Source organism: Chionomys nivalis, chromosome 8 (assembly GCF_950005125.1).
Source record: "Chionomys nivalis chromosome 8, mChiNiv1.1, whole genome shotgun sequence".
Classification (NCBI taxonomy): domain Eukaryota; kingdom Metazoa; phylum Chordata; class Mammalia; order Rodentia; family Cricetidae; genus Chionomys; species Chionomys nivalis.
Window position 1 is genome coordinate 861,502 of NC_080093.1, and position 72,089 is coordinate 933,590.

Below are 72,089 nucleotides of genomic sequence, written 5' to 3' on the forward strand. Positions count from 1 at the left end.
CACTACTTGTCCCATTAGCTCTAGCTTCTAATTGGCTAACTCTTACATCTTAATTTAACCCATCTCCATTAATCTGTGCATCACCATGAGGTTGTGGCCTACCAGCAAAGTTTCAGCACATCTGTCTCCGGTGGCTCCTTGGCTTCTCCCTGACTCCTTACTGTAATAGAATGGCTTCTTTTATGTTTGACTACCTGGAATGTTGAGGTCTGTTGTATGATGCTTTATTCTTTCAGCTTTTTGAGGGGTGCACTACCCAGCTCCCAAATAAACCACACATGGAGGCTTATTCTTAGTTATGAATGTCTGGCCTTAGCTTGGATTGTTTCTTGCCAACTTTTCTTAGCTAACTAACCCATCTACATTTTGCCTCTGGACTTTTGCCTTTCTCTTATGTTTGTATATCTTACTTTCATGCTTAGTCCGTGGCTGTCTAGGTGGCTGGCCCCTGATGTCGTCTTCTCCTTGTTCTCTTTCGCTCCTCTTCTCTGAGTCTCTTTCTATTTATCCTCTCTGCCTGATAGCTCTGCCTGTCCTTGCTCCTGCCTCGCTATTGGCCCTTCATCTCTTTATTAGGACCATCAGGTGTTTTAGACAGGCAAGGAATCACAGCTTCACAGTTAATCAAATGCAGCATAAACAAAAGTAACACACCTGAAAATGATATTCCCCAACAGGGTCTCCTCAGGATATCACTTGTTACTGATTCTCCAGCTCCTAGAACAACAGCATCCTTGTAACAATAAGAAATTGATGCAGAGCTGAGATTCTGAATTACGTTTAGAAATTACAGAGAAATGCACTTAGCTTATGGAGATATGTTCTAAGTCGTTGAAACATAGGATCCATTTGAGGTCACCCTGACCGGTGTTCCCTCTCAACAGCCTTTCCTCTGCAAATCTTATTCTCTCAGCTTTAGAGACTTGAAGGGATGTTTTATGAAAAGCTAGTATTTCTATGGCTATCATGTTTCTGAGTCTTCAGGAAGGTTCCCTGGATATGCAGGGAATTCCAATAGAAAAATGATAGTCTTCATAGGCTTCCAGGATCTTCTGTTATTCTATTTACGAACAGTAATGATTATTATGATCTACCCCTTTGTATAGACATTTTAAAGACTGGTTAAGCAACTGAGAATTAATTTATTGGTAATGAGCATTTTCAACTTCATTAGATGCTCAGAAGCCTTCTCCATTATCATTATCTGGATGCTAAATTTTAATTGCATGCAGCCCGGTCCCTCAATAATTAACACATTGTATATCCCACCTAATTCACAAACTAATTGTCATTTCTTAGATCTTAATATTACTTGCTAATTTTGCCTAGGATAAAAAAAAATCTGATTGTCAAAACTCCAGAGTAAATGACATTATCCAGGCACAATGGTGACAAAACAAGTTAATTTATTGCAAAGTCACTAGGAGAAGGAGTTTTTAATTGCATATTTGTTACCTTCATAAAAGACATAAACGGCTTTTTAGTTACATATTTGCTTATTTTTTACATATTAAAAAAGTGTTAACAAGCCTGATTAAAATTAATTGCAAAGGTCCAAGATGTGAGCAGAGATTCCAGCATTAGTAAACTTCTAATTGAAGCTGAAAGAGAAAGAACAAGAAGAGATGTTAGGTGGAAATGGACTCAGAACAGATGTTCGTGGAGATGGGAAATAATTAAATGACCCACCAAGAGAAAGAGACCTTAAGGAGGAACAAACTTGATAATAAATAAGAAAATGTTATCCTAGCAATACTAACGTTGGGGAAAGTGATTTGTTCCTAAAGGCTTTGATGGAATAATAGGCAGTATTATTGCACAACTTCAGATGAAGCAGAGTTCATTATTATCATATGAAAAATTATCATCATGAAACTGTCTCTCTTGGTAACTTCCCAAATCCCTTCCATACATACCTTACATATGTGCATCCGTACATGTCTCTATGTCAACTTCACGTGAGCTGCTATTGGCAACCCCTAGCATGTTTAGTAAGTCATGTCACTTAGTAGGGCTGACAGGTGGGAAAGTCTCTCTTAATTTCATGATTGGTTGGTTGTAGCACCACCCTTCCGTGCTGTACATTTTCTTGTCTTGCTCATTTGAAATGACTTTCAGCCCAGCCTTTATCTGCACAAAAGAATGGTATCTGGGAGGATCAAGATGTTAGATATGTCTCCCCAAATGCAAAATGTCTTTACTGATCCAGGTGAAGGCCTGTGCATTCTCAGACAGGGAGTCTGCAGGGGTATGACATTAGGCCGGAGGAAAGTGGAAGTCTATGCTACTCACAGAAGGTAAATGGGAAGTCATGTTGGTGCCATGGACCATATAAACCCTCCACATTTATGTTCTTGGGTCATTTTGTGTGATGTATATTTCATTGTTTCAGAAATACACAAATTCCATCATGTATTCTCTTCACAGAGAGTTTTACCCACCCCAACATTGTCTATTCAGTGAGAATTCTTTTACCCATTGTAATTAAGAATAGTTATTAATCAGTTAATTGTTTAAGGCAGGGAATTTCAAAGCAGGACATACTTAAATATTTTATTTTTATTTAAAACATAAATGTGCTAAATTCACCAACATTTTGATTTAAGGCCAAGGCCTTTCTTGTGTGTGTGTGTGTGTGTGTGTGCTTGTGCAAATATGTGTGACATACCTGTGTGTGATTAAATGATTAAATGTCATACTGTTTTTCTTGCACTTAACAAACCCATAAGAAAGTGCCTATCTTGTCCAGAGTCAATTTCTTCAAGCTGGAGCAAGAATGTAAAAGCATTAGCAAACTAATTTAAGTGCAGAATTATTTTAGATGAACTTTTGTCATTTTTCAGAATGTTTTCTTTTTTGATTATCATTCTTAGGAGCGCCTCATTCTTACCCAGTCTTTGTTTATTAGTTTTTCTACATGCCTGGGTATTTGCTCTGCATAAGTATTTGTGTATGTATGTATGTATGAGTGTATATGTGTACAGGTGTACATATATGTGGATGTCCAGGGACAACGTCTGATGTCATTCCTGAGGTGTCATCACATTGGTTGATGAGACAGGACCTTTTATTGGCCTGGAGCTTATCCAGTGAGCTAGGCTAGCTGGCCAGCGAGCCTCAGGGATCTGTCTGCGGCTACCTCCTCAGGGCTGTGATTATAAGCATGCACCACCATGCCTAAGGGACCTGGAAATCAAACCTACCAACCTCTATGCTTGCAAGAAAAGCATTTTACTTACTGAGCTATCTCCTAAACCTGGAAATACCTATTTTAATATGCAGGTTTACAAATGGATACTGAGGTTATTCTTTCTAAGGTATATCTATGAAAAATGCTATGAAGATGCTTTTTGGTCATATAATATCCTAGAAAGCTCTTTGTGATACAGTAAGTAAAATATTACTTTGTAATTCAGAAAGTATAACATTTTTATAAGAATAAGAATATACACATGCCTGGAAGATTATATATTGGTGACTCAAATATACTTAAATAATGATATTAATGATGCCAGTTTCTCTGGATGATGGAGTGAAATACTACATTCATTTTCTCTGTGTTCTTTTAAGATTCAAGGAATTGTCTGTGTGGAATACATCTTGCGTCTGTGACATCTGAAGGCATGGGTTTCAGTTCTAAGCTAAAGAGTCTCATGAGACATTGTTACAAAGTGTCCAAAGGGCCCTGCACCCAAGGAGCTTCGAAGTTCTGTTATACTTTCTACAGATAAGGCACCAGGATGACAAATCCACCAAGGGACACAGGGCCTCCTGGCAAACAGGGTAGCCTTTTGGAAGCTGAGGCCATAGAAGATTTTTTTTTTTCAGTTAGAAATCATGACTCAGTGTCAATAACAGATGACCTGGGGGTGGATTCACATGGCTTTGGAATGTTCTTAGGTGCATACGAACTACTTTGGAATGTTCTTAGGTCCACGAGACACTTTAGGCACTCAGAGAAGAGAGCTATTATGCTTAGTGTTTGAAAAGTCCTGGTTTGAGAGGGATGTTTAGAATACATTCCATCTTGTTCAAGACCCAGAAAAGAGAAATGTATTTTAACATGAACTATATCTAGAACACTCAAGTTTTGGGGAAAGCGTGTCTTTGTAAATCTTCGTGTATATCCAAAGCTTTCAGTAGACCACATCTTCCTGTGACCAGTCCCCTTGTGCAGGGAGACTCCAAAGAAGGCACCAGAGACCCCGCTTTCACTACTGTGTGCTCACCCCTTGCTGTAAGATGGGAAATTTTGGCAATCCATATTAAAAACTTGGCAAATAAACTCCTATAAAAGTTACAATAGTAATCAGGAGGAGAGTTGGGGTGATGGCTCAGCAATCAAAATGCTTGCTGTGCAAGCACTGACCTGACTTCAATCCCTAGCATTCAAAATTAAAAACAGCACAGCGAGGCATGCCTGTCCTGGGGGACTCTGAGACAGGCTGACCCTCGAGGCTTAACAGCCAGCCCCTTTAGCTGAATCAACAAGTTCCAGGTTCAGTAAGAGACCCTGCTTCAAAACAATGAAGGTGGAGGACATAGGGGGAGCCACTTGGTGCTGGCCTGTGGCCTCCACACTCAGATACACATACATGCATGTACACACACTTGTATTTGTTTGTTATTTTCATAGACGGTCTGCCCAGCAGGGCCCTGGAATCTGACTGTCTCCGGGTCTCCCTAGCGTGGGGGCTACTAGTGTACATGGTCTTGCCCAATTTTTTACATAGGTGATGAGGATCCTAACTTAGATTCTTGCACTTGTGAGCAAGAACTTTACTCACCGAGCTATTGCCCTAGCTTCTTATTTTAAAACATGACATTCTAGCTTAATAAAAGACATTTATCAAAAGCTAACATTTCCCCTCATTGCAACTCCTTGCACAAGAGCTCCCTCCCCGATTCTACTGCTGCAAGTTTCTTGTATCTCCTAGACTCCTTTGGGTACACAGGGGTGGACTCTGTCTTCGACGGGTTGCTCTGTATTTCCCGAATTAAAAAATGAAACAAGTATTTTAAGAATATGCTCACCTTATTTGTCCTAACTCTCCATAGGTAATTTCCAGTAGATTTTGAGTCACCATTAGATCACATAAATGAAACACTGGAAAAGAAATCATTCAACCTCTCATTTAGTTTCCATTTCTGCTTCAAAATGAAATCCAGCTTCTTGCAATTTTACTTAAATAACCAATTTTGATACTGTTCCATTAGCCTTCTAATAGCATGAAGGCCCACAAATTAAATCGTTCCACTTCCTTATCCATAATTATGTACAATTAAAATGGCTGCAGACCCTAAAGTTTTTTTCTAAGCCCCAGACCCTTCAATTGCCATTCTTTATTATCTTGAAGCCCAACACTTTTAAGTAATACACTGTAATACAGTGGGTTAAATGAAAGAGGAAGTATTATATTTAACTGATGTGGGTGTTCTTTAATTAATCCGAATTAGCTTTTTTGATATGGGTACTAATTGTTTTCTTTGAAAAAAATGACCGTAGACGTGTGATTTTTCCATGCCTGTTGCTTTTCAAGAATGCAGTTAATTGCAAAAAACAGGAACACTACCTTTTTCAAATGAGTAATCAACTTTCCATTTGAAGCAGCCACCTTGGATCCAACTTTCTGATTTGTGTGAACAAGAAGTCTGTCATATTTGTGAGCACTAGTGCCTGTAGAGACTTTTGATGTCCTTTTTACTTGTGTTCACAAGTCAGGAGGCATAATTACAATACGAAGTTGAAATAATAGGTTGTCAACTGTTTGTCTTCATGACACCTCAAAACACCTCAAACTTTTATGAGAGAACAAGGAAAGGGTAGCGTCTGTCTAGCATTGCAGAGACAGTGCGGCAACATTGCTATCATTTCTGTGAGATCACTCAGTTCGTTTATTTCCACAAGGTAAACAGCTAATATTAAAGAGATGAGCTGGGCTATAATTACCACACTCCACCCTCATTAAGACACCCTGTCCAAGATCTAAGTGTTCTGAGCCCTTACAAAGGAATCTCACAGGAGTGATAATGAGTGAAGTGGACTGAGGGGTCAAGGTACAGCCAAGTAACCAGACTTTAAAGAGATCATTAGACCAGTTGTCTCCCTTTTTAATTTGTTCACGGTATTTTTCAGATCACTTTTTAATGAATATAAAATTGGATGAAGTGTTCTGGAAAAAAAAAAAGAAAGGAGAGAAAAAGAAAAAAAACTTTGAAAAGCAGTGATTAAAACTTATCACTCTATTTCATGCTTTCTGTTTGCTTGATGGACTCCCCCATTCAGGAACAGGACAGCATCTTTGAATGCAGTAGTTGTGTCTTACATGAGTGCATTATCTGTATTTTTTTTTTTGAAAAAATACATCTTCATTTTAATTGCCATTTTTAAAAGTATCTCCTTATAGCTTTTCCCTCTTTGCTATGTGTCTTGGCTTGAGTTAAGACTTCTGCAGTGATTTTGTCTGGTTTCAGTCAAATGTTTCTAAGAAGCATGGAAAGTTACAGGGAGTAATATAGCAAATACCTACATTCTTGCCTTTCAAATTTTTTTTTCCTTGCTGATTTTTTTTATTAATTAATTAATTTAATTATTAAAGATTTCTGCCTCTTCCCCGCCACCACCTCCCATTCCCTCCCCATCCCCCAATCAAGTCTTCCTTCCTCCTCAGCCCAAAGAGTAAGCAGGTTTCTCTGCCCTGTGGGAGGTCCAAGGACCACCCACCTCCATCCAGGTCTATTAAGGTGAGCATCCAAACTACCTGGGCTCCCACAAAGCCATTACATGCAATAGGATCAAGAACCCATTGCCATTGTTCTTCAGTTCTCAGTAGTCCTCATTGTCCATTATGTTCAGCGAGACCGGTTTTGTCCCATGCTTTTTCAGTCCCCGGCCAGCTGGCCTTGGTGAGTTCCCGATAGATCATCCCCATTGCCTCAGTGTGTGGGTGCACCCCTCGCCGTCCTGAGTTCCTTGCTCGTGCTCACTCTCCTTCTGCTCCTCCAAGGAAATGGACTCCTTGTAGAATAAGTCGCTGTGTCTACTGCACGCATCAGGATGCTTGCAGCTCCCTGTAACTCCAGCTCCAGGGATATGTGAAGACTCCAACCTTCCGATGTACCACACACACACACACTAAGAAAAAAAATTGTACCTTGGCTCTGTGCTGGTCTCTTGCCCCTCTGGTCACTGTCCAGAAATTATTATGGAAAATACATATGTATGAACACATTTAATAGCCACCACTGCTTCTATTTTATAAGTGTTGCGAATGGCTGGGTAGTGGTGGCGCACACTTTTAGTCCCAGCACTTGGGAGGCAGAAGCAGGCAGATCTCTATGAGTTTGAGGCCAGCCTGGTCTACAAAGTGAGGTCCAGGACAGGCTCCATAGCTACAGAGAAACCCCATATAGAAAAACCAAAAAAGAAGAAAAAGAAATAAAGAAAACGAGGCTTCACAGGGTGAACACCCTGCTCAAGGAAGTGGAACTGGCATAAAGCACAGAGCCAGGTCTGTACCTGGTGGTTTCCCTGCATCCTTGTGCTTGACTGCCATGCTGTTTGACCTTGATGAGACCCTGTTATGCACCGGCTCATTGTGTTAGTCATTTAGGGGCTGTGTGACCACTGGAGTGTAACATCCAGGGGAAAAGCAAGGCAGGGTAGAGGTGACTGGAACTTTGGTATAAACTAGAAGCTGGTATCCCAAACAAGGGTAGATGACAGAGGGAATGTGGGGTGGGAGGGAGGTCAGGGAAAACTTCCATGTAGACAAACCATAAGAGTTGGCTGAACTTGAGAGATGGTATGATGGTTATTATTCATGGATCACTTGATTTGGCTTAGAATTATGGAGGAGATTGAGGTACATATCTAGGTATGTCTTCAGTGATGTATCAGACACCATTAACTGCAGAGGAAGACCTATCCTGCATGAAGATGGGACCATCCCATAGGCTGTGAGACTGGGTGAAATAAAAGAGAAAGGAGGAAGAAGTGAGCCGAGCACTGGCATTGATCTCCTCTGCTCCCTGATCTTCCCAGACAAGCAAGCAGCCTCACACTCCTGTTGCCATGCAGCTGCCTGCATGCACACTTTCCTCACGACAATGGACCATATCCCCTCAAACCATGAGCCAGGAAAAAACAATAACAACAACAACAACAAAACCCACTTCTCTCCTACCTTTCTTCGGTCAGGCATTTGGTCACAGCAAAACATAATACAGCTAAGAAAGACATGAATACATGAGAGCTATTTCAGATCTCAGAATCTGTCTTTCCACTTCTTAAAATAGAAGGGACAGTTTCAGTGGTAGCCTGAGCAGTGACACAATGTATGTCAGTTGTCTGGAGTAATGTCTGGCACCCAGCAGGTCCTTGACAATGGAAGCCCTAATTACCAGGAGAGAGAGAATTAAACAAATGGTCATGAAGCCCATTTGGTGCTCTGGAAAAACAGTTGAAAATGGGGAATGGGGTAGCATTGGACTGGCACCAGAGAGGCCAGCCATAAGACGCCGGGTAAAAGTTCAGTGGGAGCTATGTGGACTTTGAAGACCTCACTGACATGACTTGACTGGTCTCATGGAAGCGAAAAGCAGGAGATGGGGAGAGAGGTGAGCTGATGAGCTTAGGAAAAGGAGTTGATCAACAAACCCAATTGTCCTGATCAAACTTTAAGTCCCCTGGTGATTCTATTATTGTACACATCTGTACACACATGCACACCTGTACACATACACACACCTGTATACATAACTCTTATATACACACACATACCTGTACACACACACACCTGTACATATACTCTTGTATACACACACACCTGTATACATAACTCTTGTATGCACACACATACCTGTACATACACACACCTGTACATATACTCTTGTATACACACACCTGTATACATAACTCTTGTATACATACACCAGTATACACACACACGTGTGTGTGTATATATATATGTATATGTATATATATATTTGTACATACACAAGCACAAAATAAAAATAAAAGTAGACAAATAAAATATAAAAAATGTAATGAATAAATTATATTTTCCCATAGGTCCTTTTAATTTTTCAGTAAGTGTCCACTTGATGTTAGCTCTCAATCAGCTGCTCTGTATTGCTATACACGACATTTCATGAGTGTCCTGTTGGGGCTGGCTCACAGATTTCCTGCAACTTCAGGAATTAATGACATGGAGGATCAGAGAAGTAGAGTAACTTGGCCAAGGTCTAGCACTCAGGCCTTTGGTGTTCCTAATTCATCAGCTTTATCAGGCCAGGATTGCAGACTAGGGTGTGACTCAATACAAAAGCAAGGAGTTCTAACAGGGGCCTTAAACAATCTTCATTATTCAATTCTAACTCAAAGTGGCAAGAATATAGTCCATACCCTAACAGATATGTGCAGAGTATCAGTAAAAATGTGTTCATTTGTCATTTGTAGATTGTTTTATTTTTAGATTAATGAAGATCCAAATTAAACCATCAGAGCGCAATCATCCTGATAGTCCTTAACACATTTTGCTCATTATCACTTCATTTATATTTATGATGAACAGATGGTCCCAGTGTCATATTTCAATGTGTATCATATCCAGCTAAGAAGAAGTATCTCATATTAGCTGCACTTATCAAAATATTTGTACTTAACAACAACAGAAATCTGAGCTTATGTACTATCTTGTCACCATGTCATAGCTACCATTTAGAGACGACCATTTAAATTAGATATGTTGAGAAAGAATTCATGGCTCCTCATTACTGAACGAATGCACTGAACTCTGAACAGTAATTATGGAGTCGTCGTAAGGAGAAGATCATCAAGCTTGAATGAAGAGGAAAAAAATCAAAACAGCAATTAGTCTGTTGTTTTGTTGCAGGCTCAGAGAATGCTGCCACAGGAAGAGAAGGGGACAGTTGCTGATGACGGGCGATGAGGATCTCATGACAGACAATGGGTATGCTCACCAAACCTAAACCCGTCAGCCTACCTCTCTTTCTAAATTGCAGCTGCCAAGAGAAGGGGGGCCAGAGAGGCCTGATTGCCGAAGTAAATGATGAGATCTTGAAGATTGCTTCTGGAATGTTCTATAGCATGCCTCACTATGCAGAGAGAGCCAAAGGGGGGGGGGGGACAGAGAGAGAGAGAGAGCCCCTTCGCTCCCAATAACAGCACAATGTTAATTTGTGATTTCATTCTCCAAGTAAGCGGTGGATCCATATGCCCATCTGTCATGTGCCAGACTTCCAAGGGACACAGAAGTACAAGATGAGCTCCTTGTCTCAGAGGAATTCATAGTCTGGTATAAAGGGCAGCTATGATAACAAAAGGCCCCAGTGGCAAACAGAAGAAAGCAATGTGTTCATGGTGCCAAAAATTCTCAGAGGGGGCCAGGAAGGGCTTGTAAAGTAAGTGATCCTAGCTGGCTGTGATGGTGCCTGTTTGCAGTCCCAGTACCTGAGAGACCGAGGCAGGAAATCTTGAGTTCCAGGCTAACTTGGGCTACAGAACACCATCTCGCTGCATTCCCCAAGTCCCCACCAAAGGAGGTGATTATGGACCAGGCTTTTAAAGGCTGTGGGGATGGGCTTCAAGAGCATTCTGCCTGGATGTTGTAGTGAAAACGGGCTGCTTCCCGCCACCTGGCTCCCACATGGCTAGCTTTACACCCAAAATAACAACATGGAAACTGTATTCTTTTAAACATTGCTTGGCCCATTAGTTCTAGGCTCTTATTGGCTAATTCTCACATCTTGATTAACCCATTTCTAATAATCTGTGTAGCACCACGAGGTGGTGGCTTACCGGGAAAGATTCTAGCCTACATCCGTCTCAGGTCAAAGAATCATGGCATCTGCCTCATTGCCTTCTTCCCAGCATTCTGTTTTGTCTACTCGGCCAACCTAATTTTCTGCCCTATTAAAAGGCCAAGGCAGTCTCTTTATTAACCAATGAAAGTAACACATAGACAGATGACCCTCCTACATCAGGATGTAGTTTGTTGAAGAGTCAGGAGGTCATTTTTAGTATCAGGTAGACAGACTTTGAGTTTAAGTTCTGTTGGCTAGATGTCTGAGATTGGGGAAGTTATCCTGTGTCTCGGTTTCCCTAACCTATAAAATCACACCCAGAGTGGTATGCATTTTCTAAGAGTGTTGACTTAGTTGACACAGTTCCTGGTACACAGTACATGCTTGGCTAAGGTCAACTCTTAAAAAATTCCAGGTTGAGGGGAAAATATACATGAAAGGGAATTTTATATATTTCAGGGCATAAAATAATAGCGATTGCTTACAACTATCTAATCAGAAAAGACAAAAGACTCAATTAAATTACAGAACTGTTGAAATGATAATGAAGCCAATCCAAGCTTTTAACCACCGGCAATTTATACAGAAAACCAAATGAGTCAGAATTGGATTTCATCTGAGGAAGGAGGTTCCTGGGGCCTGACTTCAGGCAGAGGGGCTTCTTGGGAATGAGCAACTGGTACAGTCACCAGAGCAAGGGTTTTGGTATCAAACTCCAATGAATGTAGCCCCTATGCCTTCCCTGGGTCCCTTACTGAGTGATGAGTGCTATCACATTGGGTTGAGCCATCCTCCAGAAGGAACTGATGGTGGTGGGCAAATTTCTCATGCAGAAATCAGTAAAAATTCTGTAAAAGAAGAAGGAGGATGAGGGAGGGGGGAAGGAAGGCCAGTTTGAGAAAATTATCACACATTGCTAAAAAAAAAAAGAACAAAATTGACACCAAGATGCATATGAAAGGGTGGTGGTAGAAATTTGCTTTTCTTTCTGGACTCCTTTATAGACACAGGCGTATTTTGCCTATGAATAGGTCAGTGAGTCAGGGTTCTCTACTTGCCAAGTTGGTCATCACGTTCTGTTACAGTGAAGTGGTGACTCACTGGGCTGGAGGGGAGCATCTTGAGCCCTCACTCGCTCATGGTGTTTCAGAGAAGAGCTAAGCAGGGCATACATTGCTGTACCAAGACTCGCTTTCCCTTCCAACCTAAGACCATGTACCCAGATTCTTTCCCTTGCGATGAATCCCTTCCTACCAGGTTCCTGGTCCCTCATATGTTGAGACTCATGGAAAGCCAGCCTTACATTCTTGCTAAGACCTGTCTGGATTCTACAGTGATATGGTGAGCAGGGACTCTGCAGAGTATCCTGATGAGAAAGCCTCAGTGGTTTGTGTTCTCTGCTCACCCTGAAGCACCCCAGCCAGTAACTCCTTTATGAGGGCTTTGTGCTCATATCCAGTTCTTTCTTCTTAAATGTTCTGACTCCCTGGCATCCTTAGAGGGCTTTGATGCAAAGCAAGTGCTCTGTGAAATTACATAGGCACCTCATATCTCAAATTCAGGTGGGCAAGATTGTGAAAGGAAAGAATTCTAAGATGTCCCTCTAGGCAAAGCTGATGAGAGGGGGGAGGAGAGAGAAGGGAAGGAAGAGAAGGAGGGAGAGAGATTTCCAGGAATGAACAGATGAAGACTCACTGATACTTCTTAGGTACTTACTCCTTGGTCACCGTGGACTGCTCCTTGGGCTAAGCTCTGCCTCCATTCTTTCATCTTTAAAATGAACATCGAGATATGCATATGTGGGAATTTATGTAATTGATTAGAAGAGATCAAATATGAAAGACGTATCACTGTAGAGCTGGAATGCTGACAGATGGGGACAGGAGCACTGTGTCCTGGAATATAGATATGAGGAGATGGGGCAGGGAAAACTGGAGAGGGCGTGGGAAGAAGGAGAGACCTGATGGAATGTGCTTAAGGCCTTGGTTCCCAGCTTGCCTATTGGGAGGTAGGGGCCTCATGGAAATGAGGTCTTAGGAAGGAATTAGGCCATTAGAGTTGTGATTTCCAAGAGAACCACGACCCAAGTCCTGTCCTTCCTCTCTGTCCCCTCATGGCCATGCAGTAAGTGGCTTCTGTGTTTGTCACTGTGATGTGCTGCCCTTGACCATAGGTCCCAAAGCAACCCCCACAACTACAAGCCTTTTGCTTTCTAAATTGGCTATTTTCCAGGTTTTGTTATAGTATTAGAAAGCTGACTAGGAGACAGGGGACCTCCCAATAAAGATTCCTTGCAAAGAATTTTCTAGATCTCAGAGAAGTATTGAGACTCCATTATTTTTTCCAGTCCTTATCTTGATTTTTGCTTGGATGGAATATTTAGGTAGAGACTGGATGGGCACTCACAAGCGGCTGCCATACATTAGTTCCCGTGACCAAGATGTCAGAACCTGCTTCTTCTTTATTTGCAAATCACCAATTATGCAAAATAATAACAGACTAAAATTGAACTCAGTTTAATTCAGCAAAGATTTGTTAAGTATCTACTATGTGCCCTTGAATTTGATGGGGATATTTAATTACCTGTGCCTCAGTTTATCTACTTAGTAAAACAAGCAGGGGGTAAATGACTTTAAAATATCCCAGTGTTTTTTTCTTTTCTAGTTCTAAACAAAGATGAAATTCCCAAGAAGAGAGTGAATTTACTTAGGAAAAGAATTATCTAAAAATAAAATATAATTAGCTTACTTCTGATTTCAAAATCATAACCGTTCATAGAGGTTGGTAGGTGTGGTCACAGCATACATCTGGGTAGCTGGTGTGGAAGGTGCTTCAGATATGGCTGTCAGAGTGCAGCCTCCAGCCAAACCTCAGATCATATACATCTTTCAGTTGCTAGAGGAAGCTACAGGCAGAGAGTGTTAGATGCCACTTTTCCGCTGGGAGCTCGTGACCCAGGCTCTGTTCCATACGAAGTTATTAAAGGTGAGGTTTTTCTATTTTGGTCTGATGGGGATGTTTCTATGTTTGGTGACTGTAATCACAGATGGGTTGTGACGATCCATTCCCATTCAGCTGCTTATGAACAAGCACAATTAGAAGCTGACAGTGAGGATGTTTCTCAAGAATTATCACATTTAGTGTGATTCCCTTAGCAAAAGCAGAGGTGAGCTCAGGAGGATTTTCAATTTACACAAAGAGCCCTGGGGTCTCATCACAGTCACTGCCCAGCCAATATTTCTGAGTAAACTTCAATAGGAAAAACAGATTGAAAACTCCTGAGGGATAGTTAAATCTTACTTACACACACACACACACACACACACACACACACACACACACACACTATGAACTCACAGCTCATTCTTTATCTAAAGCATTTGTGTAAGTACTACACAGTTATTAAATGAATAAGAAAATGGCTGTGTTCTATTGCCACCACAGTGTCTGCATTGGCCCAAGCATAGAAGTTTATATGCTATAGGGGAAGGAATGATGTCAAACTCATTGCTACCAGCAATACCCAATAGTGTACTATGCTAACTTAAGAGTTCATATATGTGTATATGTGTATATATACACACATTTTATATGTGTGTTTTTGCATTTATAATGTGTACATGTATATATGAATTATGGGTCTGGTCTTATTTCTTGTGCATTAATGAATCCCAGTGCCAGGATGCTATGTGTCCATAAATTCTGTGCACCATCAGATACATCCCCATATTAATATATAAACACCCACCCATACATATATGTGTCTAACAGTCTCTGATTTAATACAACAATCCCAAGAACTGTTGCTAGAGAAATTGCTTCTTAGTTTGGTTTAGGGGGAAAGGCAGATGTTCAGAAGAGAGAAAGTACTGATCCAAAGTGCCCTGCTCAAACATTGGATGAAGCTATGACAGTGTCTTGACTCAGTTCTCACACCCTTGTGTCTTTATTCAGACATGGAAGAGATGATTAATGAGCACAGAACATATCCATTCTACGAATGCGTGATGAGCCATTTGCAGTTTTCATCCCTCTTAGCACTGTGTACACAATGGAGTGACATTATTATTGTTGTTTTTGTCTGTTCAGTATTCTTAGGGAGAATTCCTTTGCAGGAAATTCCATAATATTCCTGTTGCTCTGCTTGATTTAGTCAAGACTGACTCTTCCTGCTACTTGTGGGTGGAATCTGTCCCTGATCACCCAGTGAGGATGAACGGTGTATCGGGAGCCACTTGTGATTGGTTCAGATATGAGCATGTTACTTCAAATGGACGAATCAAAATCTGCCCTAGGATGTTTTCCCCAGAACCTGCTGGAGAAACAGTGAACGTTTTTCTCTGGAACTTCCGTGGACCGCGTTATCTCCACAGGGAGAAACAGTATCTGATGATGGAGAACGGAAGAAGGAGACAACAATGAGAGACAGAAGAGCGTGAGCAAGAGGCTTTGTGGCTGCATCGGCATCTGCATCTGGATCTGGATCCGGAGCACCTCTCTGGATGCACAAGTCCTCTGAGACAGTAAAGGCCCTATTGAAATCTTTAACGCAGTTTAGGCTGAGGTGGGTGTAGTTGGTAAAGTGCTTGCAGAGCCAACACAGCATCTGGGTCTGAATCCCACAACCCGTGTACAAAACCTTGCTTGTGACGGTGCATGCTTGTAATCCCTGCTCTGAGGAGGCAGAGAGAGGCAGATCCCTGGAGCTTGTTGGCCAGACAGCCTTGTGGAGTGGATGAGCTCTAGATTTAGTGAGAGACCTCAAAAAAATATAATATTGAGAGTGACTGAGGAAGACTACCCATGTTCACCTCTGGTCTCTGCACACATTCCCACGCTTGTACATGTGCTCACACATTAACACACACATATATACACATAGGTATAAAACTTCAGTGTGACTTGAAAGTTTTGAGAGATGAATGAGAAACAAGACAGATTAAAAACCAGTAGGTGCATATATAAATCTATTTTTTTTCAAACTGTGATAAGTGTGAAGATAAATACAGAGATTTGATTCAGACAAAAGTTCTATTGTTAGAAAAGGCAATAAGTATTACATTGAGGTGTGAATTAGGGTATGGTGGTTTGAATGAGAAATGTCAGGTGGCTGAGTACTTGGTCCTCAGTTGGTGGCATTGGTTGGGGAGATTATGGAACTTTGAAGAGGTGAAATCTCGATGGAGGAGGTATGCCATGGGGATGTGTGGATTCGAGGATTTATAGCCTTGCCCCCCCCCCGTCTCTTTCTCTCTCTCTCTTCCTCTCCTTCCCTCCCTCTCTCCCTCGCCCCTCTCTCTGTCTGCCTCTCTCTCCCTCCGTCCTTCCGTCCACTGGTTTGTCCTCCTCTCTCTGTCTGTCTGTCTCTCTCCCTCTCTCTCCCACCCTCCCTCCCTCCCTCCCTCTGTCCCTCCTTCCCTCCCTCTCTCCCTCGCCCCCCCTCTGTCTGTCCCTCCCTCCCTCCCTCCCTCCCTCCCTCCGTCGGTCCCTCCATCTGTCCATCTGTCCTCCTCTCTCTGTCTGTCTGTCTCTTTCTCCCTCTCTCCCCCTCCTGTGTTGGTTGAGATGTAACGGCTCAGGTTTCCTCTCTACCGTATCTCCCTGACCATTATGGCACCCACTCTCTGGAATTGGAACTTTCTCTCTCTGGAATTGTAAGCCTAAATCAATTCTTTCTACCTTAAGTAATCTTTGTCCCTGCTGTTTTACCACAGCAACAAAAAGGTAACTAAAACAAAAATAATGATGTTGGGCTTGACAATAACAACAATATCAGAATTGTGGCAGATGTTGTCAGACTGTGAACATTAGCTGCCATTGTAAATTATCTCATTTAATTTACACCAAGTCCATGGGACAGGGACTATGCTGTGTTGGACTGCTCGAGGGTATGAGTTTAAGAACAGCGAATCACTTTCCCAAGGGCTATAACTGGCCAGTTGTATAGCTAAGTCAGGCTTGAGTCAGAGACGGAATGAATACAAAAAGCCTGGCTCTGTCATTTTCGGGGTGCATTGCCAGTACAGAAGGGGTTCATATTCCAGGCCAGGAAGTATAGTTCTGAAATACGAGGAGCAGAAGGGAGAATCTGGGGGTAAACAGGGCTTCTACCAATGCTCTATTTTAGTATCTGTTGAAATAAAGCATTTATGAACAAAATAAAGCATCTACAGAGCACACAGCTGTGCTGGGGGAACAGAGATTTCATTTCCCCTTGCTCCTGATTTGGCTCCCCCCCCTTCACTTCTGCTTCTCTGAATCACCTCTTACTTCTCATTCCTTACATCTTATTTCTTTTCCTGCCTGGAGCTAAGTTGGAAATGGAAGCTTTAATGGTGGACAGTTAGAAAATAAATCCCCTTGGCTTACTGGCCACTTGACCCGTCGTCACCTGCTAGTAGACTTTCTGTGAGTTACTATGTGTGAATTACATACGAGCTGGATGTGAAAATCCAGTCCCATCAAATGCAGGGCTTTCCCTGTCCCTGCCTGTCACCTCTCCCCTCCATTCATTGCTCTCATTTACCGCCATCCCCCCTCCCTCAACCTCTGTCTAGGCTTGACAAAAGCAGATTCTTCAAAATCGTCCTTTTGGGAACGTCTATTTCATTTTGAACTTGACACCAAATTGCTATTTTTGACAGGTAAGCTTTTCAGCATGCTTGACACAAATATTTTAATATCCTGTTACCTAGCTGACGGGGAGATAGAGTTTTACACTGGACACCTGTACCAGCAGGGCAAGAGTTTGCTGGTGATTGATTTAAAGGTATAGTAATAGTCAAATAGTTAATGAGCTAACCATGCTGGGGAGGGCAAAGGTCAGCAGGAAAGGCCAACCCTCTAAGTCAGCTGGAATGCTGAGAGCTGAGTGTAGGAAGAAATGCTGCTTGTCAGGCAGTGTAAGCTTCACCCTGATTATTCTCAAGAGGCTAATAGGAAAGAAAGTTAGTTGACATCCAAAAAGATCCTCTGGGGATGAAGGAAAGACTGAAGGTCAAGGCAGCCTGGGTGACAGGAAGGGAAGGTTCACCCAGCGTGTCGGATAAGATGGTATGTTGAGTGTTGACTGTTGTCACGGAAGATGTGTTGTATGGGTGGCCAACTGGGGAGAAGAAGAAATGTCCAAGTATTGTGTATGACTTCAGGTTTGTATGCGCAGCAAACCAGAAATTGATGGAGAGTCAGGAGCTGGGGGGCAACGGTGGCAGAGCTGGGCCCCTCTGGAGGTGTAACCACTCCATCAACACCAGGAACGTCTAGAACAGCATTGGAGGATTTCTCTCTTTTTATAACAACTATTGTGGTAGCCACATGTGGTTGTTGAGCACTTGGGATGTGGCTAGCGTTCCTGAGGAGCTGATTTCACCTTTACCTTCTGATTTCCTCTTGAATATGTATGTGGCTGGTTGTTGCTATAAATTCTGAATCTTGGAAACTTAAGAAGAGGTCTTGGCTCCAGAACGTTCGATGGATGTGACGCAGCTTCCCCCACATTCCTTTCTTTCCTCTCAATCAATTGTCTATTCTGTCCTCTGCCAGTCTGGTTTCTCCATCTCAATTCCTGGCCATTTGCTCTTTCTTCTCTGCCTTTGTGGCTCGGTTCGGGTAGACCATCTTCTCCCTCTGGTGCTGCTTGTTTAATTGCTGCACAGCTGTGATGGGTTTTTGATTATACCTTTTCCAGTGGTCAGAACCTGTGGGTCAGATTCAGTCATGTCGTGTACTTTGGAGTCTCACGAAGCAGTAATGACGCTGTATACTGTGGTGCGCCTCGACCCTGAGGAAATGTGGGAATGTTGGAATGAGAAGGAGGAAAGAGGAAAAGCTTGGCTGTTACTCTTCAGACACCATAGACCTTAAAAAATTATTGATTTTTTTCAGACAGGATATCTCCTTAGCCTGGAATTTACTGATTTGGCTATGCCATCTGGCCAGTGAATCCAGAGATCCATCTGTCTCCATCTCTCCACTGCTGGGGTTACAGCATACACCACCAAGCCTGACTTCAATTTGTTTTTTATATGGGTCCTGGAGAATCAAGCACTTCACCTACTGAGTCATCTTTCAGCTCCCTGACTTGGTCTTTCTCGAGGTCTGACTGTGGCAGGGCTCATTTCCAAACTTACTTGGGAAGAATCTACCTTTATCCAGACCCAGCAACATTGACCTTGGATTGGTCTTGATTGGCACGTGGAAAAGGTACAGGGAATCTTATCTACAGATCCTAGAAGGGACCAGAGTTACTTTACCCTCCTTCCTGGCCCTGTTCTTCATCTGAGGCCTAAAGAGAGTAGCAGCCAGAGGGAGGAAACCCTTTGAAACTTGATCTAGTAGCAATTGAGACAAATTAAAGGAAATGTTACTTTGCAGAGTAGAAAGTGACCCGAGGGAATGCTACATTCCAAAAGCAAAGGGCTGAGAATATACACAGATTAAAAATACAAGTGACCTACTCATAAATTATGTCTATGAAAATAATCCAAATGGCCAGCAATATGGGAACAGTTAAACAAATTATGGTAAATTAACATCATTCAACTTTGACATGAAAACCAAAACAAGATAAAAAACATTTTTGATTCAAATTTGTAATAAAAAAGAGAAACAACCAGAATATTAACTAACACTTAAATACAGAAAGATTGCATATTTGTGAAATTGTATATGCATGAAACAGAACACAAGAAATGTTTAGTTCTGAGGCTGACTTTTTTGTCTAGAAGTCCTTCATTGTTGTTATAAAGCTTGTTATGCAAAAAGGTAAAGAAAGTTGAAATGAAATGATCAAGGTAGTCATAGCTGATGCTATCTGAGAGCTCGCTGGACAGCAGCCGCTGTGCTGACTGCTCTCCAGGGTGGTCCCAGCTATTACCCTTCATTTGCAGCTGAGGAAACGAAGGTTTTAAGTAGTCAGGCAAATTGTTCCATCAGACAGGGATTTTCACTTGGGCCTTCCAGATCTTGAGCTAGGACAAAGTACATGAAACTTGAAAGCGTTTTTGTAACATGAAAAATTGGAAACTCCTAAATTCAACCAGCTCCCACAATGAATTGTGTCCCCATTCAAAGAGAAGGATGATATTCAGAGGATGGAGTGTCCTTAGAAGGTAGCATCATGCTAACTTTAGCATTCTGAACAATTAAAACTTTTTCTTTGACCACTATAATACATGGTAATCTTTGTAAAATTATAGGAACTTGTTTCATCAATAGTATTAGAAAAATAGTTCCAACAACTTATATGCAAAACGTTATGTGGAATGTGGGTATGGTTGTGTGTTTCCCAAGCTGTTGGATCAAGAGCCTATGTAAGTTCTGTTGTGTTTTTCCTATTGTTTTGGTGTGAAGAACGGGGTTTCAAGTACCCCAAGCTAAAACTGAACTCTCTGCAAAGCTGAGGATGACCTTGAACTTCCGATCTTTCTACCTTCACCTTCTGAGTGCTGGATTGTAAGTGAGTTACCACATCTGGCTTGTACAGTACTGGGGACTGATCCCAGAGCCTCAGGCATGCTAAGAAAACATTCTACTGACTAAACTCTATCCTAGTGACCGTGTGAGTCTTAAGATAGCTGTGCCCAGTGTCTAGAGCTTTCGCAATTAAATATTCTGCCTCTTTCTACAAAGACAAATCAACTACCCTGGTAGCATACAGTTCTCAGGAGCAATGGGGAGAAGAAGGAAGAGAAGAAGGATGTGCTGTAAGAAGGGAAGCTCTCAGTTATAGGGCTATAAACTCTGTGAATCATTTTTTAATTTTTTTCTTGTTTTTTCAAGATAGGGCTTCACTGTTTAGTTCTGGTTGTCCTGGAACTCGCTTTGTAAACCAGGCTGTCCTTGAACTCACAGAGATTCTCCTGCCTCTGCCTCCCTAGTGCTGGGATTAAAGGTATGCACAACCACTGCCCAAACTCTGTGACTCATGAAGCTGACACTGCATTGTCTAATACCCAAGTTCCTATGTTTATGTTCTTGTGGGAAGATATATTGTGTGTATGTGTGTATACATATGCAAGTGTACCCACGGATGTGTAGGTAGTGTGTGAGTGTGCTGCCCGTGGGTGTGTTTATGGTAGAAACACTCAAAGCAAGACACCTCTGTCTTTCCTGGCAATTGCAATTTACTTTCCCGTCTTCAAAACCTGCACATTGAAACCATAGCAATCTGAAGAAGCAATGCTCTCTGCTTTAGGACACCTCAGCTGTGGGATGTCTCTCAATAGCCAGGTGGCAGTGGTTCATTAGTGAACTCTGTCTGTTCCATGGCACTGAGGTGTGCTCAGTAAAAGACAGGGTCAGGCTTGATTCTCATCTATATGTCATAACTATATCAAAGCAGGTCTCAAGCCAAGAAGTGCTTTCTGTGAGAGTCACACCCAGGATTCTGTGGGCCCATCACAGGTTCTCACTGGAGCCAATGGTGTTAATTCTCCAAGCAAGTGGCCCCGAATTCTTTGAGCAATGGGTAACCTGAAATGCTATGAAGATATTTTCTCCACCTCCTCTCCATTTTCTACCAGATCTCTCCCAAAAGATCATTCTATCTGTGCAGGTAGCTTTTACCTATGATTACTGAAATTAAGTTACTCAAAGTGGCGTGTCTATGTACGGACTGTGCAGGGGTTATTTATGAGACAGACAGGAGTACAAGATAGCATCTTGAGCCTGGAGCTTCTTACATTTTAACCCTGCCTACTAATTTTTGATGATGTTCTTGAAATGATATTCATGATCGTTTTCTTCCATCCCATGCCAGCACTGGGAGCTTGCTGTGATAACTCTGCTGTATGTTACCTGATCACGGTAATGCAGAATAATTACTGGCTCATGACTCGTTACATCACTGTAATCAGTGGCAGGTCAATGTTTCCTTACGGTTTCTCTGAAAATTGAGCTGCCATGAATACTGTGATAGGAACGATAGTTCGGTGCCCCATGCAAACGGCCGAAATTAGCGTCAGGTTGAGAGGCTCTGAAATGCAATCCGTTACTCAGCCCGGGGCACTGGCTTCCACTCTCGTTTTCCTTTGGATAAAATCAGATGACCGCAGAATAAATGAGTGCTTTAGCTTGCATTATGTCTCATAAAAGGTCATTGAAATGCCAAAGAATGTTAAATACCATGGAAATGTGCAGAGAGCCACAGTCTGTATCACGTCACCCAAATTGTTTCTAATGGTCAGGCTCACAGGTACATTTGTATTTGTGCAAGCCTAGCTTTTCCCTTCATATGGCTTTAGAACTGTCTGTAACATTGGCATATCTCTGTCCGTCTGTCTGTCTGCCTATCTGTTTGCTTGTGTGTGTCTGTTGTGTGTGTGGGGTGCATATGTGCATAGAACATGCACACCTGTGTTTGTGGATGGGTGGGTGCACCTCTGTCTGCATTTGCCTAGATCCACTCTTTAGATAGCTTTAGAACACCGTATAATCCTGGCATGTCTTTGTGTTAATTGGTTGTGGTCAGCCTATCTTTGTGTGCGTGTGATTGATTGTGAGGTATGCACACCTTTATGCGTGTAAGTGTACTGGTGCTTCCATAGGCCTATACATACTCTGCAGATAGCTTTGGTACCATCTGTAACATCTGGCCCATCTTTGTATGTGTGTAGTGTGGTGTGTGTGTGTGTTATAGTGTGTGTGTTATACTGTGTGTGTGAGAGAGTGCACAGGTGCCTGCATTAGCCTAGTTCTACTCTGCAGCTAACTTAGCACCATCTGTAATATTTGGCCCATATTTGTGTGGTGTGTGTGTCTGTTATAATGTGTATTATAGTGTGTGTTATAGTGTGTGTGTGTATGAGTGCATTAGCCTAGATCTACTCTGCAAATAGCTTTAGAACCCTCTTACCATGGGCAAATCTTTATGTGGGGCTGAATGTATATGTAATGTATGGCCATGCTATGCACCTGTGTCAGACTAGATCTGCAGTTGACTTAGAACTGCCTGTAATGCCAACATACCTTGTGTGCATGTGACTGTGTGTGTTGTATGTACACCTGTGTGTGCAGGTGCTTCGAGGCCAGAAGAGGACAATGGGTGCCCTGTTCTATCACTCTCTATTTTTTTTTTTTTGAGACAGAATCTCTCATTGACCCTGACACTAGGCTTATAGCCAGCAAACCCCAGGAGTCCTCCCATTTCCACTCCTCCACAGGACTGGAGTTACAGGTGCATGAGGTTACACCAACCTTTTTTTTTTTTAAAAGACAGGGTTCCCCTACATAGCCCTGGCTAACCTAGAACTCACTGTGTGGACCAGGCTAGCCTAGAACTCATAGAGCTCCACCTGCCTCAGCCTACTAAATATGGGATTAAACATACACACTACAACACCAGATTACACTCAGCTGTTTTTATGTAGATGCAAGGAGCTGAACTTGGGTCCTCATGCTTTTTGTAGCATGCATTCTTATCCACTGAGTCATTGCTTCAGCCCCAGCATGGACACATTCAATAGCCTTCACCCATTCAGAATCACAATACATAGCTTAGACTGCAAAAGACCCATGAGATGACCATATAATTTACCATCCCAAACAGGACACTTTAGAGTAGGGAGTGATACTAATGGTTACACTGGGACATGGGGCATGAACCCAGGTTACACAGTAGTAACCTTTACTCTCTAGCCTTTCCCTTGTTCCAAAGCTGTATATTATCTGGGTTTTACAAAGGTCACCTGTTGTAATATGAGCGGCAGGGCTGCGTCCCCGGCACCCAGCCACCGCCATGGCTAGCTTATGCCCCGAAATAATTACACGGAAACTGTATTCTTTTAATCACTGCCTGGCCCATTAGTTCCAGTCTCTTATTGGCTAGCTCTTACATATTGATCTAACCCATTTCTAATATTCTGTGTAGCACAACGAGTTGGCTTACCAGGAAAGATCTTAACCTGCATCTGTCTGGAGTGGGAGAATCATGGCTACTTCTGACTCGGCTTCTTTCTCCCAGCATTCTGTTCTGTTTACTCCACCTATCTAAATTCTACCCTATCAGAGGCCAAGCAGTTTCTTTATTAATTAACCAATGAAAGCAACAGATAGAAAGATGACCCACCTCCATCAGTCACCAGGTTGGCCCTTCCAGACCAGCCTGCCCTTCCAGACCAGCAAGGACAGGTTAACCTTGCCTGAAGCTTCTTAAGTGAATAGAGAATAAAAAACAGAGGTCAGAGGTCACCCCTGCCTAGCTGTGTATATGTACACCTCTGGGGGAGAGGACGACTTTGGGAATTCCAGGATAGGTGAAAGAGGAAGGGAAATGGAAACAAGACAGAGAGGGACAATGGGAGAGCATTAAGAGAAAAGGAGCTGGGGAGTTTGTAAGACGTCTTTTGTAAGTGATGGGTGTGTGTGTGTGTGTGCATTTATACATTGTTGTAATATGAGCGGCAAGGCTGCGTCCCTGGCACCCGGCCACCCGCTTGGCTTTACCCGAAATAATTACATGGAAACTGTATTCTTTTGAACACTGTCTAGCCCATTAGTTCCAGCCTCTTATTGGCTAGCTCTTACATATTGATCTAACCCATTTCTAATATTCTGTGTAGCACCATGAGCTGGCTTACCAGGAAAGATCTTAACCTATGTCTGTCTGGAGTGGGAGAATCATGGCGACTCACTGACTCGGCTTCTTTCTCCCAGCATTCTGTTCTGTTTACTCCACCCACCTAAGGGTTGGCCTATCAAATGGGCCTAGGCAGTTTCTTTATTAATTAACCAATGAAAGCAACAGATTAATACAAGACCCACCTCCATCAATACATCATATACATCTATGCTGTACACACTGCAGCTACTGCCCCTCTCTTGCTTGGCTCGCTGCCCTGGGAGAAGGTGATGGCCATGTCATGAGGATGCCTTCAGTCCTCCATGAGTGTCATGTGTTGAGGAACTGAGGCCTTGTGCTAGGAATCATGGGACTGCGTCATCAGAGAACAGTAGAAGGAGCATGTTCTTTTCAGAAGTGTCCAGGAGCTTCTCAAGGAAAGTAATGCTGTAAGTGTGGTGGTCTGAATAAGAATGACCCCCATAGGCACATGTAGTAAGTGGGGCTGTTTGAGGGTTAGGAGGTGTGGCCTTGTTGGAGGAGGTGTATCACTGAGGGTGGGCTTTGAGGTTTCAAAAGCCCATACCATGACCAGTCTCCAGTTCCTTGCTTCTTTCTCTGCCTACAACTTATGGATCATGTATGAGCTCTCGGCTACTGGTCTACCATCATGCCTTTCTGCCCGATGTCATGCTTCATACAAGGATGGCCATGGACTCACCCTCTGAAACTGTAGCAAACCCTAAATTAAGTGCTTTATTTTATAAATTTCCACAGTCATGGTGTTTCCTCATAGCAATAGAACAGAAGTCAAGACAATAAGACACGACATAAATCATTTAAGGCACCAGATACAGAATTGCCTCAGCACCTTGTAGGCAGACTTCTCCTTTCCGGGGAAGCAGTTGGGGACTCCTATTGTTTCTTTCTCCTCTTCCCTCTTCTCCTCTCTCTTCTCTTATCTCTTCCACTGCTTTCTTCCATTTGTTTCCTTTCACTCTGGCAGAAAATCTATCTGGAGTCTCCCATAATGTGTTTTTCTCCCTGAAGAAAGATTATTTCTTGTATAATTCACTTACTGGAAATTAGACACAGGAGCCTGTTGACATGGAGAGAATCCGCAAGGCCCCTTTAAGTTCCCATCAGTTCCTGCGTTTCTGATAGGCCATCTTCGAAAAGGAGAACACACAGTTCTCTCGTCAGGCACTATGAAGCCTCATGCACACAGTGGCATACATACAAATGCTCCTTTGATTTCTTTCCCTTCTCTCTTTGGAGAGGAAAGGCTTCAGATACCTGCCCATAAGCTGTTGATGCTCTGAGGTTCTAGGAGGAAGGAGAGAAGAGAAATGCCTGAGAGACAGTCAATCTGAAAGCTTCACCAGACAAGAGTGATTTTAAATATCCTTAATGTGCTTTCTGAAATTTTGTTATTCATGAGATATAAAGAGAATGAGAGAGCAGAGTAAACACAGCCACTTAGGAGATAGATGAGTACACAAAGAGAAACTCAGATACAAAATACAGCAAAGAGCAGAACATTATGGGCTAGAAAAATTTTATCTGGATTATTCTACTTAAGTAGAAGAAGCAGAAATCATACCAAGGGGTTCATAGCTGTGTGCATTTGGGGTGATAATGAACAGACTAACCCCACTTCCCTCTTCCTTCCTTATGGAGCCAAATCCTTTGCCTCCTGAGTGTAGTGGCAGAAGTCCCAGCAGCTAGCCAAGTTCCCAGTTCTCGTCTAGCTCAGATGGTCTTGCCGCTCTCCAAACTCTCTAAGCAGCCACAGAAGCTGTTACCCCCTTGTTTTTCTGCTATCTAGTTCTTCTCAGTAATTCTCTTGAACTATGCCTTTCTCATCTTCTTCCTTGGAACAGGCGCTTCTGAAATATCCTTGCACCTTACATGTCTCTCTGTAGTGCCTAAAGCCAAATTCATTATTTGGAGTAGGATTGTAATATGTTTTCATTCTCACATACTATTGTTTCTTGTTGGCTGGTGGATTTCGAACATTGTGGTACAGTTGTCTCTGTGGTTTGACTGTGATCAGAACTTCTGTACACACAGGAATCTTGGAAGGCAGATGGCTGTATCCAAGAGCCACCCAAAACAGGGTTCCATATGGGCAAACATGTCCACCCACAGCAGCTGCTTCTCATAAAAACACCTTCAACAGATGGAGAAGAAATTATGCAAATAGTTCCAGCATGTAAAAGAATCAATATTTGGGTCTACATTCCATCCAATAAGTATATTCAGAGAACCTCTCAAGTCTGAGAACTTATTATTGTGTCTAATCCATTTCATAACCAGGGCTCTATTCACACTTGAGCTTTTCCGGATCATCTCCATTTCCTAGAATTAAGTGATAAACAATACAGAAAGCTGAACTGAGCACATACTGTGTATTTTATCTCATTAACTCCCATTGCTCCCCCTTCATTAATATCCACTCATGTTGAATCTGAATTTAACTGCATTTTTATTTGGATAACCAGTATGAGCCGGGGGCATTTGCTAGTTTCTAAATATGAGCCACACATTGTATATGGTCCAAGCTTTATTTCTGTTGGTGTGATAAAAACAAAAACAAACAAACAAACACCCGACAGGAACAGTCCTGATCTAGCACCGAAGGCTTGCAGGATTCTCGGAGAACGGCTGATCTTCAGTCTACACCGGAAGCTCGGAAAAGCAGGTTCTTTCCCTGTATCGGTGCCGGCAATATCAATGAAGGAAATGCTGCAGCGACAGATGAACTTGCCAGTAAGAGTGAAAGGAATCAGGTGAAAAGCAGAGTTTTCCTTTTATGTCCTTTTATCTGGATTGCTACCAGAAGATGCTGCCCACATTTGGGGGTGGGAATTGCAGATAAAAATAACCTGATCAGAAAGTTGATTACAGGAATGGTCAGAGGCTGACCTTCTAGCTGATCCAGTGAAGAATAGTTAATCCACATTTAAGAAAAGAGAGAATAAATGTGCGCATGTTTGCCACTCACCTGCTTTTTCTGTTCTTATACAGGGAATGGTGCTGCTCTCATTTAGGGTGGATCTCCCAGCTCAATAGACTCAGTTAGGAAAATCTCTCACAGACATGTCACAGGCAAACACAGTCTGAACAATTCCTCCCCAAACTCTTCCCCAGGAAGAGTTTGTACCAAGACATGTACCATTTTTATACAGGGGGGCAGCAAGCATGAAACATTTCTGTCCATATTTGCTCCTGATTAAGATGAGAATTCTGAACTCATACCAAATGTGGAGGCGGATTAAGTTTGTTGATCTGTGTAGCAGTTAGCCTTAGAATCATGGCAAGGACTAAGTATTTGTTAAAGAAATAAATGAAGGGGCTGGGGAGATGGTTTAGTTGGCAAAATGTTTGCCATACATTATGAAGACCCGAGTTCAGATCCCCAGCATTCATATAAAAAAGGCAGGCATGGCAGTGTGTGCCTATAATCTCGGGAGTGAGATGGAGACAGAGGATGCCAGACAGTCAAGCTGAGTCAGTGAGCTCCAGATTCAGTGAGAGACTCTGTCTTAAAAGATAAGGTGGAGAGAGATTAGAGATGACACTTGACATTAACCTCTGCTCTCCATGTGAGTGCGCACATATGTGCGTACACACATCCTTTTACATCCAAACAGCATGTGCACTCTCACACATGTGCATGCACACATCCCTTCACACCCAAACAGCATGTGCACTCTCACACACGTGCATGCACACATCCCCTCACACCCAAACAGCATGTGCACTCTCATACATGTGTGTACACACATCCCTTCACACCCAAACAGCATTTGGATACCATCACTGGTATTAGGCAGGGAACCTCACAGAAGCTCATAATAGATGGTGCTGGTATCCAGACTCCTGCCTTCCACAAGAGCAGGGAGGGCTCCTGAACACTGAGTGAGACTTGAAAAACACATACTGAAAAGATTTTTGTTTTGTTTTGCTTTGTTTTTCGAGGCAGGGTTTCTCTGTGTTATAGCCCTGGCTGTCCTGGAACTAGCTCTTGTAGACCAGGCGGGCCTCAAACTCAGAGATCCGCTTGCCTCTGCCTCCCAAGTGCTGGGATTAAAGGCATGCGCCACCACCACCTGGTCGGCAAAAGATTTTTATAGAAGTTAACTATCTTCTTTCTTTTCCTCATGCTCCTGTCTCTTCTCCACCCCTCTCTTTTCCTCTCTCCATTTGTCTCTGTTGCCTGGCAAAGGAGAAGCTAAACGGAGTGGGAAAATTAATACATTAGTTATGGATTACTTAGTTTCATATTTTCAAAAACTTTCTCAAAGGCACTAACAACAACAATAATAAATAATACCCTACAATGGCTAAAGAGAAACTGTGATACTTTTTATTTCTTTATTTAAGGAAATTTCAGTTATCGAAATGTTACAGGAAGACCAACTGATATTCTTAATTACACAAAGGTGTGTGTGTCTGCATGTGAATACGTGCACATGAAGGCAGGTATCGGTGGAAATGAAATAACTTTATGGTTGAGCCATCACAACCGTCTATGAGGAACTATATTAAAGGATTGCAGCATTAGGAAGGTTGAAAGTCACTATACTAAGCTATAAGGCTGCAAAGAAAACAGCTCAGGGTTACTCAAGTCAACCACAGGAACTTGACTCAATATGGATACCATTAGTTCAAGCTGAATGCCTATGGACACACCCAAACCAGTACAGAAAGCTTTTCCTCCTATGTGGTGGAAGGGTTGTCTGTGGGTGCATAGTCTACAGCTAGGCTGTGTTTTAGAACCTCATCTCACTGGCACTTCTATTTGGCTGCTTTCCTTTCAGCTCCATTGAATCCGTTAGGCCCTCCAACCTCTTGAGCTGGCTCAACTTCCTGCTTTTGCCAGGTGGGAAAGGGAGCATTCCTAGGTGTTCTCCGCTTCTTCTCTTCTCTCTCATCTTTCTAATGGTCATAGGTATAGATGCTTAAAGACACCAACTAGACTACATAGTGTGAACACTCAGGAATTCATTCTAACAGGTTCTCATAGCTGGTGCATCTCCTTCAGTAAAGAGAGCTATGTGGTATTCAGAAATCTTGGGGTATCAAAATAGTCATTTACCACTAGCCTCCAAATGTTTTCACTGTTGGTGATTTATTCATCAATGTTTTGGGATTTATTGTTGGTGTTATTTTAACTCACAGAGCCCATGGGATGGCTTGATTTACTTACTTATGTGTATGTATGTGCATTCACACATGTGGGCAAATGACCCTAGGAGGCCAACAGAGAGCGTGGAGTCCCATGGATCTGGAGTTACAGATGATTTTAAGGCAGTTCACATGTGTGCTAGAAACCAAACTCAGGTCCTCTGCAAGACTAGCAAGTCTTCTCAACAACCAAGTCATCTCTTTAGGCCCTGGAGCATGCTCTTTAAGTGAGTGAATTACATGCTATGCAAATTACATCTCATAAAGTTGATATTAACTATTTCTCTTGTAAGCTCTGATATTTCGAATTTAGCTCCAAGTGACTTCAAGTGAGACCAGACGCCACATAAGAAGTTTCGGACGCATATGGGTTTCATAAAATTTGCTTATTAGAGGAGGAAATAGCCAGTTAATTAAATTTACATAAATAATTCATGTTCATCATAAAACATTTAAAACACCCATAATCTCGACACTTAGAAAAAACCATTGTTAATATTTTAGGGCTTACCCTTGAAGAGTTTCTATGCATATGTAAATTACATAGGGAAAGTGAATCATTCAGTCCCTGAGATGCTATAATTTGCTCTTCTCACTAAGCAGTGTTCTCTTAAGCCTTGGCTCGTACCATGTGGTGCTAGACTGTTGGCTTCACCTTCCCCTGGGTCCTTTTTAGAAACTGAAATTCTATAGAGAGCACCGTTCCAACCTTCCCATACTAGTCATTTTGAAGCTATGAGGCAATGCTCCCCTGAAGGAGAAGGCGTAAGTCACAAACAAATCCCACACCAGTTTGGAATTATGATTAATAGAATAGTTATTTATTTAAAGGAGAAAAAACTTACAGATCAACATCCCAGACAACAGCCCTCTGCGCAATCAGGAAGGGAGTCTAGTCGCCGGAAGCGGAGCAGGAAGTAAGAGAGAGAGAGGAGGGAAGTGGCCGCTTTTTTAAAGGGAGAGAGACCACGCCCCAGTGGGCTGGTATCTCAGCAGCTATTGGCTGGAGGAACAGAAGGACCTCCAGCAACACCTCCCCCTTTTGTTTAAGTAAAAGAGTTCTAAACCTACTACAAAATTATATACAATAAGTACAAATATCCTATTCTAACTAGCTTGGGTCTTGTATAATAAATAGCTTGGCCAAGTAATGAGTGGAAAGTAACTACATTTATATAGTCTTCAACCCCATTGAAGATCTGAGAAGGAAAATAATGTTACCTGAGTAATTAGGAAGTGCAATCAAACAACTTCCAAAACATGCAACAAATCACAGAGACAACTAGCTACCTGGGCAATCACCCAAGGTCATGTTTGCAGTGTTGAAGCAACCAACTTTGGCTAAGGCCTAACATAACTGACATACCATTTTCTTTTTTTTTTCTTTTTTTTTTTTTTTTTGGTTTTTCGAGACAGGGTTTCTCTGTGGTTTTGGAGCCTGACCTGGAACTAGCTCTTCTAGACCAGGCTGGTCTCGAACTCACAGAGATCCTCCTGCCTCTGCCTCCCAAGTGCTGGGAGTGACATACCATTTTCAAAGGCAAGAAACTTATCAAAACTATCTTACCCTGTCTTGGCAGGATATGACAGTCCTGTTCTTTCCATTCACGGGATACTCTGTATCTCTGTCAGTGGTTGAAGTATGGGCATTTCTTTGCCCAAAGGCCAGTTCAGCCAAGAAGAAAGGCTCCAGGTGGAGTGTCTTTGGTGCTCAACATTCTCTCAAAACTCAGAGTTAGATTAAAGGCCATTTTTTACAGCTCTTTGAAGAGGTTGAAGATTATCTATCTATACTGAGTATAATCTCTATGTATCTAAAGAACCTGATTAGTCTAATTATAAATGACAAACTTAGAATACTATTGATCTATATAATTCTCAATGCCTATCTAACTTAAAGACTAAGACAATAAACGACTGTGAAACAAATGAGGACAATGACCTCCAAATATAAACAATGTACAAATATACATTGCAGTATGGTAAATATATATCAATACACAAGCAATATGTAAGTATCTTAATCAGAGGTAGAAATGTACACTGTAATATGGTAAATGTATACAATATATATATATATATATCAATACAATATATGTCAATACACAAAAAATGTTTTAAACAGAGGTAGAAACATGCATGCATACAATAGTCAATATAATTTTACTTTATATCAATATATAAGAATCGATACCAATTTACTTGTCTCAAAACAATAACTCACAAGTACCAACAAGTACCGATCTATTATCCCATCATCCCATTATCCCTTTTTTTTTTCCCAAATGATCCCTGAGCTTATAAAATTCCTCCCCCAACCCTCAACCGTATACTAATTATAATCAACCCCTAAATGATGTCCCTAAACCCAAGGGCAAACTTTACTGGTGGGATTTAATATACATTAAGTGTTTTATTATTTTATTTATTTATGTGCTTGCACATCTATCTGTGTTATGGAGGTCAAAGGACAAACTGTGAGAGTTGGCTCTTGTCTTTAACCATGTGCATCCCAAGAATCAAACTCAGGTATCCAGGTTTGGTGGCAAGCACCCATTCTTGCTGAGGTATTTTGTTGGTCTAGCTTTTAATGTATTTTTTATGTTGTAAGGACATTAACTTTTTGAATATTGTGGATATTAAAAATAAATTTTATGGGATATTTTCCTTTAACTTCATTGCCTTTTTCCACTTAGGAGTTATGATTTTTAAAATTGAGATACCTGTTCGTAAAGCCAAGTAGGATTTTGTGGCTCTTATATAGGTTGTAGTTATTTATTGAGAACTTTATTGCCAGAAATCAATGTTTTGTTTCTGTGAATCTGGGAATGGAACATCTACATGAAACTGCCAGTCTGAGTAGTAAAAGTATGATCAAATATCCACAATTTCATTCCACCTAACCCAACATCACTATTAGTTACCAGAAACTCTGTCGCATTGCCTGCAGGTAGTTTAGCTTGCAGAACAACTGCGTGATGTAGGAATCGCTCGTTCCTATGTGCAGGTAAGGAATCCAGCAAAGAAAGCAAATGATGCTGTTTAAAATCTGCAAGTGTTTAAAATGCTGTAACTGGCAGAGCAGATTCAGGTCAGCCTGACTGCAAACACCTGAAAACAGGACCGTCTTTGGTCCGTTCCACTCACTGTTGCTTCTATGCTGCAGATTAGAGGCAACTTTTAGTTCAGTAAAAATTGAGGGAGTTCAAAATGTGGTCAGAAAATGTCAGTTTTCCCTAGGAACTTATTAGAAATATAGGCTTGGATCAGGAGCTCCGGGGCTGGGGACAGCTAAGTGTGAGGACAGCTCCTCTCTGTAGCTGTCTTCTGGATGGTCAACTCAGACTCTCTCCAATTGAACCTGTATATGTGTGCATGTGCATGTGCGTGCGTGTGTTGCTTGTGGATTGCAGAGAGCAGGCAATTTCATGGGCTTAAACCTTCACACTCACTCTGGTGACAATGGTCTGTCTCTTTAACCACAGCTTTCAAGGCTTGGCAGTGTCTCATTCTCATTAAGAAGCTCCTCCCAGATCCCCTCTCTGTAGAGTGCACCCTATAGTAGTGGTTGGAGGAAAGACAGAGGCAGGGGTGGATCAGAACACTGAAGGAGACAATGGCTCAAACATTACAAGTGTCCTTAGGTTGGAGAAGAAAGGAAGCCATGGTTTTGGTATAAAGTTCCTGTGGAGGGGGCTGGGCTGTGACAGATAAGGCACCCTTGTTTTTTGTTCCCACAGGCCAGATGCCTTATTCAAGGCACTTTTCAGTGACTGCACTTCATCTGCAAAATGCCTGGTGTGAGTCAGGGGGCTTTGTATGTCTAGGGTCTTACTGAGGATTATCGCAAGGCAAGAATAATGGTGATATTGTTTGCAGAGCCAAGGAAGAAAATCAGACCCGGGTGGGGGATTTATTTTTCTGCTATGAAGCTGATGGGGGCTCTTCAAAAGTTCATGGACTGTGGCGGTGGGTCTCCCCATTTGGAAACACTCCTGGATGACAAGGCAGAGTCCTGTCTAATACTGTGTGTGCCCCTCTATCGCTAGGCATCCAATTCCCTGTGAATTTTGCAATATAGCGTCAGTAATGGAAAGCAAAATGATCTCTAAATAATGGTTTAAGATGGCTACTCGATAAAGGGCCCTGCAATAATTATGATCAATGGAGCATGGATTCAATATATATTGCCCATTTAGATACACCAGATTAGTATAACAGCTTTCTTTAATGTTCTGAGTATTTTGCGTGTGTGTGTGCATGTGTGCGTGTGTGTGCGCATGCCTCTGTGTGTGTGTGTTCATGCCTGTGTGTGTGTGTGTGTGTGTGTGTGAAGGAGAAGAAGGAGATGGAGCAGAGAAGAAGAGGGAGAGGGAGAAACCAGACTGCAGACTGCACAGAGCATCCTTCTGGCTTATATTGATCTGTGTGGAGGAGGTGACACCCTTGAAGAGGGAAGGAGATTGATCTTCTAAAGGTGTGTGATCTATTGCTCAGTGTCATGTGTGGCAGAGGGAGGTGGAGGCAGGTGAGAGGGCAGGAGAGAGAGAGACACCTGATAGGAGTTCAGTCATTTTGCAAAGACTGCTTTCAGCAAAGAGTTTGGTGTAATCATGGAAATTAGACACACAGGCAGCCAGCCAAAAGAATCCCTCCCACCCCACTACAACACATCCCAGAACAGGAATGCTCTAGATGGAGTGAGCTGGACAATGTTGCCTTCAGAAATCAGGAAGCATGGAAATGTGTTTGACCAGGAGGTGGGGTGAATGATTTACTTGACATTAGTCCAAATCCTCCCCTCCCCAAGCCCCTAAGAATGGGAATTTTCTGTGACAGGCTGTCTGGAAAGCTGGGTCTGTTCCCCACCTTTCATGTTACTGGGTTGATCCCAGGTAACGGGCAGGGTCTGTGATCAGTGTGTAATGATGAGGGTAGAGTGCCATATGGGCTGAATTCCTAGGGATAATGGGGATAAAATGATTGCAGTCTTTATTCTGCCTTGCTTTGATTTGTCAGTTAACATAACAGCCCCCCTCCACCCTTTCATAAAAGGACATCAGTAGGAAGTGTCACTCTTCCAAGAGACTAGAAACCAGCCTTCGATCTGATAATCTCCCCTGATGTGGCTGCTGAGTGGCTAATTGATTCAGTGATTTCTGGCCTGGGGAGGTGGCTGCAGTTTAGATCATAATGCCAACTAATTTTCATTGAGCATCTACTATAGGCTGGGTACTTTATTGCGCAACCCTCAAGCTGAAAGGCACACACATTCAGGCTGTTTACTGATTCTGCAGGCATGGGGTGAGACTTCAGGGCAGAGTCCCAAGTTGTGCCAATACTACTTGACAGTGGAAACTACTTTTAGCGGCCAATACCAAAAATTAATTTTCGCCTCAGTCCATAGTGGAGGGCAGTAATGAACTCCATGTCACAGAGGAAGAACAGGTGAGAGCTCCATATCTCTCGAACAGTGTAGATTCCTCCCTTCTTTTCCACTTCAGACATCATGGAGAGTCCTCACTGTAGAAGCCTGGATTCCTGAGAGACTGGAGGAGAGAGATCCTGCAGGGTCACCCAGCCCAGACAGCACCAGGAAGACAAATACTCACTTCTGAAAAGTCATGAAGACATCACGGCTGGCCTACCATAGCAGCTGGTGGCATTGCTCTGTCATTATGCACCTCTTGGTGTTTAGTCACCATGGTCGGGCTGTAGAATACTCTAGAAAACGCTCACTGTTCAGGCACCAGACTGGGCTATAGCATCAAATTGAAAAGTAGCTGTCCTCTGGGGCCATGAAGAAAATAGATGTAAACCAGGTCCTGCCAGGAGTCCTGAGGGAAGCAACTGTGAGATGCCTGCATAGCTGGGACTTAGGACATACCCAGAGCTCATCAACACCTCAGCCCAATTTAACAATGTGCCAGGCTTGATTAAACCCAGAGGGCAGCTTGCCAAGCACCTCCTCCCCTGCTTTAATTGTTTAGATTGTGCAGAATTTGAGTAAATCCAGATGTTTCTGATTGGCTTAAATTTAAATCACCAGAAAATGCTCTTAAGTTGCTATTTGATGTTGAAGAGGGTTTTTAAGCTTTTTCCTTTTCTTAGCAGAAGAGGTCACTTGGGTGGGGTAAATGAGCCCCATGGACCTTTTGTCAGATTTGATTTGAAAACCCACTTTTGTAAAATCAGAGTCAGAACTCAATTCGACCTGCTTTTCAAGTTCTTACCATGGCCATCTCTAAGAGGGAGGTGGGGAAATTTGTGTGCCATTGATATCAGGGGTCCAGACCTGACCTTCTCTGACCCTCAGGTCTGACTGTAGCATTTGTGTCTTTAAGTGAGGCAGTTTGGGCCAGGTGGCAGGCAGACTTCACTTTAGTTTGCTGTCTGGCATTTACTCAGCTGATGCACGTCAGTCTGGTAAGTGTCTGAGCTGATCTGCAGGTTCTTTTGCAAGGCTCCCACTCACAGTCTAGGGCAGTGATTTCAAAGTGTGATCTCTGGAACAGGCTGTGTCAATGTTACCTGGGACAAGCTGAATCAGAAAATCTGGAGGTGGATCCAGCTATCTGTGTTATTCATAAACCCTCCAGGGGATTCCTAGATTCTTAGACTTAGGAGAATCATAGGTCTAGCTGGGTAGCTAGTCCAATATTAGCAGGTTTGAAGGTCATTGAGGATGGTCCTTCCCCTCTTCATCAGGAGCTTATAAACCAGGACCAGAGACAGCAAGATTCGAGGTGTTACTGCTACCAAAATAAACCAAGAGAAAGGGTAGAGACAGGACAACCTGAGTCCAGAAGGCCGTTGGATTGCTGTTTAGCTGAGGCTTTCTGGTAGGTTGGCACAAAGATGTTGCTGGTTGTTGTCTTTCTCTCCCACTGAGAGTGCCCCATCGCACACACCCTATTTTTAATCACACTATGAGATATTTTGATAGAGATCACAAAAGCTGGGGAGCTGAGAAGAGGTCAGAGTGAGATCCTGGAAAACAGAAGCGTGGGGAAATTCTTGTTGTCTTAGTAATACTTGCTAGCTGATTTCTAGGGATTAATGCGATAACATTTTCTCATGATGCAAGACTCTCAGACCCAGGCTATCCTGTATTTACCCGCAGTAAGAATGAGCTTCATGATTGAGTTGAAAGGCTGAAGAAACCAAACTTGCCCTTAGGTTGACTCTTTCTCGGAAATGCCTCTTTTCCTTCCGCACTAACCAGTTGCTTGGTGCCGTGGAAGCAGTAGATCCAGCCTGAAGGTCTACTGGCAGCAGCGTATGGCACCCTGGGAAGGAAAACAGCTACCCCGGTGGCCACTACAGTTCTAAGGCTTTGGAATATAGCATTTATTTCCTTATCCCCAGGATTTTATGAAGTGCATTTAAGGGTGTTATTGCTTTTGGATAGTCTATAGATTGAGGTCTCCTCCCTGCCTTGATTCATTTATCCATCCTTATCTTTCCAGTTTTTGAGCCAGAGTCTGGGCCTCAGAGACCCTAGCTAACTAGGCTCAGCTACCCATCCTCAATAGGTTGCTGGAACAAATAATTGCAGAAAGCAGAAACAAAAATTTTCCCCAATGTAGCCACATTCTGAAGAGGAGCAGAGAAGTCTAGAGGTTCCTCACCATGAAGTCCATTTTGTGGTACTCAAACTTAGGTTTAAATAGAGGGTCAGGGGTATGCATAGCTAAGTAGCCTCAATTAAGGTGCAATTCTCAACCATTACCATTGTCTAGGTTCCAGTCTGTCTTAGAAGGCGGTCTGACAAGTCCTTGGAACTTTGTAAAACCTCTTTCAAGGAGAAAAGTTTCCCCTCTGATGGTGCAGGATCCCCATAATTTTCTTTTCTTAGAATTAAGATTCTTGGGAGGAAAGTCTAGTTTCTTGGGGTCTATTGTTTCAATAGCCAAAGAAAGGGGTACAGGCATCTCTAGAAAGTCTTCATTCTTGCCAGGCTAGTCTCTTCTGTCAGATGCCATTTGAGCTGCTAGGACATACAGATGCCATCCTAAGGGAATCTGGGGACTGTGAAACCGAACAACAAAATCTTTTTATTTAACCATAGTTCCCATACTAGAGCTTGGTATGAACAAGTGAACACCTGGTCAATAGGGCATTCTGTGTGAGCATTTCCCAGCAATTGTGGAGTAGAGGGACAGCCTGCAGGCAGGAGAAGCCCAGTGCTTCAGATCTAGAGCATCCTCCAAGAGGCCCCTACATTCAAGGCTTGATCTCTAGGTTGGTTCCATTAGGAGAGGTGAGATCTTTGAGAGATGGAGCCTAGTGCGTAGGAAGTCTTAGGTCATTCTGAGTGACCTTAAAGGGGATACTGGGCATCTAACCTGCATGAGGTAAGATTCACTCTACTCCATGCCCCCAATATGATGCAATGCCTTTCTACAGCCATGAGGCCACTGGATTATGTGTTGAACCTCCCAAAGCCATGAACCAAAGACAATTTCTTCTCTTTAAGCACTATGATCTCAGGTATTGGTTGCAGGAATAGAAAACTGATTAAAACAGGTAGTTGTGCAAGGCTTCCCAGAGAAGATGTGCCTGGGTTTCAGAGGATCGTGGGGAGATGAGGTGGAACATGAAAATACATGGAGACAGGGTCTGGGATGGCACGTGCTTGAGAGGGTTTTGGGTTTGAGTAGCAGCATGAGGCGGAGATGCAGGTTTAGGCACTGATGGGGCCAGTTCAGGAAAGGGTCACCCATGGCACAACTCCCACTGGTTTGACTCCTACTTAACTCTGCGTTCCTCACAGAGCGTGTGCCATCTGTACCACTTGACACTCACCCTTCTTCAGCCTCCTCTGTACTGGGGAGGCACCGAGGGACAGCAGAGAGTAGCAGAGAAAGTAGAACAGAGACTAAGTTTTAGCTTAGAGCCATGAGGATAAGAAACTCTTCGGGAATGGCTTACATTGTAATGTAGGTGATGTTAATGGATTACGTCATTGTTAGCCTATTGAGTCACCCACAGGTGGGGGGGTCACAAATCCGTTGCTTTGCACCTGATAAACTTGTATTGTCGGAATCTTTCTCCTGCTCTTGCCATTCATTATGACAGCTGGTGGTGGTCCATTGTGCTCCTGTGTGTCTTTCCACCTTGCCCCTATCCATGTCATTGCGACTACATACCTCAGAGAATGCTGTCCCCCGAACTGTCTTTGACCACCCTGGTTCACAGTAAAGCACCCAGCTTAGAATTCTGAAACTCTTTGTCTGTGTCCTAATTGCATGGGACCCCAGAGGCCTTATGTTGCTTAGCTTTTACTGTTATTTCTGATTTCTTATCCCACTTTTAGAAAAGCATCTTTCATGTAGACTCTTGGAAAGTCCGTCCAGAATGAGTCAGTGAACACATGAGTTATACAGTCTGGCAATTTGGTGCTTGGCTGCAGCGTTTGGAAATTTCCTAGTGGTAGTTCAGTCTTTTTTTGTTTCCCTGAAAAAGCAAACCTTGAGCTAAATTATCAAATTAACTGTAAACTATCACTACCATTTTTTGTTGTTGTTGTTGTTTTTGTTTTTTTGTTTTTTGAGACAAGGTTTCTCTGTGGCTTTTGAGCCTGTCCTGGAACTAGCTCTGTAGACCAGGCTGGTCTCGAACTCACAGAGATCCGCCTGCCTCTGCCTCCCGAGTGCCATCACTACCATTTTGCAGGACTAGGATAACATAGGATGCAGGAATATCTTGAAATCATAGGCACACATCTGCAGGATGGAAACACGATCATAGATTTCCTCTGCTTTGAATCTCCCATCAATCCGTATTCCTCCCATGTTAAAATTCAGACTCCCTATTATGATGTCCAGTTCTGCAAATAGGATTCGTGCACCTCTGACTTTTTCTGTCCTCCTGCTAAAGGGCTTTGAAGGCTTGATTGGCCATTTTCTTTTCCTGAGGTCCTTTCAGTCCATCTCTAGGCCCTGACTCCATGCTTGATGAGTGTGTGTATGTGATTCTGTTCTATCCAGGGTTTTGCCCATTGCTGAGCTGAAAGTAGCTTTCATGTAGCTGCTAGAATGTCTTGTCTGTGGACTGGCTGTTACAGTATCTATCACACTTACTACAGCTGCTCTGCTGCTTTCCTAGACTTTCTACCATCAATCCATGAAAAAGTGCGTGGACACTTTGTTGCCAAGATGGGTATCAGTGACTCCCATGTTGGGGTAAGGGTCATCATGCAATACTTAGAAGTCAAGGCCAGAGTTGAGATGAGCCACAGCTTTGGGGTGCTAGAGCAGAGAATGCATTGGTACCTTTAATAAAAACATCTTTTTCTGAGTGTTTGGGCAAATCCTCTTAAACTACTCCACTCCTATGCTTTTATTGTCATCTATTCCTGCTACTGAAAATCTGGCAGGAGGACAATTTCACATTTTAAAGTGCAGAAAGATTGTTCCTAGGTTGAAGCTTCCTGCCATTTGCCAGGATGTCAACTTTTATTTCTGGATATACTTTCCTCCCAACAAGTTTTTCTCTACCTGATAATAGAGGCTTATAATGGAAAAGCTGCCAGAACCTTCAGCCTCAACGTGACAAATACCATTGTTATCATACAGCCAGCAATAGGCACCTACCGTCCTCGGAAAGACGCCGACAGAAGCCAGTGCAGCAGTTTTGATAAAGCGTGCCATCTTTCTTACTGAAGAGTTGAAAATGGACTACAGAAAAGCCCAGCTGCATTTATTCTTTATTTCAAAGTGGCTCTAAACAGTCCTAATAATGTGCTTTCTGAGGTCTTAATGACACCAGAAAGGAGGGCTTTCTGTTGCCGGAACTCTTCACAAGAGCATGGACAGCAATCTTGAAGAATGTGCTTTAAAAGCACCTGTCAGCTAGATATGTGCCAAATCTACTAATTAGCGACATTTACTATGCTGCTGTCAGGCTAAGAAATGGGACGAGGACTTTGGAGTGGATAGAATGGGTGATATACAAATATTTTGGGTGATATATAATCAGTTAATTGGTTTATTAAATTATAAAACTATTGTTTGCTCGAAAGAGCAATAAAACTAATGAAATGAGGAGTCACCCCTTTGAAGAATTCCTCCATTAATTATGTGTCTGCATCAGTTGCAGCAGCCTTGTTAGACAAAGGGCTCTTTATCTTTACATGCCATGGCTACAATGTATTGTGCCACAAATGATGGCACCGACTTTGTGTCTACATAATTACAGAAATCTTATCCCTTTTGTGTTTGCACATCATTTTCAGTTTTTTGGAATAGTTAAACTCCATTTCACTTTTTAATAACATTTTAGAAATCATTGCGGTTCAGGTAAACAGAATTTGATTGCTTTGATGGATTGAAAATGGTTAGCTCAGCCCGAGTTTATTTGATTTGTTTCTTCAGGGATTACAAAGAATAGGATTTTATCTCCAGACTGACAAAAGAGACAAACTCTGCATTTTTGCCTATGCAGGCAGTGGCAGAGCTCCTAAGCCATACGGCTCCTCCATGGGGGAAATGTATTAGGCTAGGGCTGGATGCTGAGTTTTCATTCCATCAGGTGTGGGGTGAATGGGGAGAAAACAAGCTTTACTCCTATTTTCATTTCTTTATGTAAACTAAAACCTGGGTTATTTCACGGCACTGAAGAGGTAGATCCCAGGGAGGAAAATTTATGAAACAATGCCTGCCTTCCTTAGCAGACTCATCTGCTAATTGAATGGGTTTCAAAAGGCACGTGCTGATTGCTCGATAGGGTTGTCCTAGAGCTGTAGCTGTGGGTTTCCTGGCTGCTTTCTCCAAGACCTAGAAGATTGTGGGTGTTTCTGGTATAGTTGTTTCTTGTTTTATTTATTTGTTTATTTGTTTATTTATTTATTCTTTTTTCTTTTTTTTTTAACCAGCATAACGGACCAGCAGCATGGCAGGAATGGGTCAGGAACAAGTGGCTATACAGTGCAGATATACAGGGCTCAGATATAAGGCTTGTGACAGATGCCCTTGCTTATTACTGCCCTATTGTTTTGGGAAGGGTGGAGTCCCATTAATTCTTCGTTCTTTAGGAAAACACCTTTGAATTTTGACTGTTTTGAGTTGTTGAATCATGGAGCCCTATACTGATACTATTGTGAGCTTGTAACAAAGGATTTGGAAGAAAAGCAACACGGATTCATTTATCTTTTCTCTCCCCTCCATCATTTCACTCTCTCCATTTGAATCTATCTATCTATCATCTATCTATCTATCTATCTATCTATCTATCTATCTATCTATCTATCTTATTCTGTTTATCATCTGTCTATCACCTATCTATCATCTATCCATCTGTCTATCATCAATTCATCATCTACCCAACTATTTATTTTATGTTGCTCAGGCTAGCCTTGAACTTCTGGGTTCAAGACATTCTCTAGTCTTAGCTGTTCCAGAATCTGGTAACAAACCAGTATGTCCCAGCATGTTTTGCCTAAAAATAGGGATCCAGAAATTAAACATGGAATTGTATGACCTTAGATACATTTTTGAGCTTCCCTTTTAGTTTTCTGTTGGGGGTCCTTAGAAGAGTTTAGCTGGTTCATATAATCCCTGCGTGGTATAGTATGTATGTGTTCTATGTGATTGCTGATGGTGCTAAGTATCTATTGAGGGTGTGGAAATTGTCCTGCGATACCTACTCTCTGGTCAAGAAAATTGTTAATAGATGGGGGTCAAAGATTGAAAACATACTGGCACCTTTTTGTCATAAGGTCTTTAATGAGGGATGGTATTCTAACACAACCCTATAGGGTTACAAGAACCTGTATTACATCATGATGGGTCCCTTTGATTATGACTGAAACAGACCAATTTCATAGATTCCATGCTAGAAAGAATCACAAGTGTTCAGCAAATAACCACACACAAATAACAACCAGGTCAAATCTCATTACAAGAAACCCTCTTATAAAGAGGAAAAAAACAACAACCCCAAATGTCCTTAATGGCACAAAAATATTCCTCCATCTTCTTTTTTCTGGCTAATTGATTTAAAAAGAAACCGATGCAATAAAAATAACAGTCTGGGAAACCCTTTGAAATATTACCCAGTGACATTTGGTTTTTATATAAACCTAATACTGTAGTCATGCAGAATAAATTCATAATCAGAGAAGGAGATGTCAGTTACAGGAGACTTGGGTAGAGGTGATTTTGTTTTGTTTTAATTAATTTTTTTTGTGTTGAATGTGTGTGTGCGCATGCTTATGTGTGTTCACATGTGTGTATGGGAAAGCATGTAAATGTATGTGTTGAGGTCAGAGGTTAACATCAAGTATCTAATTGATTTCCATCTTATTTTTTTGAGATGGTGAAATCTCTCATTGAAACTGGAGTTCATTTTCTGGGGCTATGTGTTTGGAAATCCCTAAGGATCATCCTATCTCTGCCTCCTTAGTCCCAGAGTCATGCGGGCCTGCCACCATGCATGGCTTTCTATATGGGTGCTAGGAATCTGAACTTTGATTCTTAGGTTCTGCTAGGAATCTGAACTTTGATTCTTAGGTTCTCCCGGGAACATGTTACCTGCTGGGCTATCTCTCAGCTCCTTTTTTTCATTTCTTTTTTATTTGTATATAAGAAGGAAACTGAGGTTAAGGAGGAATAATAAAAATCAAAGTGGAAGAGGCTGGAGACATGGCTCCTCCATTAAGAGAACTTGCTATTCCTCCAGAGAACCAGAATGTAGTTCTCAGCACCATAGCAGGCAGCTCAGAACTCCCTGTAACTCTGGCTCCAAGGGATTCAAAGCCTGCTTCTAGCCTCCATGGGCATTAGCCTATACATGTGCAAACACACACACACATACATACACATAAAGTTTAAATATATGAATTTAATATATATCTTACCTATCTATTATCTATCTACCATCTATATATCATCTGTCTGTCTATATCTTTGAGAAAGAGTCTTACTAAACAACTCTGGCTATATAGGAACTTTCTATGTAGACCAGGCTGGCTTTGAACTCTCAGAGATCTGTTTGTCTCTACTTCCCCAGTGCTGGGATTACAGGTGTGTGCCATCATGCCTAACAACAACAAAAATAGAATAAATATTTTAAAAATAAATATGAATAGAAATTTGATAGGAAAAAGAAAAGCAAGCAAGAGTTTAGGTTAAAAACTCCCAAAACAGAATTAGTTTTTATTTCTTGAGGAAAAGCAAGCAGCAAGGATTTGCTTAAGCACTAAAGAAATGGCATACACACATATATAGTTTTCCACTCTTCTGCAACTTCCAGCAGGTCATAGCTTCCCTGAATCTCCTTGCTAAAATGATCTTCAGCACTGCCTGCAAGAAGTTGAGACCATCCTGCAGATAATGGCACACAGCGCCCAGGCCTGGTTCTGGATGCCCTGACCCTCCATGTGCTTGCTCTCTGGGTATTCCCATGCAGTTGGTGATCTCTCCTGGCTCACTACCCCACCACACAAAGCACTGCTTCTTCTCATCTCCTTTCTCCATGGGGATTTATAGGAAGATCAAGAAACACTACTCAGCCGGGTGATGGCAGCACATGACTTTAATCCCAGCACTTGGGAGGCAGAGGCAGATGGATCTCTGTGAGTTTGAGACCAGTCTAGTTTCTAAAGCGAGTTCTAGGACAGCCAAGACTGTTAGCAGAGAAACCCTGTCACAAACAAACAAACACAAAACAAAACAAAAACAAAACCAGGACTCGAGGTGCAGGTGGGACGCATTTTGGGTATGAGACAGTGAGGGGCTGGAGTAGAGGTGGGATATGGTCATTGGGTAGAGAGGGATGGACCACCTTTAGGGACAGTGGGGGTAACAGCAGCTCTTGCCAGTACACAAAGTTGACTTGAAATGTACAACTCTGGGTTGTAGTGAGTGGAGCTGTCTTGTTGACTGAAAGTAAGTAATGAGTCCATGACTAAGGACCAGAGATGGGTCAGAACCCCAGGATCAAGGTCAGCAAGGGTCTATACTGATGATGACAGAGGTGATAGATATGAATATAGGCCACCAATACCCCTGCGTAGGAAGGATGCTCTGTCCATATACGGGTAATGGGGTCAGCTGTTAGCCAGCGTCACCCTTTCTCCTGGGAAACTCACAATGTTTGAGGCAGAAAGGTAGGGTCCAGCCTCTACCTCACATGGGCCAACTCTAAAAGGCAGTGTCCACTCCAGGGGTCAGAAGTGTGATTTCTCCCTCTGATCAAGCCTCAGTTCCCTGTTTCATTTTCTAGATGCTGACCCCCAAATGAACATGATGCAGCCTAAACTCCACCATGGCATCATCTTCCAGAAAACCCACTGTCCCTTAGAAAAGGACTCTGGACTGCTTTCCACTATGGTGATAGTTAGTTGGAGTCTCTGAGAGATGCTTAGATCATGAGGGTTGAGCCCTTGTGAGTAGGATTATGTCCTTACAAACAACACCCCAGAGAGCTGCTCTGCTCTGTTCATCGTGTGAGGCAGTAGTTATCAGTAGATATCAGGGAGATGACTGGAGTCACCAGAGCCCCACAGTGTGTTCTCTGTCATTCAGGAACAAAATACCACGTACTGCTGTGTTGTTCACGGAAAGTCATTTATTTCTCACAGATCTGAGGCTGCAAAGTCCAAGATCAGTGTAGTGGGAAACTGTGTATAGACTAGAGACTTCCCACTCTCTGACTTCTGCTACCTCACATAAAGAACCAGGAGGTAGATGCAGGAGGCTCCTTGGGGCTCTCTACTCAGCGAGCCTACCCCAATTGGCCAATCAGAAACCCTGTCTCAAAAAACAAGGTGATTAGCACATGAAGAATGATACCTGACATTGACTTCTGACTTTCATATGTACCAGAACACACATACACTTGCAACACACATATATCAACACACACATATACTTGTGCATGCACACACACACACACACACACACACACACGCCCACCCATCCCACAAGAATCTATGGCTTGACCCAGGGAGCCATGGAGCTTGGGGATACAGACCTGGCTGCTGGGAATACCTACTTTGAGCACTTGGACATTAGGGAATGGCACTACTTGACAGGAGTTAGGAGATGTGGCCTTGTTGGAGAAAGTGTCACTGGAGGTAGACTTTGGGGTTTCAAATGCTCAAGTCAGGCCCAGAGACTGTCTCTTCCTGCTGCCTGTGGGTCTGAATGGAGCCGTCAGCTGCTTCTCTAGCACTGAAGCATGATTAATAAAAGCTCAGATATTGGAGTTCAACCTGAAGACCAGAAAGGCAAATCAGCCAGCCACTGGCTCTTATTGTGACCTTAGTCCCAAAATGGTGATCCTGCCTCCAGGAAACCTCAGAATGAGACTGAGACTGAGAGCTGTCTCTTCCCATTTTATGATCTCTCTAGTTCTGGGATGAAGGGTGTGCACCACTACTGCCTGGTTTCTATGGCAAGCTAGTGTGGCTACTGGGATTAAAGGTGTGTGTCATTGTTGCCTGGTCTGTAAGGCTGTCTTACGTTTCTGATCTTCAGGCAAGCTTCATTTATTAAAATACTAATGAAATGCCACTACATAGCACCATGTCTGCTTGTCTGCCACCATGCTTCCTGCCCTGCTGATAATGGACTAAACCTCTGAAACTGTAAGTCCCAGTTAATGTTGTCTTTATAAGAGTTGCCATGGTCATGGTGTCTCTTCACAGCAACAGAACACTGACTAAGACACTTGCTCTGGAGATCGTAAAACAGTAAAAGGTTTCAGAGTCTTCTACAAGGAACATCTTAGTCTATCTCTTGGGAAAGGAGGATGTACACTTAGGTTTTGAGAAAGAAGAGGAACTTTGAAGATGAAGTTCTGGAATTTTCAGATCTTAGCAGCCAAGGAAATCACAGCTGATGATTAATTCCAATGAGCTAAACTTGAAGCCCTTTGCTGAAGCTTCTGTTCCTAATTCATCTTCAGATGAAGTAAAGGGGAGAGTGAATGTTTTGGAGATATTTATAAAGCATCATGAGATGCAGGCTATGCCAGACAGGACAAGAACCCTCCCAGTGAATATAGATGAGATAGTTCTCTAATCTGCATTCATTAGATATAGATATTTGTGGCTTCTAAGAAGAAAATTCATTATATAGTATAAAAGATAGGAGGGTTTTTTTTTTTTTTTGGTTTGTTTGATTTTTGAGACAGTGTTTCTCTGTGCTATTGCCTTGATTGTCCAGGAACTCACTTTTGTAGACCAGGCTAGCCTGCACTTACAGAGATCTACCTGCCTGTGCTTCTCTAGTGCTGGGATTAAAGGTATGCACTACCATACCCAGTTACTTTAGCCTTTAAAAAAAGATTTCATTAATTAATTAAAGTCTGGAACTTGCTAGATAGAAGAGGCTCTCCTCAAACCCACAGAGCATCTCCCTACTGAGTGCTGGGAATAAGGTGTGTGCTACCATGTGCCGCGCACCGCGCCCCCGTTTCTGCACTCTGTGCGCTGGCACCCAGTTACCGAGCTTCGGGCAAGGGGGCTGGAGGTTGAAATACACAGACACACACAGACAGAGAGACAGCAACACGGGTCAGCCTTCAATTCCCCAAGAATGCCCCTTTTATTGTGTTCAGGGGCAGATTATATAGAGATAGCCACGCCCCAGCCAAACCCACCAGAAACCACTCTCCTGCCATCAGGAACTCCTGAAGGTCTTATGCTCAGAGCAGCTGTAGGCACTCAGATCAGGGGATTACAAGAAATTCAGGATCTGGGGTCTCACTGCTCCCAACAACCATGATTTTATTTTATTTTTACTTGCATGTTTATGTGGGCATCTGTGCACATGTGAATGCAGGTGCCCTTGGAGGCCAGAAGAGGGAGTTGGATCTCCTGGAGTCACAGGCAGATGTGAGCTGCCTGGTAAGAGTCCTGGGAACCACACCCAGGTCCTCTGTAAGAGCAGTATGTGCTCTTGACTACTAAACTTTCCATTTCAGAGTAAGCTTTTGTGCACACTTCTCAGCACAGCCACGGACAGGCAAAAGTAAATGTGGCTTAAGGATTCTTTGTAAAAGGCAAATTAATTTTACAAGAGCCATGGCTCATAGAATCCCCTGAGTACTGAAAGGGTTTTGAGCCTGTGTTTCTCCATAGTGGCCTCCTGTATTTGTTGGGTGGTGATGAACTCTTCATCTCAAGGAGAAGTCCTCTCTGGCTTCAGTCTCATCTCTTTTAGTCTAGTGCAATATTCTCTTCCCATCTTATGGTCTTGTAGTACACTGACTTTCTGATGAGTCCTTGGCCAGATTAATGCTGAGCCTTGAGTCAAGAAGCCACACAAGTGAAATAGACTCCCTACAGTCTCAGAGCATAATTTTACGGGTGGCCACAAGCAAAGGACGCTAAGTTCTCCACTGCTCTGCGAGGTGACCCCCACTGTGGCTCTGGAAGGTGACAGTTTGGGGTTGACAAGACTGCCTGGTGATTCTCTTTTCTTCTGCTTATGTGCACACTTGTATGTTCCTGTATGAATGTGGATGTATATGTGCTCACACATGCCTGCAGAAGTCAGAGGACAACTTTGAGTGTTATTCCTTGTCTCCCATCTTGTCTGAGACTGAGTTTCTGGTCCACCAATGCTTCCAGGAATCCTTTTGTCCCTGTCTTCCATACCACAGCAGGGATACTAGGATTCCAGATGAACACAAACACATCTGGTCTTTTTAGTGGGTTCTGGGGAATTTTCCCCTCCCAAGCCATCTCCCTAGTAGGAGAATCTGTTTTTTAATTGACAGATAGTAAAACTGTTGATGCTTTTGTGGTTGTCTCCAAACTGAAATCCTTGACTGTCATTCCCATTCTTAGAATATATCATGGGACATTCTCCCTGTATGCCTGTGCTCCAGGAAGAAAAAATAATTCTCCTGAGTGGTAAATTCTCACTAATCCCTGGAACAGACAGAATAGTGATAATGAAAACAGTAGGCCCACTTATTGCCCATCGACTAAGTGCCAGGCTTTGTGAAAAATAACGTTAACTATCTGTCACTTAATTTCCTCAATACTCTTAGGACAAACTCATTAATATCTCCACTGACAAAGGAACAGACTGGATCCAGAGACATTACAGCTTCTGGAAATCTCTATAACCCCAAACCCCATGCCTACTTCCAACTACCAGGCTGAGCTCTGGCAAAAGAATGCCATTGACTCTGGAGCATGTAGAAGCTGCTGGTTCAGTAATATGCCATCCATCTCGTTAATGTCATCATGCCCTCAAGTGTAGGAGAGCTCCGCTGGAAAAAAATGTGTGTCATTAACTTTACAGATATTACTTATATGTTGATTCTATGATGCCAATTAGATATAGCAATTAGATATTTATTGGCTATTTATTATTAATTAGTTATTCATTAAATATTCATTGTGACTGTGTCAATTTCACCAGTGAGCTGTGCCCGGCCATGAATATCTGTCAACTCAGCTACAAAGGAGGCTGAGGCAGAAACATCATGAGTTCAAGGCCATCCTGGAAAATGAAATGATACCATCTCAAAATAAAAAAAGATAATAAGAGGTCTCGGGATGTATCTCAGTGATGAGTGTCTAGTGAGAACTCTCGGTCCCATCCCCAGCACACGGGAACAAGCAACTACAGAGTTCCCTCTCACCAGCAAGGCAGAGGACTTTTACTTTTTCCACATTCTTGTCTTTTTCTGGATCAGGTATTGCTTCTTCAAAAAATAACAAAATGATGGGAACTGATCATTATCTCATTGAGGTTTTGATCTGCATTTGTTTATTGATGGGTTGCACAGCATATCGGCTATTTGACTTTCCTTTTCTGGTCATAGTCTGTCCCTGTATTTTTCTCTTACTTATTTGTTCTCTTATTTTTTAAAGATTTATTGTATTGTTATTATGTGTATGTGTGTGCTTCTGTATGTCTTTTTATGCTTGTGTGGGTACCTGCAGAGGCTAGGAAAAGGTGTCAGATGTCTTGAAGCTGGAGTCATATGCCATTATGAGCCACCTGGTCTGGGTGCTGAGCACAGAACTCAGATCTGCAGAAATAGCAAGTGCTAGTAACTGCTGTACCATCTCTCTAGCCTCTGCTTGCTTGTTTTTAGGTGAAGAATGGTGCTCTATCACTCAGTCTGGTCTCAAACTCATGAGCTGAAGCAATCCCCCTGGTTCGGCTTCCCATGTAGCTGAGACAACAGCATTGCATGCAACATTTTCTCTTGTACTGTTTGCCTTTTCCTCCTCCTGTTCCTTCCCTTCCCATTTTCCCCCTGATGCTGGTGATTGAACCAAGGGTCCTATGTATAATAGCCAAGAATTCTACTTCTGACTCCATTCCACAGGAATTCTCAAACTTAACACTGTGGTTTCATTAGTTGTGTTCACTACAAGTCTTTCTGCAAGTCTTCTCTCTGTTAATTTTGTTTAAGGCAACTTTCACAATCATAATTGTATACGCTTTTCCTTGTTGTCAGTATTTAAGCACCTCATTTACAGAGTTGTTTATACTGTCTTCTAATATAAGTTCTGACTTCACATTGAGGTCTACAGTACACCTAAAATGTTCTTTTCTCTATAGCTGGGTGAATGACTGGGGTTTCTTTTTGCACAGAAGAACAATCCATTCTTATACTCCTGTATGTATAACTGCTTCTCTCTACACAGATCTGAAATGCTCTTCTCTGCTACCCAGCTATCATGCTTAAAAATGCTCATTCCTGACATTATCTCCTGCTGTAGTACTAATTTAGTTAACATATCTTATAAAAGTGACTCATATTTTTAAGTCTTTAAAAAGGCTTTTGTTAGTCTAGGTCATATATATCTTAGCTTCAGTCTGTTAATAAACACCTAAATAGTGAAATTGTTGTCTGATGAATTAAATTTACTTGTCTTCCCATCTTCAAGGTTTAAAACTGAAGCGTGCATTCCCAGATGAGTCTATTCTTCAGTGTGATTCACTGGCAGTCACCAGAGCTAGACAGTCAAGGTAAACATAGTTTAACTGTTTTTATGACTATTTAAATAAAAGTGAGAGTTTTATTCAATTTGTCTAGGAAGCAGAACCGTTATTCGATCGTTAAAAATAGAATGGTTTAGGGCCCTGAATTTCAGAACTGTCAGAGAAAGAATAAAGTCATTTCTGCTTAGAATGTGCTTTCTGGGTGCCCTTTACAAAATCAGCCACCAGAGGGCAGAATGCACACGAGCATCCTGGGTGAAGGATTTAACAGGAGTCCATGTTACTTGTGAGCTTTTCCAAAGAGCTAGCAAAAACTTTTTTAAAGAGATGTTTTACAGCCACTGTTGCTGGTAATCTCAGCTGAAGCCCCCACATATCCTGAAAGAGAAGCTTATTTTGTAATTCTTATCAAACTTTGGACTTTTGTCACAAGAAAATGCTGGAGGGAGAGAGAGGGGAGAGAGACAGTGAAAGACAGACAGAGGGACAGAGACAGAGAGAGAGAGACCGAGAGAGTGTGAGTGATAAAGAGAAAGAGAGAGAGAGGGAAAGAGAGAGACTGAGAGAGACCAAGAGAGGGAGAGAGACCGAGGGGGGGGGGAGAGAGAGAGAGAGAGAGAGAGAGAGAGAGAGAGAGAGAGAGAGCGCTAGCTCTAACTATGGAAGCCAAGTGACTTGCCAATGAGTATGGTAATGTTTCTAAGGAGGCCATTCTCTTTCTGGCCACACTATTTTGTTGTTTCTGATCAAAAAAAGTGGATGGGTACAAGCTTTGTGGTTTCGGAAACTGTGCTACCATTCTTTGAAGTCTTAGGTCAAATATCAAGAGCTTTCCAGTACTGATTTTTCTTTTCTTTCCCTCCCTCCCTCCCTCCCTCCCTCCCTCCCTCCCTCCCTCCCTCCCTCCCTCCCTCCCTCTTTCTTTCTTTCTTTCTTTCTTTCTTTCTTTCTTTCTTTCTTTCCTTCTTTCTTTCCTTCTTTTTATAAGTAGAAAGAAAATCACGTCTCGAGAAACAAGCCACAGTGTAATTTTTCTCTTGGGGCTATACAGAGGAACCTGAACTGGGTCTACACACAATGAGTATGCTCTGGCTAGGAAATTTTGGAGCTCTTAATTGTTTGAGGCTTCGTAGATATCACTGTCCTACTTTCAATTAATTGAACTTCATTTGGAAGAGATACATTCATACTGGAGAAGTCATTATTCAGTTTTTAAAAAGTCTTTATGGTTTAAAGATGTTAGGACAGATTTTTTTGGGGGGGGGTCTGGTTGTATCTATAGCGATGTGATTAATGGGATTATTGACTTTGTTCAGAACATCTGTGAGGCCTTCCTTGATTTCCTTGGAAATCTCCCCTAGTTTTCCTCATGGCTAAGACATCATCTCCTCTGGGAGGACATAACCAAGCAACGTCAGCAACACCACCCCCTCAGTTTGCCCCTGATGTTGTGATTAAATAGTTCACGTGCTTAAATAGTTCCCACTGAACCACAAGGCCACTGAAAACAAAAACCTTATGCTGGGCTACTTCTGTGAGCCCAGAACCAGCACTGAGATGGGTGTGTGTCAAAACTCAGCCACCTTGAAGTCTAGTTCGGGGTTGTCTTTTCAGGCCTCACACATCATCTCTGGGAGGCCTTGATGAGAAGCACCCAGCCACATGGTATAGCTGCATTCCGAGGCTCTGGTGTGCGTGTTCTTCCGAGTCCTGTGGTATCCAAAAACTGATTTACACAAGCTTAAATCCAAGCCTCTGACACTTCAAAAAGTTGAATTTTTCTCATTCAACATGATAAATGACTTTCGTGTGCCTAGACTTTTAAGGTTTATATCCTGGGAGGGCAAAGGAGGGTAATGAAAAGAACATGGCCTCCTGGGTCAGTCAGTAGATGCTTACATATTGGTTGCATGCATGAGTGAATGGTTTGAGGGGTACAGATATAAGACATGCCACAAATAATGCTTGCCTTGAGTGCTTTGCTAAGTGCTTGCTTTAAAGTTTTGTCATGTTTACTCTCAATGACTCTTGAGGTAGATATCCTTGTTAGCTCCATTTTGCAGGTAAGAAACTTGAAGCTCAGAGACACTAGTAATCTCGGAAGCTACAGAATTAGTAAAAATTTGAATCTTGATGGTAACCTGGAATTTTGACTCCGAAACCATAGCTTTTACCCCCTGTGCTGAGTTGTGCTTTGGGTAAAGAATGGGTGACGGTGCTGAGAGCCTTGGAAAACCTTTCTAACACTACACATTACATGTATGTGTCTGAGTGTGTGTGCACATGCGTGCATGCATGCTACCGTATCCCTTCATTGACTACCACATCTACATGTCTTTGTTTTTGTGTTTTCATTGAATTCTGGGGATTGAATTCAGGTCCTCATGCCTGCAAGATAATCACTTTACTGACTGAGCCACCACCATCATCACTACCCTGGCCTTAAAATTATTCTTTGATGAACTAATGTAGAACTAAAAGTGACTGATGACCGTACTTGTTCCATTTCCTGGCTTTTCTGATCTTTCTCTAGTAAAGAGAAGTCTGCATCCAATGGAGACAGAATTCCAAGCTTCTCAGACCTTGGGCTTTTTGGAGTGTCAGGGGAACCTCAGAGCAAACTGTGCTTTCAAGGAGAGGCTGTCACCACAAGGACTTTCCTCTCATCTTCTCCCAATGGCATTCGACATTCCTTGATGATCCCTTGTCGGAAACGGCTCCAACAGGAGGGAGCAGCTCTGGGAGATGGGTTTGTAGCCAGAATTTGTCCTCCTAAATCTGGCCCAAGCGATAGAAGGCATCTTTGGCCTGGAGAAGTGTAATACAAAGAAAATCCTAATTGCTACAGCTAAGTAATTAGAAGATCCAACCTATAAATCAGAGTGCATCAACCCCTTTAATTACGTGGACAATTAAGTTGGTGAGTAACGCACTCTCTCCCCAGCTGAGCATATTTAACAGCCAGGAATGGCAACAAGTTTCAAGCTGATTTATCATGATTTTGTTTGGCCAGATGATTTTTCTGCATTTAAATGTGTTTTGTGGTTACATATTTGCTGGGAACAAACAATGCTTTTCCCAGGTAGTGCAGCACGCAGAGGGCTGGCTGCACGACTTGTTTACTATTCCTTCAGGCCGCTCCAAAATCAAACAACATTATGTACTTATTTTTAAGTAGCTGCACAAAATCTTAAACAGTCTTCCTTGGAGTCCTTCTTCCCTCTCCACCCCCGCCAGTGTGTACACATACAATGAAATGTTTGGAAAAAAATTATTTTCTTGAGTCTCATTTTGAGAGCTGGGTGTACAGTTTTGCTCTGAAAGTTTAACAATGGCGCGATCAGAAACACCTACTAATTCTTAGGTAGGGATGAAACTCTGAGGAGCTGAGGGTCACACATAGGTGGTGTTAAGGTGCTATGTATACACAGTCTTATGTTAGGCATAGCACAGAAATTTAAAACTGTATTTACTGAGACTGGGGAGACGGCTAGTGGGGCTGGGTAAGTGAGTTTGTGGTACAAGTGTGAGGACTTGAGTTCAAATCCTGAGAACCTGTTTATGAAGCTGACTGTGATCATGCTTAATGCCTGTGATCCCAGTGATGGGGAACTGAGACAAGAAGGGCTTGCTGGCTGCCAGTCTAGCTCAGGTTTGATGAGAGACACTGTTTCAAATGAATAAGGCAGAGAATGATAGAACGAGGCTCCTGACACTGTTCTCTGGTTTCTGCATGCATGCATGGGTACATGCACCTGCACACACACATATAATACCACATGTATAACTACACAGTAAAGAAAGTATGTTTATTTATAATACTATAATAAAGGTACCAGTCATGCTTTCTAAAATTTATGTTAAGACTCCATTAGGGTTGTAGAAAGACACCAGGCTATTTTTGTATACTGTGGATGAGGATTAGAGGCACTGCATAGGAGGCCTTTAGTCTAGGATCTGGGATACAGGCCACATTAAGTGCTATTGCAATTATAACCAGAATCAGCACTGGGCTTATCTGTGCAACCCCACAGAAACCCTTCTCACAAGGTCAACAGAGGACTGGGACACTGACCAATGTGTTTTCCTTTTTAAAAAGATTTATTTTATTTTCAATTATGTGTATGAGTGTGTATATACATGTGAGTGCAGATGCCAGTGGAGGCTAGAGGTGTCAGATTCCTTGGGGGGCTGGAGAGATGATTTAGTGGCTGAGAGCATTTGCTGCTCTTGCAAAGTACCAGAGTTTGGGTCCCAGTACTCATGGGTGCACTTGCTTTCTTTGCCCCAGAAGGCCCCGGTGTTTCATCTTCATGATTGGCATCACCCAGCTTCATGGAGCAAAAGCAAAGCCAGTAGCCAAGTGCCAGGGAATTTTCCCTTTAGGAAGAGAAGGGGAAGATGGGATGCTTCTGCTCTAGGTGAATTATCTGTGTGGCATTGTCCTGACAATTACACATTTGACGGATATAGTTTTTTTTTTTTTTTTTTTTTTAAATTTGGGTTAGGGTATTGGAGTATGGGGCTTTGTAGAAGAAAATGGCGGGGAAGTGTGAAAACAGAGAAGGCTGTGGGAGAAGGGGAGAAAGGCCAACCAGGAGGATCATGGAAGGTTCCAAAGTGGTTCCAAGGGAAGGGAAGATAACGAATTCTCAAGGGGACCGTGGATCCCACAGTTTTGTGCATAGTGTTAATAATGAACAGTGGGTACAAGTGGAGCACCTCTCACTGATCCACACTGTCATGAACACTCGGAGGTAGCACTTCCCTGTCTCCATATCAAAGATGGATCCACTGAGGTCTCAGGGACTCATCACCCAGACAGGCTGGCCATGAGGGTAGATAGGTGTGCTTGCCTAGGCTTCCAAGGACCTTTTTCCAAAATGTGGCTTCATCTTCCAGAAGACAGGTCTTTCAGAAATGAATCAAGGAGACTCTTGGTTGCAGCTGTCCCCAGAACTGAGGCCTATGGTGCAAGATGGTTTGTGCTGAGCAAAGAAGAGGGACAAGAAAGGTTGCATCGTGGTGTGAAAAAATGTTACAGTACTTGACGGGAAAGCAGGGACCTTTCTGCAGCCTTCTGGAAAATTCAAGAGCATCCCCACAATAGACCCTGTGCTAGCTGGGATAGTAGTAGATATCTGTGTAAGGGGAAGAACTGTCCATTCTGAAAGACAAGCCAAGAGAGATTAATGGCAGTATAGGGGGAACAGAGACTGCTTTTTGTTCTCTTGAAAATTCAGTTTTGGGGAACATATAAGACATATATTTAGAATAAACTCTCAAAGAATTATATCAATATCCAGGGTTGGGAGGAAGTTTAGATGATAAAGTATCTATGGCAAAAATATGAGAACCTGAATTTGAAGACACCCGTGTAACAAGCTGGGTGTGGTGGTACATGCTTGTGATCCCAGAGATGGGGATGTGGAGACAGGAGGATTCCTGGGACCCTTTTGTGAGCCAGCCTAGCTAAATTGATGAGCTATAGTTTCTAGTGAGAGATCCTGTCTCAAAAATCAAGACGGTTGGTTCCTTGGAAGAACACAAATGCTTTCCTCTGGTCACTCTATCCATGTTCAACCCCCAAAGAGAATTCCACCAATATTCCAAAACCAAAGGATTTGTGGTAAAAATGCCAGGAACATTGTGTCCTAGGAGCAAGGCACCACAGCAGGACTGAAAAGGAAGGATCAGTCATGTCCAACTGCATTCGTTTTGCTGTTATTTGATGACAGTGTCTAAAGGGTATGAGGACTTGTTGTTCCGGCTTATGGCTTGTTTTTTTTAAAAATGCTACTGAAACCCAGAAACACTAACCCTAAGCCAGTTGCAGCCTCAGGGGATCTTACCTCCCCCCCCCCCCCCGCCATATATCAGGATCATCACAGTATTTCTTGGTGGCACTTGAAACAAAAGCAGAGGAACCATAGCAGAAGGTCCATTTGGAAAAAGATTTCTCTAATGCCTTTTTTCATACTCGATGCCTGACTTTGGATTAGCATCCCAAATGCAGGTTGATTCCTTCTGCCTGGGTCTGACTGGGAATCTGTTGAGGGCTGTCTGTCCTATTTAATGCTGGGAATTTCACAGGCGGTAAACAGCATCTGGGCATCACGGCTACCTCCTTTGATGTTTAGCACAATTTACAACGAAAGCTTTGGGAGACATTTAAAACCGTGCAAGGTCCTAAATCATTAAAGGAATGCAGTGCTAGACTTAAAAAATGATAATTGAATGCATTCAACAATAAAGCTGCCAAATTTTAGTAGCCAGTTGCTAGAGGCTCTTTGGAAGATACCAAGCTAAACTGGAGAGATGAAGAAGAAAAGAATGAAGAAAAGAAAGAAATCTTCAAAAAAAAAATAAAATCACAAAGCTTTGCAAATAAGAAATTGCCATTTTATAAAACAAACACTCATTGAACCAGGGAGAAAAATGAAAAAAAAATGGATTAACTGACAGCATTAAAAATACTAAGTGATCAGAATGTAGTCACCCTGAGCACTACTGGTGTTTGGCCGCCTGGAACTCCTTCTCTGTTCCTTTCACAATGTTGGGGCAACATTTCTAATAGCTCCACCTTTGCAGAATTGAGGGCTTAGTGTAAAATTGTAAAATTTACTTTTATTTTTAAAATTATGTGCATGGAGAGATGGCTCAGCAGTTGAATATTGGTTGCTCGTCTGGAGACCCTGATGCTACTTTTAGTCTCTGTCAGCATCAGGCAGGTGTGTGGTACGCAGACATGCATGCAGGCAAAACACTCGAGCACATAAAACAATCATAACAATTTGTGTGTGTGTATATGACGGTTATGTACGTGTGAGTGCAAGTACCCATAGAGGCCAGAAGAGGGCCTTGGGTCCCTTGGAGCTAGAGCTACAGGTATGAGCTGCCTGACATGGGATCTGGGAGCCAAACTTGGGCTCTATGCAACAGCAGCACATGCTATATCCACTGACCCATCACTCCAGTATGGCAAAAAATATGTTTAAGATACTTTGGGAAACTTCCAAAATTTCCAAATTTCTGGAAGGTATTCAAAGATAAGCAAAAGGGGAAAACAGAGACCCATCTATTCTGTTTTTTCTCTCATAGCATTCTAAAAGCAAATCCCAGAACATTTTGTTTTCTTCCATTGCTGGGGAATACAACAAACATTTTAACAACAGTGACTCTATAATAGCATACCACATCCAAAGTGATGCACGTGATGCCTTAATATTAAATATAAAGGGGCCGGGCGGTGGTGGCGCACGCCTTTAATCCCAGCACTCGGGAGGCAGAGGCAGGTGTATCTCTGGGAGTTCGAGGCCAGCCTGGTCTACAAGAGCTAGTTCCAGGATGGGCACCAAAGCTATAGAGAAATCCTGTCTTGAAACACCCCCCCCCAAATAAATAAATAAATAAATAAATAAATAAATAAATAAATAAATATAAAGGGACTGTTAGCATCTCTACTTTTCTCATAAATGTGGAGGGTTTATTTTTTAAAGCTTCTTCCTTTGTTTACTTGGGTCTAGCTTTGGTCTGAACTGTTTTGTTTTCCATAAGAGCACACATTGTTAAGTTTGTTAAAGCTTCTTTTCTGTTTAGTTCTCCATCTCTTTCTTTTAAAATTTCTTTTTCATTTTTGTTTGTATGTATATGGTGTATGTGTGTGTCCATGTATGTGTCCATGTGTGTGTGTGTAGGCTAGAGGTTTGTGTATCTTTCTCAATTGTTTCCCATATATAAGATACTGAGGCACATCTTTCTTTAGGTTGGGAAAGTTAAGAAAACCAGCCTACAAACCACAATCCCAGAGAACTTAGACAACAATGAGGGCACTAAGAGAGACATACATAGATCTAATCTACATGGGAAGTAGAAAAAGACAAGATCTCCTGAGTTAAATTGGGAGCATGGGAATCCTGGAGGAGGGTTGAAGGGAAGAGGAGAGGCAGGGAGGGGAGCAGAAAAAATGTAGAGCTCAATAAAAATCAATTTAAAAAAAGACACTGAGGCGGTAGCTCTCACTTGACACAGAGCTTCCTGGTTTGACTATTCTAGATAGCCAGATTGCCCTAGGGATCTCCTGCCTCTTCCTCCTGATCTCTGTAATCACAGGCAGGCCGCCATGTCTGCCTGGCATTTTTATGGGTGCTGAGGATCACAACTCTGGTTCATCCTTGTGCTTGTATAGGAAAACACTTTACCTACTGAGCCGTCTACCCAGCCCTCTTTCTTTTAATATATCCTATTTTGTACCCTTAAATATATAAATTTAAATATGTTTTGTGCATTTCAACTCAATGAAGTTATCCTTCTGATGCTCAGATAGTTGGAGGTTGGCCAGTGGAAGTTTTCACATCGGCTCTTGTATCCTTTAACAAGGTCCTGCTGTCTTTGGTCATGTCTTTGCCTCTGATGTCCAAGTTGATCCAGGCTCTCATCCCTTTGTTTTCTACAGTCTCCTATTGCTCCAGGGGCCCTGTTTTGGTGTTTGGAGACCACACTCTTTTTAAGGTGCTCTTTCTCACAGGCTGATCATTTTTCCTCTCTAACCTTTTTACAGTGGTGCTATAAATGGGAAATTTTAAAGATAAAACATAGTGAGTTTATACCAATTCTTCCTATGTAAAATCAAGGTCACAGGACTTTTATGGAAAGCTTTTGCTTTACATCTGTGTCCTTTTTATCTTGGCATGAATATTGAATTATCTATCCTCATATTGGTACCTCTACTGCCATTTTGCTGCATGAATCATTGCTGAGCATATTCCTTAGGAAAAGCTCAGAAGAAAAAATATTCTGAGTTCTTTTATCTTCACACTAACTATGTACTTGTACTTTAACATAAATTTGACTGGTTATGAAATATAAAATCACATAAATTCTTTGATTTTTCTTGATGTCATCGTTTCATTTGGGCACAAAGTCTAACTATTCACCATTTAAGGATAAGCTTACATTCTTTCCAAGTGACTTGGTCTTTATTTTGAACAGAGGGTTTTATTTTTTTTTCTTGATTTTTCTTAAAGTCCAGTAATTTTTTGTTGTTGTTTTGTTTTGTGTGTTTTAATGTGATTTAGATTTTTGAGACAGAGTTTATCTGTATGGCACTGGCTGTCCTGGAACTCACTCTGTAGACCAGGCTGGCCTCAAAATCACAGACATCTTCCTGCGTCTGCCTCCCAAGTTCTGGGATTAAAGATGTGTGCCACCACTGCCTGGCAAGTCCAATAAAAATAAAATTATATTTCAGTATTGTTTTCCTTCCCTCTCCCCTTCCCCTTTCTCCTTCCCTCTTTGCCTCCCCCTCCCAGGCTATGCAATTCTAAAGCCATGGTTCTCAACCTTCCTAACCCTGTAAACCTTTAAAACCATTCCTCATGTCATGGTGACCTCCTACCATAAAATTATTTCATTGGTACTTCGCATCATTGCTACTGCTGTGAATTGTAATAATCTGATATGCAAACCCCAGAGGTCGTGACGGGCAGGTGGAGAACCACTGTTCTAGAAGATTTTGGGGGAGTTTGTTTGTTTCAGGAAAATGTTCTTGAATTCTTATTTTCAGTATTTGATCTCCTCTGCTGCTTCTTTGTGTTTTCTTGAGAACGGGAGCCTCAATTACGTGTTACCTATTTCTTCCTATCTTCTAGATCTGTCATTAAAGAATATTTCATGCCTGTAATTTCATTTTAACATTTTGTCTTTTTGCCTTTCTTTCTCATATGGCACTATGCACTATGGTTACTGTCTTAGACACTTTTTTCCAGTTTTTTCTTCATGTATAAAGTAGTTTATTATTTTATTTCTAACTTTTCTTGACTTCTGCAGTCTCATTTCTGAATCTTATATTTTCAATCACTTTCTGCATTTTCTCTAGTTCAGTGTAAAATGTTAGCTGCCTTTCTCACCAGGTTTTGTGGCTCTATTTTACCACTGACTGCTTCTTTTAAAAGTGAAAATTTTGTGTGAGAGACTCTGCTATGAGCCTCTTGTCTTGGTCACCATTGTGTCCCATTAGTTTTCTTTGACTTGATAGTGGGACAGGGCAGTCAAAGGGTTTTCCCCTGGCTTCTTGGCTCCAGAGTTCCCTCTTCTTCCTCCATCTCTTCTTTCCTCTTTCTACTCTGTGTTCTCTTCCTCTTTCTTCTACCCCATGTACTCCCCGCTCCTCCATTTAAGAATACAGCTTCATGCTGCACAGCTGCCTGTCCACAGCTTTCCAGGGCTTCATCCATACAGTTGTTTGTCCACAGCTTTGTATAGACATTTCCTTTGGTGGTCCTGTCATCTTCTGGATTACATTTCTTGTCAATGAGACACTTTCTCCTGCATGAAAATCTTGCTGTTTATTTAGGGAGCTCAATTCAGATATCCCTCACAAGCTGTTGTACTCTCCTGAGAACTGGAGTGGGCAAGATCACACTGTGTCTACCTACCTCTGATAGTCCTATTCTTTTTTTTTATTAAGCTCTACATTTTTCTCTGCTCCCCTCCCTGCCTCTCCCATTTCTCCTTCAACCCTCCACGAAGGTCCCGATGCTCCCAATTTACTCAAGAGATCTTGTTTTTTTTTCTACTTCCATTGTAGATTAGATCTATGTAAGTCTCTCTTAGTGTCCTCATTGTTGTCTAAATTCTCTGGGATTGTGGTTTTTAGGCTGGTTTTCTTTGCTTTATGTTTAAAAAAAAACACCTATGAGTAAATATATGTAATAATTGTCTTTCTGTGTCTGGGTTACCTCACTCAAAATAATGTTTTCTAGCTCCATCCATTTGCCTGCAAAATTCAAGGTGTCATTATTTTTTCTGCTGTGTAGTACTCCATTGTGTAAATGTACCACATTTTCCTTATCCATTCTTTGGTGGAGGGATTCTTAGGTTGTTTCCAGGTTCTGGCTATGACAAACAATGTTGCTATGAACATCGTTGAGCACATGTCCTTGTGGCACAATTGGGCATCCTTTGGATATATGCCCCAAAGTGGTATTACTGGGTCTTGAGGAAGGTTGCTTCTTAATTTTCTGAGAAATCGCCACACTGACATCCAAAGGGGCTGTACCAGCTTGCATTCCCACCAGCAATGCAGAAGTGTTCTCTTTACCCCACAATCTCTCCAGCATAAATTGTCATCAGTGTTTTTGATCTTGACCATTCTTACAGAATGGAATCTCAGAGTTGCTTTGATTTGCATTTCTCTGATGACTAAGGATGTTGAACATTTCCTTAAGTGTCTTTCAGCCATTTTAGATTCCTCTGTTGAGAGTTCTCTTCTTAAGTGCACCTGATACACCATAGCTTCTTGCTATGCCGAGACCTGGTAGAATTTGTGACTTTGAAAGTTGTCGTCTGGTTGGTATTGACGGGAGTACTAATCACTTAGTTCCCCTAGTACACACCCTAGGTTTAGATCTGATGCCTAGGTGAAGATGTAACAAAAGTAATAATGGATCAGATGGAAAAGAATTGTGTAGAACCTGAAGTCAGGGGAGGACAAAGTGGAACACGTGTAGGGTGTAGTGCATTACTTTTGAACCAGATGGTCAAAGAAGGTGTCTGAGGTGACCCTGACAGCCCAAGGGGAGAAAGGCTCAGACTGTACAGCCATAGGGCCACTTCCAGAGAGGGGGCATGAACCTGCTGACCTGGTATGGACCACAGGGAGTTAGTGAGCCTAGAACTGGATGATGGGTGGGAAGGGGTAGAAGCCCAAGTGAGACAACTAAGACTCCCAAGGAAGGCTTAAGTAACTGGTCTCAGGTCTCAGAGACCGCCGAAGAGAACTGGACTTTTCATCGGAGTGAGCTAAAAATTGTGAGCTGAGGTTGCTCTCTCAGCATACACAGAAGAGGCAAGGTATGCAGATGGAAGCTGGGAGTCACTGCCATTTCGCTAAGGGCACATAAGGAGGGGTGGAGTTGTTTGGGTCTTGGGAGGCCCAGTTTGGGACTCAGGGGCCTATAGGCTGTTTGTTCTCCTAGAGTCAAATCTGCCTGACTCTCCATGGGAGTTTTAACAGTGTGTTACTTTTATGATAATTACCCACTGTGGATTTATAGGCATCCTGCATTTGATGTAACAGTTTATGAACTGACGACTTCAATTCACGTCTTTCATGTTAAGATTTTGAAGACGACAACAGTTTCTACTCTGAAGAAGCCAATTAATTAATTTGATCCTACCCTTTAATCAAGGGGTGTATCACCCTGTCCATTTCAGAGCTGGTTAGACTGAGGCTGCGTGATGCAGCGAGAGGTCCCTGGAGCTCTCATGTCCAACCGCTCCCCCCCCCCCCCACACCCATACCCACGTGTCACAAGCAGATTAGCTTTGGACCTTGTAACTTAAAGGTGGATGGAAATGGTTTGGTCTGAAATATTTGTGGAACATCATTACCGTTTGTGTGTGCGTCTCACGTATGTGAATGTGAGTGTGCCCAGGTGTGGAGGTCAGAACACAGCCCCAGACGAAAATCGATCTGAGGCCTCCACCACTGTATATGCCAGGATAGTCGGCCCCTAAGCTTGTGGGCATCCTCCTGCCTCTACCTCCATCCTCTAGTGCCCTGGGATTGCAGGTGCACACTACTCCATTCGGCTTCATGTAGGTTCTTGGGGTTCAAACACAGGACCTCATACTTGGGTGGCAAGAGTTTTACCCACTAAGCCATTTCCCACAGCCCCAGATAGGATTTCTAATAGAAAGTAGAGTTTCCCTTTCCACCTAAACTCAGAAATGAAGATTCTTGAAACCCTCAACAGTGGGGCTATTTCATACTAATTTAATACAAGCTGATTTCAGTTCTACATTTGGAGAGACAAGGTGAGAGAGGGGAGGCAGGAGGTGCTCCCACGGGAAGCCAGTTGTGTACAAGCCAGTTTTGCATAGCACAGCAGTACTGCGCTCCACCCACCTGCGGTCATCTGCATTGCTGGCCCAGTGTCCTCAGTGACGTTAGGGCTGTTGGGTCCTGATCAGGCAGCTTAGTTCCCTTACCAAGAATCTCAGGTTCCTAATTCTGCCACTACCTCATCTGCAAAAAGGAGCCCTTCGTTTCTTTGCTGGAATAGTGCCTACTAGGCTGTGGTCTGAGAAGCCAGCACTTCCTGCAGAGGAGGGTTCTAGGGCTGGACCTTACGGGGGACTTGAGGCATTTTCAAGAGTAGTATGACTTTATATAGTATGCCCTTCTTGTTTCCACTTTTTGTTGTGGGATCTTAGGTTAAGGGCTGGTAACTTCCCAAGCGTATCTCAGAAGTGTGTACTCTCAAGGAGTAGACCTTCAAGGCCAGTGCACCTTTGTCTAGTTTACCTTGACTGATGTCGTTAATGTTGTTACTAAAATCACTGACCTGTGTCTGCTTTTATGCCTACATGGAGAATCCCTCCTGGGATTTAGGAAAGCAAACGAGTCAATAACCCTTTGGACCCAGGGCAGGCTTTAAAAGCTGTTTTCCTGTCACTTATCAATGTTTTCTGCTTTCTTGGGGAGGAGGGATGCAAAGCAGAGCCAGGCACGGGCTGGTGTGTGTTCTCTTACTGGTCCAGGTTTCAGGAGCAAGCCAGCTGGCTGATGAGGGGATGAAGAGCCCAGTGAATGCTGCTTATATTGCTTTCCTTTTCCTGTTCAACCAGAACTCAGAGGGGTAGCATCTGCAGGCCTGGCTATCATGGGCTTTCGGCATCTTGGATAACAAGATAAAGGGCAAAGCTGAATTTTCTTGTGCCAAGAAGATCAAATCCAGGCTGCAGAGAGTGGCTAATGGTACCCATTAACCTCTGTCCATGCTAGAGTCCTTCAGTGGGAATTTTGCCAGAAGCAGCCCTGAATAGAAAACAAGGTTTGGCTGGCTCCAGATAACCATAGGATGGGGGTATGGAGATTTATAGGAAAAGAAGTTAAGCTGTTCCGTGCTCAGTCCATGAGGATGAACTCACGGCTGGGTCCAGCAGTGAGGAGCTGATGTGATCCTGGCACATGCTTGGTCCCACAGAGAAGTGGACAAACACAGTTCCTGCTTGTTGGGGTCCTGAGCTGACTGTCTGCCAATTCAGACAGGAAGTGTGTGCAGGGTGGGCCAAGAGATAGTTATCCGCCTTCTGAGCATTGTTGCCCTGCTGGCCACTCTCGACATCTGGGGGATTCATGGGCTTCTACTGGCACTCAGATCTGACTCTGTTCTCTATGCTGGTGAGAAACGTAAAGTCCCCACGTGTGAAACTAGGAATGCGTTGAGCCTGCAATGTCGTCCACTTTGTGGGGTAGGAGGTTGGCACGTGGATCACCCTGAGTGTCATTTGAAAGTTTGTAAAGCTCCAAAACCATCCCATAAGAAAGCTCCTTCTTCCTCTTTGGTGGGTTAGCAAGCCTGGATTAGTTTCTCAACGAATGAGTCTGTGCACTAATGATTGTGAGTGTTCACTATAACCAGTCAAACAGTCTCAAACTTCACCCAGTTTGATAGAACAGTTGCTAACAAAAGCCATCTAACCCCAAAAACAAAGAGCCGTGAAATGAGGCCAAGAGCCAGAGAGGTGTCTCTGTGGAGTAGCAGGCTCCTACTAGCTGAACAATCCACTATTAGCAGAACGGCTGCTTCTGAATCTTGTAGTAAAATAATGGATGAGACAGAACAAGAAGGAGCAGAGAATCTCATATGTAGCAAAGAAAAATCCCTTCCTGAAACACTGCCCTTGTGGGATGAAGGTGTGAGTGGTTACGGTAGAAAATGTGTCCCTTGTGGCAGTCCACAGTCAAGAAATTTTGAAAGTTATTATTTATGAATTCTCCCACCACGTCAATACCTGGGCCAGGACATTTTGTTCTATTTGATTTCATTTTCTCATTTGTAAAATGGGACCATTGTCTATAAAACCTTTATTGTCTTCAAAGTCTAAAACTAAGAAAGTCTCCCCTATTAATTTCAGTATTCAATAATTATTGATCCTAAACTGCTCTAGTGCAGAGTCAAGCTGACCGCCCTGAAGTGTGTGGGGCCTGGACAAAAAGTCAGGAGATGGAAACTTCTTTACTGATCTGACTTGACTCAGTGACACCCTTTTTGAGTTTCCAACATGGCTTTTATATTAGACTCCTCTGATAACGTCACAACTATATTGAAGTTACACTTGGGTGTGAGGGGTGGGGCAGGGGAGGGAGAACTAATAGCCTTGGTGAACTTGGTGATTTGGAAAGTAACTTGCAGGTAATACTGAGTTTCTGGTAGGTATTATGATGACAAAATTCTTCCAAAAACTTTAATCTAGTAAGAACTAAAGAGGTCAAGAAGCCAGGGCTCCAACTAGAGAGCTAAAGAGTGTCTTACTTCTGGATCAAGATTCTTTCAAAACAGTCTTTTAAGCTATGGACTGTTTTATTCACAAATTCGCAACAGCATCACTTGAGGAAGTGAAAGTACCACACATTGTCTTGTAGGCCTCCTTAGTTTTTCAGGCATATTCTTTCAAGTTAATATCTTCCTACACTCAAGTTGACAGCATCCAGAAACTTCAGGCCAAGTCGGGAGAAGCCAGATAATGTTTAAATTAAGAAATAAATTTGGCTGCAGAGCTCTGTGGGTTCCCAGGAAGGAAAGTGACTTCAAGTTTTTAAACTTCGTGTCTGGATCTAAACTTCATGTCTACAACAAGGAAGTGGCACGTGTTCGTGATGATCACCTGTGTTTGCTGCCCGTCCCACCAGTGAATAGATCATCACCCAGGTGGCAGAACTGGAGGGAAATCTGCAAAGCCTTCCATTTCACACACTTATTTTTAGTACCATTTTCAGAAAAGAGGCAAGGAGACTCTCACTTTAGCCTCCCTTTTTTCTCTTGACACAGATTCCAAGCAGAGAGTTTTCCTGTTTTCCAAGATCTAGTAACTTACTGGCCACTGGGCAGTAGGGCTTTTCTTCGTGTTGTCTTTTGTAGTGTTGGATTTCAGGATCCCTATCTATGTCATACATGAATCTGCCCTTTTTTATCCTTTCCCCAATTCCCTTAGAACTCAAAGCTACAGATGCTTTGACATCCAAGAAAAGTTAGGGAGATTTTTATTAGCTTTGATTTTGACTTCGTTCTCATAAACGAGGCAAAATGTGTCATTCATAAAAACAGCCCAGAAGAACAGTCGCCAATTATAATATAAAACAAGAAAATGATGCCACAGAAACAGAGGCCTGGCTACGGCAGATGCCCTGTCAAAGGATTGATTTATAATCTGGAAACACAAGCAGCAAGAGAGGCCCACCAGCTAGAACTGCATCATCCGAGGCAATCAAATCCTGCAAATATAAAGCAATTTTGTATTCCCATTTCCAAGGGCTCCCCACAATAAGGACTCTTGTATGCCCAAGTTTAGTATTCAGAGCAGAAACCACAAACCCTAACAGCCCCTCCTGGTCAAGATAGTTAATCACAGTTCCCAGGCACAGGCCGGCTGTCAGAGCATCGCTCCAAGCGGCTGGGGATTTGCCCGTGCGTCAGCTTCTTTCTCCGAGAGCTAGAAAACGATGGTGGGTCAGGCATCCATTTGCTTTGTATATTGATATAATTTCATCAGAATTTATGATGTGGGAGTTATTGCACGGGCAAGAAATGTAATCTAACCTTCATCTCACACAATGCGGCAAAGATATTATGTTCTCCAGAAAATATATCCTGACTTGTTGAGTCAGATTATACACATGCTGTCCTAATGGGCTTCAATATTTCCTTGGACAAGTCATTGCTATTTGCGTGTATATTAAATTGGCTTGTGTAGAAATTCTATTTTTTAAAATAAGTAATGAAGAATTCTAATGCTGTTACTTCTTTTCATTTTTTTCAAGTTCTGGCATGTGCGTGCATTCTGGTAAATTTTAAACATCTGTGTATAGCTTATCCTAATTTCTTCAGCTCATATTTGGATTCTTAATAGCTGACTATTGCAATGGCGCACATGCATGATTCTCTTTAAACCTTATGATGAGTTCACAGAACCCCGGTCCCGAGGTAGAGGACATGTCAACAGCCTTCCAAGACTATCTTTATAGATGATTATCACACCGAGACCATCGGTCTGGTATTGTTTGACTCTGAAAATAATTTTGATCACCTTGAGCTCTGTAACTTTTCGTAGTGGGAATTTGAATATGAAATATATCTTTAAATGAAGGGTTTTCATTATGTTACATGTGTTTCATCTAGAGCTAGACATTATTTGAATCAGATTTTAAAATTAAAAGCTAAAGAAAGAAATGATGCAGAGCAGTGTCCTGCCTGCGAGTCTATAGAACTATCCTTCTGTAATATTTTCTAGTTTTTGCTGAGGAATGTGACTATATCACTTGCTGTCCCTGGTTGACCCAAGGCAACAAGCATCACTGCTACAATCCTTTCTATGCTGGTTTTGTTGAACTGCAGATTCCATGTAGAATTAAGTGATACATAATTTAGAACCTAATTTTTGAAATTGATGTCTCAAATAAGGCAAATTTTTTATCTAAATGAGAGAAAATTCAGCCCAAATAACAATTGCTCCTCTTCATTTAATATCTACTGCCAAGTTCTATGTGTACCTTCGGGTTCCTTTCCTCCTCCTCCTGTTCCTCTTTCTTCTCCTTTTTTATTTTAGTGTGTGCATGTATGGTGTGTGTGTGTGTGTGTGTGTGTGTGTGTGTAGGCTTGCACATTCATATGTTGGGATGCAGGTACACACATGCTACAGCACAGGTATAGGGTTCAGAGGACAACCTTGGGGGTTGGTCCTTAGCTTCTTACACTTTTGAGTTGGAGTCTATTCATTGTCTTTTCTACAGTATATGCCATGCTAATTGACCCATGAGCTTTTGGAGAGTCTTGTGTCTCCCCAAATTTTCCCTCACTGAACTGTTGGGATTATAAATGCTTACCTTACATGCATGATTAATGTTTTTCATAGTTTTCTGGATATTTAAACTCAGGTCCTCATGATTGAGTAGCAAGTACTTTTACCCACTACACCATCTCTCCAGTCATCTCTTTCCTTCTTAGGATGCCTCTAGGATTCAGTCTTAGAAGTTCAATGCTAATAACCTTATCCAAGTCCTTCTACCTCCTAAAGACCCCATATCTAAACACCAGAGTTAGATTAAGTGTGTATAACTTCAACAGGTATCTTCAGGGAGGGCAGATGGCGTTCAGCCCACAGCCTGTCATATATCTCTGCTCCTCACCTCCCTTTCTGGTTCACATTTTGCACATGAAGAAATCTGTCTTTGTGAAAGTTGAGTGCTCTTCTCAAGGCTCATGGATAGCACAGGGTGCTGCCTTTATATAGACCAATGAGGGTCATATTCCTGGGCTTTTCCCCAGAGTCAGGGTGGGACTCACTCTTTGACAACCTAAGCTCATTCCCATGTCCTTCTTTGTCCTGGAGAATCTCAAAAGACTTTTTATAAACCATAACCAGAAATCTGTGGGGATGATCAGTGTTCAGTAAACCACTTGATTCCTTGGAAAAGGGAGAATAGGATCAGAGGAGCTGAAAGGTTCTGCCATCTTTTCCTTCACCCTTTCTTGAACAGGATTGCAGTGCCCAAAGCTACAGCAGCCACGTCACTGTGTGAGGTGGAAACGAAGCATTTTGACATTTGACCTGGACATAGCTAAGCAACTAATCCATTGCCCACTTTCCTATGTCCATATGTCTTGTGGAAGAAAAACCAACTTTTTCTTTATGCACAGATTTAGCAAAAGGTCCCCTAAGGACATCTACCACCCACTGTGTGGAAAATCCATTTGTTCTTATGTTTCTCATGGGAAATACAGGCAGAAAATTGTCTTACCCTTGAGTCTTCTGGAGTGCCATTATGAGGAGGTGGCTGGCTCCAGGAAAGAAGTTACATGTGGAATGTTTATAGTTCAGGTGACCCTGAACAACGCAAAAGTCTGAGGAGGAGAAAACCCAGCCACATTTGCTATCACCTCATCATAGTCCTCACTAAAGCCATTCCTGTCATTTGGGAGGCTTCTTGACCACCAAACAATAATGCAATTGAGTAAAATTGCTGTGGTAAGGATCATGGGGTTTAACTTTCCGTGATTTCATGCCACTAATCTCATTCACTTTTATTTTCACCTCTGTAATTCCATTAAGATAAAGTTGACAATACTAGCAAACAAAATTGCTAGATACCAAGCTGTAAATGAATTTAAGATAAGCAAAGAATATTTTTTTATTGAGTAGGAGAAGTCCTAAAGTGAGCAGCCACCTCAGGGCATCTGCTCTCCATCTTCAGCAGCTCTGTGTTTTAGATCTGCTCATGCACAACCGTTCCAGCTCTGATATCCGACTAGTGACTTCTGTCCTTTGGTTGTTTCCCAAGGGACTGTTCCACCAGGAACTCTTTCTCCACATTCTCCTTCCAAACATTTCTCTAGAGGATGCTGTCGTCCCAGTTGGCCCCCACAATGTAGGCACAGGAAACCGATCTCTCCTGTACCACGGGCGTGGCAAAGCTCTTTGCACTTGGATGACAAGACTACTTTCACCTCTTATCTGACAAGCAGAAGAGTGAATACAGTATGGTACCTGGCTTTCAAGAGTGCACTGTGAACTGAAGAGATGATATTCACACGGCACTGTGCTCTCATGCCATAAACTAATAACTGACAAATGCACAGTGTATCTCTGGAAGCCAGGGACTCTTCTGATCTCTAAGTATTTACTGGAATGCAAGTTGCTCCTCAAGTAGAGCTTCCCCTTCTCCTGTTCTGTCTCCAGATCCAGTCCTTTTCATCTGTCTCGTTTTGAACTGCCCTGCAGAGCTGTCATAACATGCCTTGTTGACTCCTGGTACCAGTGTAGGGCCTACTGCAAATTCCCAGGGGTTTGGCACACAGTTCTTCTTTGCCTGTGTCAGCATTACTGGACAATGAAAGTCCTCAAAAATATTTATGGGATGAGACAATGATGTGCTTTCTAAAGCAAAACTTTTCTAAAATGGAGGAACTGAGAGGATGATATGGCTTTTCTAAGGTAGCAGCCCAAGCAATTGCTGAGCAACAATGAGAGGTCATGGTTTTGGAATTTATGGTCACCTGTTGTACTGATAGAATTAGACAAGAATGGTACACACAGAATTCCCAACCCCATCTAAAGTGGAATGTTTCTGGGTCATTTCCTGCCAGTTACCTTGAAACAGACCTGATATATGACTTCTGAGCAATCTAAAGCTACACACTATTTGTATGAACTTTTATAGTGTGGACAACCTCATAGGCAGTGTGTCATCACACACCTTTCAGGGTTCCCCTGGGGTCCTGTCCACTGGCCAGGGTCTTTGTACACTCTTAAGTGTTTTGAGGACTGCTTCCCCCCCCTTGACTTTTCTGTGAATCTGTTTCTACTTAAGGGCACATAAAAATAAACCTGGCTGTTAAATTAGTCCGACCTTGGTGAAATATATGTCCACTTCACTGGTCAGATGACTAGAGTTACATTTTCACCACTTTTCTGTGCTGGAAGGACTTTATTTTTGCTTTTAAAAATCTTTGCAGAACACATTTCCAGAGACTGAACTACTCAAAACATGATGTCAGTGGTATTAGTAATATTTGGGCAAGAATCAATTTCTATCGGTGTGGTTTCCTCTTCATCATCATGTAGGGATGAAGGACAAGCATTGGGGTTGCGTATAGCAGACAAGCCTGTTCATCAGGTAGCACAGCGAGATGACAGGGTACTCTAGAAGAAAGCTGAAGGGAGCTTACATGACTGCCTTTAGGGAAACCTGCTCCCCTTACTTTAAGAATGCTCAGAAACAATGCTGATCATCAAGAATGCCCACAAAAAAGGATAGCACTGGGATGTCTACAATGGCGAATGTTAGTTAAAGAATTATGTACTGAGCTGACTAGGGCTGCAGAGCACATGAACTGGGTAAAGTCAATTAGAACAGTGTCTCATGGCCAGTCATTTCATTTGTTGGTTTTTCATCCCCACTGTTACCTTATTGTAAGCTAATCTAGCCATATAGTTTATTGCATTGTCTCTTAATCATTTTATTACCTCAAATCATTTTTATTTATCTACTTAATCCTGGGGAAAGAGCTCATTTATTGGGACATTTTTATAATGGTGACTAGACAATCAGGGTGAGAAGGAAAAAACAGTTTGAAAGCATTAAGAAATTATAAATAGCATTAGGCTGAAATTACAGGCATTTGTCTTTGTTAAAGTCTTACATAATTTTGTTAGGAAAATCATTTTGACCTGTGCACGTGTGTGTGTAATGGTTACTGAATATGGTTCAGAATGACTGTACTAAATGAAAACAATAAATATAAATGCACAAAATTGCTTCCACTAAAAGGCAAAGTGCAAGACTCAATTGCAGGTGTTCAGGACTTACGGTAGTTTGACTCGCTACTTTTCTACTTGTTTAAGATTTTTGAACACTTATTTTGGAAAGAATGAAAATAATCTTTTTAGTTCACTTGGAAAAATAGTCTCAAAAGCATTATTATAAGTATCAACCCTATCAAATGCAAAGCCTTTCTATAAAAGTAACAAGTTTTTTTTTTTTTTAAAGACTAGAATGCTAAGACTTGAAAAGGATTTGTGGA